A 72,089-nucleotide genomic window follows, 5' to 3' on the forward strand; every position below is an offset into this window, starting at 1 on the left:
AGGAGGGAAACAGGGCTAATAGCCTTACTGAAGACAGGGTAAATAAATGACAGCCACTGTTCTCCCCTCATCCAGAGATCCAGCCATTTTTGTCGTAGAAAGCAATCAGCTGGGTCAACTGTGAGTTATCCTTGGCAATTCTATGCTGGTTGCTCCTGATCACCTTCTCCTTCATGTACACTGAACTGTGTTCCAGGAGGACTTGCCTCCATGTTTTTCCCAGGGACTGGGGTAAGGCTGACCAGTTTGTGGTTTCCTGCACTATCTTTTCAACCTTTTTTGAAGCTGGGTGCAGCATTCACCTTTGATTTTTTTGTAGGAAAAAAAAAAAAAAAAAAAAGGATAGTGAGGCTTCCATCTCAAGTTATCTTGCTTAGATATTAAGTATTTTAATTCTCTCACTCCTCAAAACTGTGCATTATTGAGATAAAATACCTCCAATTTTAATTTTCCAGCTTCCACTTTCAGGAATGGTTTTGTTAGGCATTTGTCAAGCAGAACTTACCCAAAATAGGTATCATTATTAATGTACTTCAACAAAGTGATCAGGTCACCTTTCAGCCATTTCTTTAATAAGCTGAATAAGCTATGCAGGACCTTGAAAGCAAAGGCAAGAAGTTTGAACTTGATGTTTAAATGGCTGTTTTAATGTTCTTTAGCCATGTCTTAATCCTATTTCCAGTGACTTTCAATATGTATTATTTGTAAAATTATTAAAATTTATTCTTTAGTTATGCTGACTTTGCTTTGATGGCATGAAAGGCATCCAAGATTACCATTTCTATTAATTGGCTTTAATCAAGAATTTCTACAGACAGTAGCTAGGTAATGATAAAACTGCATCAATTTCACTGTCACATGCTGCATTTTAAGTGATGATGCATTTTCTCTCTGGCTTTGTATTATTAATACCATATATTTATATCAAGACAATCTGTAAAGGTCCCAGTGGAGATAAGAGGCCTAAAATATCTAGATGTAATAATGAGCTCCTACCCACAAAGACCTCCTAGACAGAAAAATCAGACAAAGTTTGGGGAAAAAATCCATTTCTGTCTCCATTTTTAATTGGGGAAAAGATCCAAAACACCTCAGAGAGACAATAAATATTATGACTAAGATCATGTAGGTAGTACCTTGAAATCCTCTTACTAATGTCTTCATCCAAACCCAATCTGTCCCTTTTACCGAAATTACAAAATTAGAAATTTAACAAATAATCTCATTGAGCATTCATATGTGCTTTAATGCAAAGAAAAAAATCCAGTCAGTTCTCATCGTGTGTATTTGTAGCACTTTAAACAGACTTACAATGAAAATAGAAAAGCTGCCTACTTACAGATAAGAGATTGATGACTGGGATTAAAACAGAAAAACCTCCTCATTGGTCATTTGCAGCACTCTAGTCAATCTAATGACTTAAAGGATCGTACTAGAAGAAAATTTAATGCAAGATTTCTATCAGAAGTAAAAGGCAGCACTTTAGGGAGTAACAATTACAGACTGGTAATAGAGGGCTTTGATGTATCACATATTACTGTTACATGATGAAGGGATTAATAATAACAATAATAATATCATAATGCAGTAAGACAAGCATAAGCTATAAATAACAAACACATTAAGTTCCAATGAAGTGGGAATATAGATGAAGGTATTCAATAGGCGATAGTGAATATACAGGAATTCGGGGAAGAACCTCCACAGATAGAAATGCTTGATTGTAAGGAAACAGAGACTGGGAGGACTGTGATACTTTCTTTTTGATAAAACTGTATAAAGTGTTCTTTTGTTAAAGGGACTAGAGGAACAATTACATTGTTAAAAAATGCTTGTGGAATACTTTTAAAAATCTGTATGATAACTGGCTAATATTCAGTATATTATCTAATACAGTCAGACAACTTAAATGATACTGCATAGCCCTGGGAAAGGAAAATCAGTATGTGATTTCTTTTAGAAGCTCATGGGAATTTTGGCAGAAACTCATCTCACCAGAAGATTAAACCCATTTGCTATAATACTTAAATTATCATGGTGTATTAGTGCCCATAAATATTACTGAGTCATTCGTTGTGCTTATGCTAGATTAGAAACAAAATCAATACTCCTTCCCCCCAACAACTTCCTCTATATAAAAAAGTTATATGACATTTCCAGAAATACCAGGTGGAACTCCAGTTCCCACTGAAGCTGATAGCACAAGTTGACTGTCGTTGTTCTCAGATCTCGTTCTGAGCAGTTCTGGTGACTATATGTAATAGAAGGCCTGGTTGCAGACATGTTACAGATGTCTCCCTGTTTACTTAGAATTAAATACACAAGTAGATTTGTGTCTCATGTTATGCTTCCATTGCATGAGATGAGTGGTGATGAACCACTGCAAAAGGCTGCTGGGAAAAACTAACCAGGATGCTCATGCAGTATCTGCTGATATCTGAGTTGACAGCAGTAAAAACTTTGGCCAAAATTACTAAATTGCCATAAGAAGACAGAAAACAAACAGAAACTTAAGAAACTTTGGTGGGGAGACCTTTGAGACCAGGACTGTTTTATAGCATCCCATTTCAAGAAAACAGCATTATGAAATGTTACAGCTAAATGCAGAGCAGACTGTGACAATATGTCATGGCATATCTTGTGTGTCAATTGTTTTCTCCTTTGGGAAGCAGAGCAAAAAAGGAAGTGTTTTGTGTGCCATCTGTTTAGCGTGATCCTACGCTTGTTGCATATATCAACCATATGACCAGTCCATGTATGTGCCAGAAGAGATCATTCTTTTCCAATGCTCATTTGATTGTGCTTTAAAAAGAAGTCTCCACAGCCTTCCTTTAACAAAGAAGTTTCTTGAAATAAATTGCATAATTCTAGATTTTATGCCCATCTACTTTGGCCACTGAATTCATGCCTCCACATATTTATCAGTAAGGCAATCTTCTTCCACGGGAATGTGTTTCACCTTGCTAAACTAACAACTGCAAATATGATTAATCACTTTTCCCTTGAGGTCATTTATTACGAATGGCTCATGTAGTTACTACATAGAGCATCCTTCTAGGGTGGTGTGATAAAGTGAAGGCTTTTACAAATTGGATTCTTGCTTGGCTGGTGCCTACTGCCATTACCTGTGTGAAATTGCATGGCTGACTCTTGCAGACTGTAATAGTTTGAGAAACTGTCCTAATATCTCAAAAAAACACCAACAACCAAAACCTACCAAAAATCCAAAACAACCCCACTCCAAAACCCTCATCAAACAGATGTTTCTATACTATCAGCTTGTCTCAAAACAACGTCCCTATCCACTGCATTTTATAATTGAAAAGGGTAAGAAATTGGTGCAATTTAGTCACTGTAAAAGTTCCGTTGTTTTAGGAGTGCTGCTTAAAAACATTTTCTGACACAGAACACTTTAATTTGGGAAACATGACTGTCAAAGGAAAATATTGTCCTTCAGGGGAAAACAAGCAGATGAAATTACGCTTCTGTCTCTAAGACATCATGATAGACAAGAAACATTCATGCCTGCAAAGCCAGCCTATTTTAACCAAGTTCATTGAATTCCTCCTAACTTCTAAGATGTTTTCTTTGAATCTGATGGAAGTGACGTGTCCACTGTGATAACTCAAATCTTGAGCACCAGTACAGTAAACATCTGTTTTTCTGTATTATTTTTCTTGCACCCCCTTTTGCTTTTGAGTCATTATCTTCCCAAATACAATTTTTGTTGGAATATTTTTTCTCATTCATAAGAAAACCCTCCATATTTTATTCAAATGTGCTGAAGGAGACTTCCATAGAATGAATTGGCAGTTGTGCACCAAGATGGACTGTGGCAAACTGGGAAAGTGAAAACTTTTTAAAAAGTTTGTTCTAAAGGGTCTCTCCAGGGACACGTTACTGTAAATGTTTGAACCGTTTCCTGAGGATATCTGATCTCTAGAGGTTCAAATCTTTGTCTTTGAGGCACTAAAGAATAAAACACAATTGGCAATGCCTGGGGCCTTCATTCCAATATAAATCAGTTTTTGATTGAGAGGAATGAGAATAAAATCAGTGCTTGGGGAAAAACACACCAAAAAAATATTAAAAATATGTCTCTAAAATACACTAATGTTTGTATTCCCAACACAAGAAGTTTTTACATAAACAAATTAATTTCCCCTGCTATTTTAACTGTAAATCTGAAACTTTATATTAATTGGAGTAAATTAAGAGCATAATGCATATCCCTTCAGATTTTTATGATCTTATGTTGACTTCTTTACATTTCTTAGAAACATCCTTCTAATAACACTTAAAGCTCTTTAGTAGTAGCAAACAGAAATATTCATGCCATTAATGTTGTTAAAATAGAGTAAAGGTACATGGCAAATATCATACCATATATTTAATAACCTGAATTCATCACTTACTTTGAAATAGAATGTCATATATTATGGTGGATCCAGAGGCGTGCTTAATTAAAGGTACTTTAAGTAACTCATAGGAGCTGTCTTGTAGTGAGTGGTAGTGGTGTAAATATAGGATTATGTTAAATTAGCACAAAAGAGAAGTCAGTCTGTGCAGAGCAGTGGTGCCTCTAACAATTATCCAATGTAACACAAAATAAGTACAATCCAAAAGTATTTCTGGTGAAAATCAGAAATACATAAAAATTTTACTCAGTGTGAAATAAAGAAGAATACAAAATATGCCACTGATTTCAAACCTCAGTAGAAGCCTAAATTAAATGAGGTTTCCTCTCAACGTAGATTTTAATTTTTGCCAAGAATGTACATCAAACACATCGAAGAACACAGGCTTCCAAGACCCAAGATGAACTTAAATAGGTTGGTTAGGGTTGCTTTGCAATGCAAAATCAACCTTCCTTCTGGGCTTTTGGCATCTCTTTTCTTGCAAAAGGGATCTTTTCAGTTAGAAAACTCTAACTATAAATAAATCACAATCCCTTGAAATCTCTTCTGCATGCATAGCTTTGTAGTTAGTTTACCACCCCTGCTTTTATAGCCTGGTTACTTCTGTATTTCTGCAAGAAGAGGTAGGGGAGGTCCAAAATGAATGAATTTTCTCTGGTTTTTATAATTCCTTAAGTTAGTTGTTGGAATATGATCACGTCATTAATTAAAAAAAAAAAAACAACAAACAAACAAACAAAAAACAACCCCGAAAGCAAAGCAATCTGAACCAAAATCAAAGTAGACAGTTGCGTCTATCTCCTTAAAGTTTCTAAACTTATCAGTAATTTAAGTCACCATAAGAAGGCATTACCTTCTGGAGAGACCCAGCTGTGTGAAAACTGACGTACTACAAAATCAGTGCTGAAATGTGTAGTTACTTTGGTGAACATTACTCAAAGCATCAGTGATTCTTTTTAATACGTTGGCTTTTCTAGAACTATTCAACATATTTCTGTTTAACAATACCAACAGGCAGTTAGAAATGAGGATACTGAATGTTATTGCATAATATATTTTTTAGTAATTTGTGAAAGGTAAATAAAAAATATCTGTATCGATAGAATCATGGAGTCATTCAGTTTGGAATGGACCTTGGGAAATCTCTGTTTCAACATCCCATTCAAAAAAAGGTCAATACTGAATTACAGCATTGTCCGGTTGTGTTTTGAAAACCTCCTGGGATGGAGGTCTCACAGCTCCTCTGGGCAACCTGCTCAATCTTTTAATCCTCATCATGAAGTCAAAGTGATTTCTCATGTCCCCACACTGCAATGCTGTGAAGAGCCTGTCTTCTCTTCTTGATGACCTCCCTGTAGGCACTGGGGCGTTGCTGTTAGGTGCCTCCAAAGCGGTCCCTTCCCTAGGCTGAACAAGCCCACCTCTTATGGCATCTCCACGCAGGGCAAGTGCTCCAGCCCCAACCATCTTGGTGGCCCTTGAATGAACTCACTCCAATTTGTCAGTGTCTTTCCTTCACTGGGCTGCCCAAAAGTGGATGCAGTGTCTACATGTGGTGTCACAAATACTAACCATAGAGGGATAATTCCTTCCCTGCATCTTCTGGATCTGCTCCTGCTCTTAGACCCCAGGATGCTGCTTCTCTTTTTTGCTTCCAGGGCACACTGCTGGCTCATGCCCCAAGACTTTTCTGCAGAACTGTTACACAGTCAATCCCCAACCGATAATATTTGGCAGTAGAGGGTGTTAAGCTCTCCCATATGCAGGACTTTGCATTTGTCCAGGCAAAGAGTTAAATATGTGGGAGTGGTCAAAGCTCTTCTGTAAATAGTAAAGCTTTTCTGTTATTAACTTAAAGTTGTATTATCACCTTAGTTAAATCTCTTAAAGCAGATTATATAGTGCAACTTTATCTTATTGTTTCCTATTACCATTGGTGAGTTGTTTAAGAGGAAGACAGAGGTGAAGTGAAAATAATAGAGTGAAATAAAGAACATTTAGTGGCAGCAAGGAATGAAAACATTAGAGGAGAAATCAAGAAGTAATAGTGTCTTGGGAGAAGATTCTTGTAGTGTCAGACTTCTGGAAATCAACACATCAATATACGAAGAGTATCACCATAGTTCATTCTTTAAATATTGCCCAAGATCTTTGCAGAATTTTCATGATTTCATCCTTGGGAAAGGAAAACTTAGTAGGCTGGAGGATTTATACTTAATAGAAGGTCTTGTTTTATAAGACATTCCAATGACGCCATATTATCATACAATAATAGATACACTTTATCAACTGCTTGGGTGAGCTGTATTAGAAAATTGCTCATCCTGCATTAAATACCATAGGTCCCATTAAGCTGGCTCTCAGAGATGCTCAGGCATGCCTTCACTGGCTGCTCTGTCTGGAATATGGAAGCAAAAAGCCAATCAAGTCTAAAAACTGAGCATGGCAAAAGTCAAGAAAGTAACTGGAGTACTCTAAATTTCTTTTTCTTAGCAGTACAGGTATATTGTACGTTCAGGGGAGGAAAGGGCCATGCACGAATAATCAGTGTTTGACATCATGGATGTGACTGCTTATTTGCTAAAAGTTCAGTTCCATGGTTTGATAAAGTCCATTAGTTATCATTATGTGCTTTCTGCAAGCACACATGGAAATAAAGCAGAGTTTCTGTAACACTTACAGAAACCTCACACAAAAGTTCCAATACAGTTGATGTGAACAGAACTGTAAGGAAAAGTCAGAAAATGTGTTTAAAAAAAGATCTTTTCCTAAAGCCAAGTTCTTTCAGAAATCAGGCTATTGTGTTTCACTTTAGTCAGTCTATATTCCTTTTTTTTTTTTTTTTCTTAGTTTCCCAATAGGAATTCCTTTTGATTCCATTTTTCAGCATCTGTGCAAACCCCACAGAACATGTCACTTGATCAGATGTATTAGACAGCTTATATGAAGAATCAATGGGAGGGAAAAACTGAGCTGGACAACAATGTGGCAGCTAATTGAGAGACTAGCTAGTTCACCTTCATTTAATGCCTTTGTTTAAATTCCTCACTTCACATCCTTTTTCTCTCATCCTTTTACCTCACATCCTTTTTCTTGCCTGTTAGACAGCCAACTTAATCTTCCTCTGCTTCAATTCTCCATATAATAATGTTTCTCTATCTCAAAAGGGTCTTGTGCAGCTAAAAAAAAAAAAATTACAAGCGATTTTCAGATGCTGCAGCAATGGATAACACAAACATGGGTGTGATGGAAACTCTGCTTCATCTTAAGTATTTAAGTGTATGCCTTTTTTCTCGTGGTTTACTAGAGAGTTGTGGTTTCCTTTGATATGAGTATATAACCTGCGACAAAACTCCCAGGTTTTAGGAGCATTCAGTGGGGGAAGAATGCCATGACAAACAAAATATTGCTGCAGCTACCTCCCCTTCAAACCTTCTTTTTACATAGTAACAGTTTGCTTTTCACTTTGCCTGCAATGGATCATCACAAACTATTTCCTCACCTTTAGAAAAGATGAAAACTATATTCCTTCAGTGTACTATATTCAGGAGCCTAATTTGCTGTCAAATACTCTATTCTGTATATGGACTTCCACTAGGAGATCTTTACTCAGCTGTTGATTGCTGCCAGTATCTTGCCTTCATTTTCAGTGATGAAAAGGCCTGAAGTTATTCTAAATGCTTTGCTGTTGCCAAGGTGATAAAACACGACTTAGGAAATTAATGGTATTCTCTCTTGGTGCATGTGTGTGTGAGAGAAGGTGTGAGTGTGTGCGCTCACCCACATGAGTTTTTCATCAACAGGCTTCGCATACATCCAGTTTTCCAGGACAAAATCTTATTCTGTCATGACATCTCAAGATTTTAGGTAGTTTTTGTCAGATTAACCCCAGCCTTAAAGCAGCTTCACTGCCCTGGTGAATGCTCCTGAGTAGTGGAACAAAACTGCAGACAACTTCTCACATTAGTACCTACATTTGCAATGGTAAATACATTTTTAAAACATATGTTACAATGTTCATGGACTAGAGTGCAAGTAAACACTAACCGGCTCAAGAGTTAAAGAGGGCAGCACTTGCATGAAGGCAAACAAGGTAACTTGTATTTTATGAAGGTTTACAATTTTGTTTTTAGGATCCTACTAATTCAGTGCCACAAGATGTCAGTGCAGTTTAAGCAACAGCAGAGCACTCGTAGAATGTGAACTGCATTGAAATTGGGCAAAGGAAAAGAGACAGAACATCCACAGTTAATTATAAGACCTGTTCTCAGAGAAAGATGTCTACAAAGTGTACATGGTCTTTTTATTTTTTTTTTATTTACTTCTGTATCGTGGTCTGTATAATTACAATGATAATGAAAATAAATGTAAAAACTCCAAATAGGAGCTAGTTTATATCCATGTCTGCATTTCACTTTCCTTCTAATTCAACAGCTAATGAAAAAGCTGCATCTAAATACATTTTATTGCTCAGCAGAGCAGTGTTTTCTTTTCAGCAAATTGTTGAATTTTAATGATATTTTCCCAAGCTTTGCTTTGCTTTGACTTCATGAAAGAAAAAGGAGGAGGAGGAGGAGGAGGAAAAAAAGACAAAACCAGCTCACTTGTAGTAATGACACAACCACCTCACTTGTAACAGGAGCTAATACGTTTCCATTTCAATGGCGACATATAACGGGTAGTTAATCATCAGGAAAATTCATTAGCTGAATGTCACCAGGAACCTATGTACTGTAGCAAATGAACAATGGACAACAGTTTGAGCTTTAATTCAGCAGTGAGTTCCCCTCATAAGGCTGCTTTCCTCTTTATGAAATTGGGCACAAAGTTAATGGTATGATGAATGGTTGTTTGAACTTAGTAGGCTTCCTTGATTACAAGGACAGCAGTTACTCCTGCATAAGTGCCAGCAAATATCTCATACTGGGTGTAGTTTTGTACAGTTTTGAATACTGTGTGCTTTCACAACAGTGGAGCCATCACACGGAAAGCTGCCGCAGGAGCAATCTCCCACCCCGCAAGCAACGTTTGCCTGATTTAATCTTTTGGGCAATATGTTTTGCGGATGTCAATTGGCCCTTTTGCATAATGCACAAAGCAATGCAGTGGTTCACGTGGCTTGGCCTGTGTCCATGTGAGCTTTAGTCGTGCTTAAAATGCTTGTACGGTTTTCTTAGAGAGTTTGGGAACTTTGTAAATAGTCTTTTTCCTTTTTCAGATTGAGAACACACCTGTATGTTTCAAAGCCACCTTATGGACAGCACACATGGTCTGGCACAGCTCTGAAATACGAATACAAATCTCTGCCCAAAAGAATCATCAATTTAAGAGTAGAGGCGGTGTGTGTGAAATAACAGCATTTGGATGTGCATGTTGGAAGCTAAATGAGGGCCTGAAGGAAAAGGGTTGATTGAAGGTGCTTTGGACTGCTCATGGCCCATTTCTGTACAATCTGCTCAGGTTTATGAGGGGTATTTTTGCGTGTTCAGGCAGCTGCAGTGCTAACCCTCCACCCTTGCCCAGCTTGCTGAAGTCTGAACCCTGCAATTACCCTCCAAGCTACCACTGCCAGCTATTCCCCTGGGGACGGGAGCACCACAAAACACCTTCCAGCCAGAGCAGTGAGCACTAAACATCACTTCCCACCATTCCCTTAATTGCGACCCATCCTAAGAAAAGGGTGTCACTATCCCCTTGGGAAGCCAGGACTCAGGTTGTACTCGACACCCTGCTTCCCCTCCCTCCTCCTCATATTGTTTTTATAGAAAACTAAAAACAGCATGAGGGAAGTAACTGTAGGGCAAGAACTGAGCTCTTGCTCTATATCTCACTCAGCATCAGCCAAGTCTTGCACGACAGCGACAGCTGGCCCCAAAATACTATGGAATATTTCTTTCCTTCTCTCTTCTATTACATTTTTTCCCAGATAATAAATGAAGAAGTAATTTGTTTACAAGCCACTTTCTCTTTTTCTCTGCTGGGTGCTTCAGATGTCAGCATGATAGAAGAGCGGGGGATTTGCGGTACATCTTTGTGCCTTGGCCAAGAATCTGCTGCACAATCCATTATTGCTGGGGACGTTTGCATGAAAACAGGGGGCATTCAGCAGTTGCTTTCATAGGTTCATATCTGTCCACATAGAGAAATAGCCACAGTCTCAGCAGTAATAACCTCTTGTGTTGTAACCTGTGCCTTTCTCCCTCTGCAAACGAGGTGGGTGTTTGGGGGGGGAAGGTTATTTTTGGCTTGAAATACGTATAACTTTGCAGAATGCTTTTAGAGAGAGAAGCAATTTTTGCTCACTAAAATTAAATCTATATGGAAAGTACAAAACTGATCTGGACTAGCAACACCAAGGCAGAAACTGCCTTGTCTTTGTATCTTATCAAATTTAAAACTGAGATAGCTAGAGGTACCTAGTCAAATAATTTGATACAAACAAAAAGAATTGTGCAGTGTTTTGTTGAACTTCTCTGTTTTATTAACTTCCAACTCTGATGACTCCTGTTATTTATTCTGTAGACAAGATTAAATTCTTGTCTCTAGTTTGTAATCACATGAAGCAATTTGGAATATTCATTTTTCTATGCCTGGAGCAGTAATTAATTGTGCCCAGATGCATAGGAATGGACCTTCTTTTAAAGGCCTGTGCCGTGATAATTACAATCCTAACATAAAATCAGCTTCCTCTTAGTAGAGAAACCAACAAAAAAAGCATTTCTAAAAGAATTATTTTCCCTCCACACTCCCTATCAGAACATCTTAGGAAGGATCTAACCTGTTTGTATTTGGATACGGGGTTAAAATTCTCTTTATTTCAGCAGCCAGCAATAAATACACAGTTATTTGAATTCCATATCTGCAGTCTAGGATTCCTGAAGCCCTCCCTTTTGGTTTAATTCTGTTGTCAAGAATTAACTTCTAAAATATGTCAGGAAAATACAGTGAGAGTCAGCCAAATCAGTAGAGTAGTGAATACCTTGGAAGACTCTCCCACCCCAACATTATATAAATATGTGTAAAATTATGGCAGTTAAGGGAATAAGTTTCTGTGGATAGCCTCAAAAGCTGTAAATCAGACTATTTACGTTAAAACCCAGGAGAACCTTCTGATTTTTCTGATTTTGTCACATTCCTTAAATCAAGGTGAAGGAACTTTGTTCATTCAATTCATTATTATAAAATGAAGAGGTTGATAGAGATCATGGGTCCAGGAACTCTGACTAAGAGTGTATGTCTTTATTTGTCTTCATGATGCAAAATTTCTGCATTATTTATAGGAAAACATGCAGAAGACATTTTTACAGATGGCTCACTTCACATATAATTTTTTTAGTTTCATTATATCACACCATTCCTTTTTATATCCAAGTGATTTCTTGTGATTTATGTAGCATGGAGCTTTACTGTAGAAGGTCACTGGAGAAATTTAACTGCAAGATACCCTTCTTTGGAAACGCCTTGGACAGCTCTCAATATTTTATTGGTTTAGTGGTTTATTTTCTTTAAACGAAGTGCTATTGTAATTTATCTGTTTCAAACTTTACTATAAATTATTTGCATCGCTCTTGAAATAATTAACAACTCTTTACAGTTACCTGAAAGGGAGATTGAGACAAATGCTAGCTTTTGGGAACCAACACTCATAATAATTTAAGAATAATTATTTCCTATTTCTGTGCTACTCAACAAGCCAGAGTCTTTCCCAGGTTAAATCAGTTCTTATAATGACAACGGGTTAAATTTTATCACACCACAGAGGACTTGAAACTGTTAAAAGAAACCAACGGGGTTTCTTTCCTTTACTATTACCACCATCTCTATCCATTTATATGGATTCTTATAGGAAAGTAGAATAGCTACTGTGATCCTGAGTGTCAGAAGTTACTTTAACTTCAGTACGAGGAATACAGTGCTCAGGCAGCCCTTAGGATCAGAAAAGCAGAGAGTTATTATACAGACATCTGTTTGATCCTGAAGCAATGTATTACACAGAGTTTGGCCAAACATTCTGTGTGTTTCTGCATGCACTTATATGAGCGGAGTATTATACAGAGATTTATGTTACTCTCATCAGCTTTTTTATTTTACATTTTTTGACATCATGGATGCTTTTTCTGAAATTATGGATAATAGTTCCAAGGGGAAAATCTGCAACTGGAGGAGAAACAGGCATTTAGGCTTGTGCCTGAGAACTGATAAAATATTGCAGCATATACACAAGACGAACTTTGGGATGATGATGGGTTCTGTTATTTGTGTAGAAATATTTCGTCTGTGTACTTTGTCTGCCTCCCCTAGTGAATGCCAGTGAGATTTCATGGTGAATCATACCTTTACCTGATTCTTAAAGACAGAGAATGCTCACCTAAACGCTGAGAAAACACCGCAGTGATAAACCGGCAGTTCTGTAAAGTTCAGTCTCCAGTTGAACAAACACCAAAAACATAAAGTTGAGACTTCATTATGTGACAGCTTCTGTGAAGAGTGTCATAAAGGTAAATAAGATCCTCTCCCAGCCTTTCCTACAGGACCAATGCTTAGGGAAACATGAATTTCTTACGAGTTCGGAATTGAAAAACACCATTTTAATTTGAAATTTTAATTACTTCTTTAGCTTTTCACAGTTGTTTTTTTAAACTTAGGAATTAATCTTATTTTTTTTTTTTTGTATCTTTTGCCTCAGTCCAGTAAGATATTTCAGTATGTAATCAACTTTAAGCATTTGATAAAACCCACTGATTACTTAAAATAAACAGGTGTGTTAGTGTTTCAGATGGAGAGGTCCCAGGATGCTCAAAGATTTCTGTGAAATATTTTAGACAACACTTAAATAATACAAATGAAGTGTCCTTACTTTGGATTGTATATTCCTTTTTTTGGGTTATGGCACTTTTTTTTTTTATCTCCCATAAAGGCTTAATTCTGTCTCATTTACTCCATTTGATTAGAAATAAGGTAACCCTCAGAACATTTTCCATAACAGCAATGTAGACCACATGAAAAGAGATTGGGTTTTTTTACCCTAACAAAAATTAACTTAGCCTTAGAATTTTCTTGAATAGAAGATGTATGGTCACTCCTGATTGGTTTGACTGAAATATAAAACATAATCACAGACTGTTTTTTAATGGCCTTCACATTTAACATACACTTAGAACAAGCTGAATTGTAGAGACAGTTTTTGAGTAAGGAGTACAACTTCTATCCCTGTGAACACAAAATTTGCAGTGTATAGTTTATTACTGAAGATGCAGGCAGTAAACTACTCGAAATTCACAATGGCTAGGAAGCCTAATTTCTTTCTTGAAGCCATTTTGTCTTTGGAAATGTCTTTTACCCCATTTTTCATCAAATAGATCAAAAAGTTGAAAATTGTCATACAGGTGATATTTCACTTTATTTCAGTATTAGCCACAAGAAAATGTGGCTTTTCTGAAAGGGCAGGTAATCCCCATAATCTTTGTTCATGTTCTAATATACTGCATCACGACTGTGGACCTCAAAAGCCCAGCAACTACTGACTGAATTCTCCTGAATCTCACCAATTTCACTTCAGCCCACCAGAAAATATGAGAAATAAAACTGATCAGGCTCTTGTGGAGTGGCCAAAAGGCCACTTGCACAGTGTCAGTACTGCTATACAAAGAAGGGAAGTTATGAAGTGGAGGAAAAAATGTTTGCTTCAGTCTGTGGCTCCCAGGACTTCCACAATCCTATTGCACTGTTGGTCTTGCAATCAGAAAGCCTTGGTAGCTGCAGTGGTGTGCTGGAAAGGACCTACACACAGCCACTGGATTGCAGATAAACTCTTATCTGAAGCCAATTGCGTGCTCATCAAAACTGAACAAGGTTTGTTACATATTCTAGTGTTAGCATACTGAGAAATTCCAGAGTAAGTATGTCTTGTCAGAATTTTTCCAGTCACACTCTCTTTTTAAAACATAGCCTGAGGAGTGTTGTGATTATTAAAAAAAAAAAAAAAAAGGACAAGAAAGAAAAGAAAAGAAAAAGACTCTGGGTTTGGGAACAAACTCACCTGCGTAAGGCAGTCAGTGTCACCTAGGTCCATGTCACATTCATTGGTGGTGTGAAGTCTCACAAACTGCTTCTCTCTGTGACATTTTCACCTTCTTGAATTTGTATCTTTGTCTTCTTTGAGCTGTAAGGTCCCTGGAGTATTAATGACCCGGCACTATACAATTTTGTCATACCTTAAAAAGTGAGGCCACATTTAGAGTACAAAATATTAAATGCTCCTAATGTGTTAACATATGCAAATAACATAAAGTCAGGTATATAAGTTATACAGCAAGAATTTTCCAAATAAGGTATACACATAAAGTAAGTTATATACATACACATATATATATATGTATGTATATGCAAAACTATATAAATATTTGTAAACCCATAGATATGAAAGCACATTCATCAGTAACATCTTCACAGCTGTGTGTATATATATGTATATGTATATAGAGAGTGCTTTGGTGTCTGCAAGTTATTTTCACAGTTCTTTATACTGTGATCATATTTATTATTCTTCACTGACTCCAGAGTAACTGTGTTAATTTATAAATCAAGAAGCAGGTTTTAACACTGGAATGTTGCAGGGGTTTTGGTGTTTCTTAGTGAATAGTTGATTTTTCCTTTGTTTTGTTTTTCCCAGTTGGCAACCCTACATGCTCAGATCAAGAGATGTTAATGAAGCAGTTATTGTGATTCTGTTATGTTTATATGCCAATAAAATTAAACAACATTTAGTTTCTTGCTAGCATAGAAAAGATACATTTCTTATTCATTTTAGTAGTTTTTATGCTAAAGAGATATAATCATCAAAGTTAGTTGGTGTTGTGTTCATTTCACTAATCTTATTGGTTTTGGGGTACATGTAACTCGGTCAAGACCACAACAAATTATTTTCCTTAATTGTAATGGATTTGCTGAGACTAAATTTTTTGAAGTTGAAGATAGTCTGATAAACTCTTCTATGTGCTGTAACTTGGCTAAACTAATGTTGAATAACTTTTAGGTTTGACCTTGTACATGGTAAAATAATATAATGGATTTTAATAAAATACAAGGTGATAAAAGGATTGAATTTATAGTTTCATCTACTCTTCTGTTAATACATTGTTAGGGTGTACATTGTAAGTGTAGATGCTAGGAATTGGTTATTAGAGATACACTATGTCGGTCAATATTCCATCAATAATTCAAGATGTAATTTAGAAGTATAACTATATTCAGTACATTACTATTCTTTGCTGCTTTTGTTCAAAAATACCTTAAGATTCACAGCAAGATATTTTTATTTATTTATTTGGAAGATCATAAATTTATCTTGAGCAAACTACAATTCTTTATGAGTCAAATAGACAGTCACTAGAATCCCATTGTATAATTTGATCTTTAAACTGAATTAAGCTCCTATTTCACTAGATAGTAGGAATATGAGATCTTGTAATCTACAGTGCCAAAGATCTGGTAGAATCAGCGAGGGACTGAAAGTCTCTTACATTTGCAGCATAGGAAAGAAAAAAATCCCTCCTCATTTACTATTTTTTTTTTTTTCCTGTTCCTGGCTCTGAACTATGGTGTTCAGAAAACCTGTGCACATCTGGTCTAGTTTCTTTAAGACCTCCTTCATAATCACATTACTAAACAACCACAACAAAATTAAGAACTGTGCAGACTCTGCCAGAAAGGAACCATATTGTCCTTTTATTTGATTCAGTCATTCTTTTTCAGTTGCTTTTCCCATCCCTCTCCATTATGTCCCTTCCCTTGTCACACAGATAGCCTTCATTATTGTGGCATAATTTGTTCAAGAGGAGGAGAAGGAGGAGGAGGAGGAGGAGTGTTCTGCTCCAAAGATTGCCAGGCTGAGGCTGACTCTGTTTTCTTGTGATAAGGAGTTACACTCTCTGTATTCCTCCACTAAGCCATTTCTGATTCAAAGTTGTTGTCTTCCCTCTGTCTAGATGGCTCACAAAGGAAGGAGGGAATTCTTGGTACTGTGGACTTGGAGATTAAAACAGGCACACTGAATTGGGTTTGAACCTTTTTAATTGAGAACCAGTGGAGCATGTGTGAAATACTCTATGCTTTGCTTGTGTTATGTGTTGCACTCTGCAGTTTGTATGCTATGTTCAAAGTCAATATCCAGTACCGAAGTTCAGTTTTACAACCTAAAATGTAGTTACAAAATGGCAAGGAGACTGGTACTTGCAGCCATTTTTGAGAGGGATGGGCACAGTGTCCTGGGAAACCAAAAGTAAGAGAAGACATCGCTCTACCAGTTTGACTTACAGCTGAGTCAAGTCCAGTGATAACATCTGAGAGATTTTAAGAAAACTCAGAGTTCAACTCACAGTTCCTAAATTCTATGGTTGGTTGGGTGAACAATTTAATTTTTCAACTGTTTCCCCCCTTGCCTGTTCAAAATATCTGCCTTGGAGAAATGTCAGCATTAAGGGTAGGCAAACACAACAAGTGTCTTCCATTTAATCGCTCTGCTCAATTCCAGCCATTCTAAAAGGTGCAAGGCTTCTGAGTTTAAAAGTAATTTTTTATCCAAAATGTTAGATTTTGAAAGATTCTCTTGGGGTTCTTTTATCTCCTAAGAACAAACATCCTTTACCTGCTTTTAGCATTCCTTCAAAATGCAACAATTCCTTAATAAATTTCTTCAGAACTGCTAAAGTCAAAAGTGTTTGGACATGAATTAGAAGAGAGAAAGAAAGAAAGAGGAGAAAAAAATCAAAACTCAGAGGTTTCTCTCTGGGTCTTTTTTATGACCGTGAAAGTTCATAGATGAAAAAGATTATGTGAATGATATGAAAAGTTTCTACACAAAAGGAATGTACTGATAGTATGAAAGGGATCAGTCCCTGTAGGAAATTAGGTCCTATCCTGAAATAATGTTGATTAAATCCTTTCTTTCTTTTCATCTAGTCTTGGTCTCTTTGTACAAGTTCTCAAGGGAAAGAACATCTATACTGCTGAGGTATTTAATCAACCTCAAAAGCAATTTTATTGCTCTGTGTACTTTTTAATGCTATAAACTCGATCCTTTAAATAGTAATAAGTCAATGACACACTCGCTAAATACTGAACATCTTGAAATTAGTATGGTTGACAGCTGTAACTGTGGGAAATCCAATATTTCCTGCTTCATGGTAAGATATCTCTCTGAGTTTCAATTCCAAGTATAGTAACAACCTGGTCATGGAGTATGGCTGAAGTAACAGAGCGTAATATGGTTTCTGTCTACCTTGCCACCTTGCCTGAAACTAGGTAATTCCTTGTGATAGACCCCAAACCTGAGGCAGCCGTGTGGGGTTTGTTACACAAACTGCAGCAAATTGGCAGCATCCTGTGCTCTCTCCTGGGAGGAGTTTGTTGTCGATGGTACAAATCTCTTCCTTCTCCCAGTTCGAGTATATTTTCTAACACACTCTGCTTACATGTCCTTTCTTTGAAGTTTGGCTATGTTCCCCATTAGCCATTAGCTAAACCCCCACAGTATCCTGCCCCAGACCTAACTTAGGTGAAGGTTTCACCTTAGCTCCTCAGTGACTACATGGGTTAGACCTTTATCAGATACAGTATTCGTAGAACTCAGGTAAAAACAAGTTTGACAATACTCACCTGACCACTAGGCAGTTGTCACAGCTAAACCAATCCAAATCATCTCAACCCAAGCCAAGTACAGGCAGCTCCCTAGTCTCTCCACTGTTAGGTCAATACAAAGCCTTTGGCCTTTCACTAGTAACGGGTGGGGAGGGGAAGCGTTTACTGAGCTACACAACAAGCAAGCATCTTGTTTTCATGTTTTCAGTATTGAAGCTACCACTCTTTCAATTTCTGCTGCAGATTTTATCCAGAGCTGCTGCCATCTTGCTTGCACTTAGTAGCTTGACACCTGCCTTATGCCTCTGCAGATATCTTTACAACACCTGTTCCCATCAAAATCATCTGACGGCGTCTGGGGCAGTCTCACCATGCAGAGGCACGGTCCGTGCAAGCAGTGCACAGTGGTGGTTGCATTTGAAAGCACAGGAAAGGTGCTTCCAGAAAAGCGTCCCATTTTTCTTATGTTTGTTTGCACTGCTGGCTGTCTTCAGTCCCGTTACAAGTTTGCCTGAAAGAAGCATCCGGAAAAATCTGCAGCTGCTCCTAACTGGTTTGCAACTAACCCATATCTGGTGTAGTACTGATTTATAGGTCCCAGTCTAAGGCACTGTATTAGCTTTCATCCTCCTATGGACTGGATGGGAGCTGGGGCAGCAGCTAAGAGCGCTGAGCCGTGCTGCAGCAGATGCTGGGAAAAGAAACGCAGTGTGATGTCTGAGAAATTTGGTGGGTCCAGCCCTGAGGCACTCACTGAGAACTCCCAGTTAATGTGTGGTGGAGCAGAGAACTCATCAGAGATCGCCTGGAAATCCAACTGCGAAGACACCAGCATCCTTTCCCTTGCTCAAATTCCTTTATATTCAAAACTGTAAACTTTTAGGTTTGAGAGAGCCACTCAACTTTATAAAGTGATGGAATCGGAAGAAAAATCAAGCCCTAATTCTTAGACATATGATCCAGACACTGACAAAAGTTGCAGGGCTCTGCTGTTTGCAAAAAAAATGCAGATGATCTCGTGACATGTTTGGGAAGAGTTGCAGGATTTTTAGTTTTTCTGTTTTGGGTGGGGTTTTTTTTGTTTATTTTATTTTTAAGTAACACTCAGTTTCATATCAAACTATTTACTTTTACAAAGTACCAACAGGAAATTAGTTACTTCTTTAACCTGCATTTGCCTATTTCTCTGAGAGTAAATCATGTGAGCAGATTTAACTAGGAAGGAAGAGGAAACATGTTTAACAGCAGCATACACTTGTTCAGGTGTAACTGTAGTTGCATTATGATTCTTCCCATTTCTGGCTGTTCTCTACTGCCACACTAACAATGTCAAAAAGGTAATTTAAAGGAAGCAGAATCCCCTGGAAAGAAAGCATTTCCAGGGGGTTATGGATTTAAAAAAAAAAAAAAAAAAAAAAAAAAAACCCAAACCTGGTCTGAAACATTTTAGCAATTTATGGGAAGCCCTTGGAGAACCATGTGTTTTCCCTTTTCCTCCAGCACACTGTAAATGAACTGTGTATGGTAAATTCTAATGGTCCATGCTGGGAGAGCTCATGCTTCGTGTTTGTTGGGCTGTTTATACCATATTACTGTAAGTGTCTCATTACCTGACTCTGAAGGACTTGATTTTCAGTTACATTAGTGTTCCTCAAAACCATTCTGAAGAACTTCTTTTCTGTCTGTTTTTCTCTGCCTTTTCAACATAAGATATTCCCTTAGTGTTTCACATACTGAGATGTAGAATCCAGAACGTGGAAGATCAAAGAGGAAAATAAAGAACAATATGAAATATTGTTCTGCTAGCAAGGGGCCTGAACTCTTTGTGTTCTCATGTGAAACTGGTTCAGAGAACTTTACAGGATTTGAGCAGACTATGTGGTGGGAAAAGAGCTTAAGAAGCCTTCCTGAGAGAGAGCGAGCCTTCATTTAGTTCTGTAGGTCTATTGTGCAGTTTAAGGGTGAGTGACGTGTTTTTTCTAAGCACCACACAATATAAGTGTTTTGCTGTATTTCACTGCTTTGACTGTTTGTAGTTATTATCATTGACTGGGTCTCAAAGTATTGTTCATATCTGAATATGTTTTTTTGCAGAGGAGTTCCATGTTATTGGGAGTGTCTTCTCTTTTTGGAAAGTTTGGGAATCATTATTTTATTTTCTGTCACGAGCCAGTGAGTGGTTCTCAGATACAGAATCTCTTGTTGAGATCAGTTAGTGGTAATAGGCTTTGCCTTGAGGTCCCTCATGTTCAGGAACTTCAGAATTATTCTATGTGGAGAATAGTAATGAAATTCTCATTGCAACACTGTGCTGTACCTGGAACTGTTGAGCTAATGGAAAGAATGAAAAGTGACGTTTGAGATTTGTCTGTACTATCATGTCCACTGTTAGACACCTACCTGAAAAATATATACAAATGTGTTTAAATGAAGCTTCAATGTCAAAACCATTTCCACAGCATTCTCCTGGAGAAACTGGCTGCTTTTGGCTTGGACGGGTGTACCCTTTGCTAGGTAAAAAAGTGGCTGGATGGCCGGGCCCAAAGAGTGGTGGTGAATGGAGTTAAATCCAGTTGGTGTCTGGTCACAAGTGGTGTTCCCCAGGGCTCAGTATTGGGGCCAGTTCTGTTTAATATCCTTATCGATGATCTGGACGAGGAGATTGAGTGCATGCCCAGTAGTCTGCAGATGACACAAGGTTGGTCAGAAGTGTCGATCTGCTGGAGGGCAGGAAGGCTCTACAGAAGGATCTGGACAGGCTGGATCGATGGGCTGAGGCCAGTTGTATGAGGTTTAACAAGGCCAAGTGCCGGGTCCTGGACTTGGGTCACAACCCCACGCAGCGCTACAGGCTTGGGGAAGAGTGGCTGGAAAGCTGCCCATTGGAAAAGGACCTGGGGGTGCTGGTTGACAGCTGGCTGCGTATGAGCCAGTGGTGTGCCCAGGTTGCCAAGAAGGCCAACGGCATCCTGGCCTGTATCAGAAATAGTGTGGCCAGCAGGAGCAGGGAGGCGATCGTCCCCCTGTACTCGGCACTGGTGAGGCCGCACCTTGAGTCCTGTGTTCAGTTTTGGGCCCCTCGCTAGAAGAAAGACATTGAGGGGCTGGAGCGTGTCCAGAGAAGGGCAACGAAGCTGGTGAAGGGTCTGGAGCTCAAGTCTTATGAGGAGCAGCTGAGGGAACTGGGGCTGTTCAGCCTGGAGAAAAGGAGGCTGAGGGGAGACCTTATTGCTTTCTACAACTACCTGAAAGGAGTGTGTAGTGGGGTTGGTGTCAGTCTTTTCTCCCAAGTAACAAGCAATAGGGCAAGAGGAAATGGCCTCAGGTTGTGCCAGGTGAGGTTTGGATTGGATATTAGAAAAAATTTCTTCACTGAAAGGGTTGTCAATTATTGGAACAGGCTGCCCAGGGAAATGGTTGAGTCACCATCCCTGGAGGTATTGAAAAGACGTGTAGATGTGATACTTAGGGACATGGTTTAATGGTGGACTTGGCAGTGTTAGGTTTACAGTTGAACTCAACAATCCTGAAGGTCTTTTCCAACCTAAATGAGTGTATGATGCTATGATTCTAACTGACTCAAACGTGTGGTTTACTGAATCTTGTGCTAATTATGAAAATCCTTTAAAAAGGACTGGATTTAAGACCTACATGGAGAATGTCATAGATGAATCTCTGTAACATCAATAAATCCTGTGAGATTTTTGAAAAATCTGCTAGAGGTGACAAAGTCTGTAGTTTATCACCATGAAATGTTGAGAAACAAAATCACATTTTGAAACAGTGCATGTGCCTGCTCTAGAGATTAGTGCTTGTAAAGATGGAAAATCCTAATGCACATTAGGAAATAAGTTTGCTAGACTTCCAAATTGTTCCACCATTGTTCAAGTAACCAAGTAACTTAAATAGAAACCTTTTGTTTGGAGCAGAATAGTTTACAGGCAATTTCATTTTGAATAAGAAAGTATGTCTGTGCTGTTATGAATCCTATTAGAAGGGTCTACATTGGGTTTTAGAAACAATATCACAGTAATCCCACTTAAATTGACAATTAAAGTGTGTTTTGCTTATGGCTGGCTTCAGACACACTGCAATTTACTAAGTAATAGGAAAAATGTCATTTGCTATATGCAAATTTCTTTTAGCATAAATTAAATATTAGTATTCTTTGCCAATTTAGGTTTACAACTATGGGAAAGACCATTAGTGAGATTTTCTTAGCGCACTACAATCTTGCACATATTTCTGAAACTATTCTATACAGTGTCAGAATTACAACACAAAAACCTATGCACAGCTTTCCAATATGCTATAAAAATAAACATGGACTGATTTGATGTAGTATTGAGTAAATTAGGGAAGACGTGAGAGTAAGAGAGTTACATCAACTTACAACTTTACAGGAGCAATGAGACTCATGCCTTTGCAATGTAGAAAAGCATAGAGGAGTGTAAAATATATCTGCTTCTCTTAAAAACATTTCCACTATGGAAGGATAGTTCTTTGTGAAAACAGCCTTATGCATCTGGAAGTCGTATAACCATTGCTTCCTAAATTCACCATTTCTAGGATCCAGAGTTTCTGATTAGGCATGTATGTGTTCCTTAGTGTGAGCCCAAAGATGGTAAATCCCATATTGAATCATAGAGGATTGCAGTATAGAAGCAAACAGAATGGTTAAACTTAGGCTATTTCTGTTTTCCAGAGTCACACGAAGAACAATTCTCTCTGACATGAAGGGGCTATGAGTTACCTATTCCAGAAATGAGTATAATAGCAATGCTAAAATTACCACAAAAAAAATCAAATAAGGGTCACTGTTAGGAACTTGGCTCACAAAAAAAAGACATTGTACAGTAATTTTCTGTTCTCATTGTAGAAGTAAAATCTGAGCCTTTCCTGAAAATCTAATGGAAATGGCATTTCCATGGCCTTGTATGGCTTTTGCTGCAGAGCAATTTAGAGAAAATCTGAGCTGAAAACTCTGAATGAGCAATTTACATTATATGTGAACTTTTTTTTCACCTTCTGCAGTTTTTTTCTCCCCATGAAACAAACCAAAAATTTGTATTACCTCCCAGAGAAGATATTTTTTGTGGATTATTTGGGCATTTACCAATATTTATTAAATAAAAAAAACCCCTCTTAACACATTTTGTAAACTTTCTTACTAATATGTCTGTACATCATTGTCATGAGTAGAGTTTTGTAAGAAATGTGAACTGTTTTCTCAAGGAAAACCACAAACCAGTCAACTTATACAGCCCAAGTGCTATAGTATAGTTAAGTTAATCATAACGGTTATTCAGAGTGTCGTTATTTATCTGGACTACATTAAAATCTATGCATAGATTTCACTTTACAGAATCTAAATATTTTTCTGAAGCAGCTAAATTAGGAAGGCAAATTGAATTCTGCCTTCAGTCAGTGGTGACATATGAGCACTACCTGAAGAAGATGCCACACTTAAGGCTCTCCAGTGAATTTTCTTATTTTCAAATTGTTCATTGTAGCTGTAACCATGAAACTCTTTAACTGCCTACAGTACATTAATGTTTTGCTGTAAGAAATTGAGTTGCTGTGTCTACAGAGTTCATTCTATTACTGTGTGCAGACATTAATCTGTTTTTCAGAAGTTATATGCCATATCATCATAGCATTGCATGTGTATTAATTAGTCTTGCCTGATTTAACTTTGTGCTGTAAGTCAGGTATACGTCCAGTGACTCCAGTTCAAACCCATTCAGAGCTAAGTGAAGGACCTGTCCTACGTCACTGCATCCCGTGGGGAAGAAATACCTTGGAAGTTCTTGTAGGCACCAGAAAGTCATCTCCAAAGACAGAAGCATTAAGCAGTTCATTAGATTTGCACTGTGCTTGCTGAGTATTTCTCTCTATAGTAGCAGGATGCTGAGATATACCACAGGGTATACTTTCACCTACACAGCTGTTGAACAGGTTTGTTACTTCCTTGCAGATATAAGAGTGACAGTGCAGGTGCTAATCAGGCCTGTGGGTTTGAGCAGGATAACGCTTGGCTCATCTGCTGCAACCTGACAGCTGAAATTGCTCAGTTTCAGGCCCTAACAGAGATGCACACTGCCAAGAGAGCGCTCTGGTGCCATTTATCTGCCAATCTGCTTGGAGACCGTGTTGTTGTTTTCCAAACTGCACGGAGAGCATAAAACCCACCATGTTGGTATTCTAGTCAGGTTCTGCTCGTTACAAAACAGCACTGAGGGTACTTGGCACTTCAAAAGAGGTGACCCAAAGCAGTTTACCTGCAACTCATTGTGCGTTCTTGGAGGATGAGAAAAATAGCAAGCTCCTAAGCACCATGAGACGGTGAACTCTTGCAAATAGGACAAATTGATTTTGTACTGGAGCATTCCTACTGGGAGGTGCCGGCTCTGATTGCTCCATGATTTGCTGTGAACTTTTCATTGCTTACATATCACAGGCTCTCAGTTTTGAGGTTCCCGGTTTAAATCCAAAATCTAGATTCTGCTTTCCTGTTCTGTCACTTAGCTCTATTTTACTCTGTAAGTATTTCTTTTGACTTCTTTAACTCTTGGGACAATGACACCATTCCCCAGGATGATTAGGACCACCAGGATCTGGCTTTTCTTTCTTTACAAAGAACAGGATGTGTTTGGGTTCATGCATTCTATTTGGGGAATTTTCTGATCTCTGTTTGCCAATAATAATTCTGAGATGTCTAATATTTAGGACACGGGACTATGTTCAGCAAAATTCAATGTTTGCTACTAAAATTCTGAAAGATTCTCAGATGTTTTTGGCAAAGAAAGCTAAGTTAAGTTCAGTGGTGCTATGTCAGGACAACACATATCTGAACACCTGGCTTAGTGAAGATAAATATTTTGAGTGAGATTTATCTCAGCCATCTTTCACCATCTAAAATGTGTTTGTCCAGTCAAAGCTAGAGGACTAAGAATATTCAGAAAGAAATTCATATCTGATTTCTTAGAAACCCATCCTGCAGGGTGTAACTCACACTGGCCATGCTTGTCTTGTTCTTGACTATGTAAATTACTGAAAACCTGCTTAATGCAGATGACAATCTCGTTGCTTCAGAAACCAGAGTGAAATAAATATTGCCACCTTCCTCCTCCTCCAGCATCTACAAGCATGTCAGGGTAACCCAACTTCAAGAGACAAAATAATAGCATCAGTCCCAGGTGGAGTGTTGGCTGCAAAAACAGCAGATGAACAAATAAATCTAGAATTCCCAGCTTCTTTATGCTTTCATCTTCGTGATTCAGACTATCAACATATTTGCCAGCAATATGTCCTAATAAAGAGTATGTTTTCAGATAAAAAATTGTACAGAGGTAGGGAAGATAAAGAAGAAGAAAAAAAAAAAATCAAGTGCAAAATAAGAAATGGAACTTTTTCAGGATCATAATATTCAAAAGCATTTTTTTTCTCACTTGGTTATCTTTGTGGCATGTAAAAAACATGAGGCTTCCCTGTGCCAATTAAAATGAAATATTGATTGTGAAATACTGTAATTGGCACTCACCCTTCTGGTCCACAATGCATTGTATAAGCAGGTATTTGCACTGCTATTTTATTATAAATTCAGGCTAAAATGAAACAGTGTTAATCTTTAGCCCATTAAGTGTAAGACCTCATACCAATTTGGGGAAAAATAAGTAGGAAACTGAAACCTTCTCTAGAGCTAGAAAGATGAGGAAACTTGAAGTGTTAACACTTCCTCCATTAGATCTTTGGGGGTTTTAGTACAGAATAATCTATTTCAGTATTTTTAACACTTCAGTATGTATTTCAGTAATCTTCTGTGGGATACCAATAAAGACAGGCTCCTTTCTGGTCGCTTCCTCCCTTCTCATTCTCTCCCTCTCTCTTCCTCCCTGTTTCTCTCTCTTTGCTTCTCACAGTGCTGGAACATTACAGGCAGCTGTTTCTGTAACTGTATTTATAGTTTTATGGATATCCCTTTGATACTTATTTTCATTAAAACTAAGCAATCATAAAGTATCTGATTTTCAACTTTCTTTTCTTTTCCTGAAGAATGACAATTTATTTCATGATAGTGTTCAGATTAGGAGACTTCTACTTGAACATTAGGTCTGTTACAACAAATTTATAATAAAAAAAAGACCACTATTATATGGTCATTTGAGAATTTGGATGGATCTATGTTGGCAGACCTTTTCTATGGTGTGGAATAAGATTACCATAAGACTTGGCTATCAAATCTGACTGCAGGACTAACATGGTAAAGTAAACCATTTAGGGCAAAGGAAGCCAGATTCTTAGGATGGTGTAAATTATCATGGCTCCACTGAAGTCAGTTGATAGGCAGTACCTGGAAATCTAAACACACATTATTTATAGAAATGCAAGTAACATGTGTTGTTGGGTTGTTTGGTTGTTTATTTCTTTTTGATTAGCCAAAGGAAGGAGGAATCTGAGCTATAGTAAAAAAATATATTAAAAGATGCTTTCAGTGTCTTTCAGATTATTAAAGAGGGCTGCTGGCACTTTATCATATATTAACTTTTTATATGTAAAGAACAGTAATGTGGGGCTTCCAGTTTTTCACTAAGATTCATTTGTGTGATGTATTGCATGTACTCAGGATGGGACTATAACACTCAAGGGAAGCTTCCAGAAATTTTGTCTACTGGTTGGATTGGACTGCACCCATTCTGCAAAGTATGTTATTTGGGTGACATGATATTTCCTGTTATTTTAAACAAAAGATGGTTTTAATCAGGTCGCTCATCAAACCCAAAGATGAAAATCAGCTGTGTAGCTCTACACAATATTTTTAACTCACTTTTCCTGAGTTAAAGGGTACAAGGCTTCCTTCCCAGATGTTTTATTCCTGGCAAAATCATCAAAATACAATACACCAAGCAAGAGATTTAATTTAGACTTAATAATTTGAGTCCTTAGAGCCAAAAAATATGTGTTACAGGCAGAACTCAGTTCTCCTTAACTCTTACAGTACCTGAAATTTTTGGAACAGATGAGAATGTGTCAGGTATGGTCTGCCCATAGCATCCAGTATCTTCTCCAAGTTACAAAGGAAAGCAACCCCCCTTCCCTTTTGTGCCAACAAAATTTCCCAGAATTGACAGTAGACATTTTCTGGATCCAGTATGTCAGCTTGGCCCAGACAGAATGACAGTAGCCAAACACCTGAAAAAGTCAGTTTTCAGTGCCACAAAAGAGTGTGCCTTCACTTGCTGATGTGCTGCCTCTAACACAAGCCAATTTCCAAAGCTGGCAGAGAAATCAGACTCCAAATATGTATATTTTAAATTTGGAGGGTGAAAGAAAGAACTAAATAAGTGTCATAATCCTGGTAGGAAGACTCTGAAGAAAGAGTTGTGCAGATCTTCAAGTGTTATGCATTTAATGAAGGCAGTGCAGATGATTCTGTTTTCTCTGAGACTCTGGAAAGCAGCAAGTAATAGGAAAATTGATAGATTAAAAAATTCCTTAGCCAAAGAGATCATCACATCCATCTGTTTAGCCCTCCCTTTCATCATGCACACAGACACTAGGTCAAAATGCAGTTTTAAGGCAGATAATATAATTTCATTTTTAAAAAGTTAAGTGGTAGGAAAAAATTCCACCACTTTTCCAATAAACTTTTCTAGCACTTATTTATCACCTCTACCTAGTATGGTGTATTCTTTCAAGTTTCAGTTTGTCTCATTTAGAAAGAGAAAAAAACCCCAAACAAACAAAACCCAGACACTGGAATATCTTATGTATTGTCAGCAGAGCTAAAATGTCTACTAGCACAAATCTTGGCTATGGATAAATTTAGACAGGAAATTGGAACTAGGTTTCCAACTATCAGAGGGGTGATATTTTTCTACTTTTCATATATCCAAGGATCATATTGTTTCCTGAGTGTTTCTGGTGAAGCATGATGACCTAAAATGCATCTCTGAGTCACTGCTTTTGAAAACAGAGTTCTATAGGGTAGACACAGCCTTTGTTATTCCCAGATATATTTTCTTGATTAATAAAATACTTTGTTGGACTGCAGGTCATACTATGACAGTAATTACTCTTCCTTGTTATTTTTCTATCCCAACAATATTTAAAAACTGGTACATAAAGACAGTACTTTTTCTTAGCTGCTGGTAAATACATGAAATGGTTTTGTATTAGCCACCAGACAGGGAGTCCCATGAGAAAAAGCCTAACATATCGACATTTCCTCCTAAGTACTTGGTACAGACACTTGCTCTGTTGTCATTGTCCATTCATACTCAGAAAAGCACTTACGCACCTGTTTCAGTTCTGTTGACTTCAACGAGAAAGACCCATGCTCAGACTGAGAGTTCACAGCTGCTCAGTTGTTGATACCTGGAAAATGACTGAGACATGGAACAAAACAAATTATTTGGAAGCGCCAAAGGGGAAAAGAAAAAAAAAAAAAAAAAGAAAAAAGAAGAAAACACAACAACAACAAGAAACAAGGAGAGGACAGTCAATTTAGATTTGTCAAGAATAAATACTGTAAAAACTGTCTGATTCCTTTCTGTGATAGGGCAACAGGTCTTATACATAGGGCAGAAACTGGATGTTGTCTCTCTTGACCATAGTGAGTCATTTGACACTGTTTCACATGATGTTCTCATGAAGTAGTCACAGATAAACCAGTAAATCTACAAGAAAATTAGCTGAGCATCATTTGGGAAAAAAAAAAAAAAAAAAAAAAAAAAGCTTACAGGTCTAGAAAATTAGACTGCTGCAGAAAAATTCAGCTGCAGTGAGGGAATGAATGTTATTTATAGAAAGGACCTTCATACAAAATAAAAGAATTGTAAAAAGGAAAGGACTTGCCTTATGCATAACAGCTCTGAAGTATGGTCCCTCCTCTTCAACTTCTATGCTCAGTATCAGGTTAGAAACTGAGGAAACCACATAGAGTCAGTGTGTGCAATTAAGTGATGTTAAGTTTAATTCAGAAGAAATTTAAGGTCTGCAATGGTCCTTCATAATACTTAAAAAATGTAGCAAGTCAAAGATTCCTTTTACTTAACCAGAACCATCTAACAGTGGTTTCTGACTAGGTATTTTTCCTGACTTTGCTTAGCGTCATATTTGTGTAACTGAACATGACCCTTGAGTTACGACCAGGCCACTTTGCCTGTTTCTGGAGCTGTATAAATTGCTCATTACTACTTTGAACTTGGAAACCCTAGCAATTCTGATGTCTAAATTAGGTAGTGTAATAGGCAATCTGAATTCAGGCTGCTTAGCATTTGGAAACCTGAGCCTTACTGTAAGGAAATGGGACAAAACCATCCTGGGGCTTTTGGGAACCAGTCCCATAAGACTTAAGTAGAGCTAGTCAAAATATTGTCATTGGTGATTCTCAGAAAGGAATTGATTTCTGAAGATAGATCTGAAAAAAGTGCCCACTGTATTAGGAAAGCAAAAGGACTCTAAAAGAAGATTAGAAAGTGAGTCAGAGAACATGCTAAGACAGTACTATAGTAATAATTTGCATTTTCGAAGTACTGCTGAAAACATTCTTCGCATACTGAACTCAAAACATAGCACTGTACCAGCTACTAGGAAGAAAGTTAACTCTATCCCAGCTGAAACCTAAACACTTAATCAGTAAAAACAGCCTGAAATATTTACTATCTGATTGAAATCTGGACTGTCTAGTAAAGTTAATGCCTCTGCTGTTTAAGAAGTGATATGATTTTCTTAATGCCCTGAAGTGCTCTGGACTGCAATTCTATAACTGTTCAGAAGGCAGCCCTTCCAGGAGTAGAATGACCCCTATGACCATGCCTGCGGCAGTGATTAAATGCTCAAGACAGAAGAAAAGTTCTTGCTACTGAGCTGGTGACACTATGACTTGCAGCACCTGGATTTACTTTGTAGGTGTCCTGTTTGACTATTGACCAAGTCTGACCTTGCTCGTCCTATGAGACTCTAAGATCATAACCCAAGGTAGTACGGCTGCAGGCCATCAGTATTAACACCCAGAGGATTTGGCTGTCTGTCCAGTTTTTCTCTGGATGTGTTTTCTCTTTCAAAAATTCCATCCCTTTTTATTTACTAAGATACATGATTTCAGTTGATTTCGAGAGAGACCAACTATGGGAGGATAAAGTAACCTTCCTGTGATTCTTTCAGCTGTAGAAAATATTTGGTTTTCATATTAAAAAGAATCATGCTTTCTTAAGTTGCAAGGGACAGAACTGAGATCAGAAGTATTTAACTTCATAGCAAACTCTATCTTTTCTGTAAATTCACACCTACTCTGCATTTTTGACTGCAGCAATTCTGGCTCTACCCAAGTTGTGAGCTGTCCTAATTTCCTAAGATTGTTTTTGGAGCTTGTAGTTCTGTTATTCACAGATGTGGTCTTTAAACAAGCTAGTTTGAGATGCACTGCTAAATATTCCCCATGAAAAACAATAACACATTCTCATAAAAAATAGAGACTTAGTTTTCATTCCTTCTGCTTTCTAATTAACCTCTGAGGGCTCAGAGCACACACAAAAAATTGATTCCTCTTTATAAAAAGATAAGCATTTTTTTACACATATTGACTTGGAAACTTAATAACTAGACCAGACACACTTAGTAGATTATACAGGTCATTTTCATGCCTATTAAGTGTCATTCTGTTGTACGAAAATTGACTTTCCTAGATCTCCTCATTTTATAGCCATGCATTGTTACATTACTAAAAGACCAGGTTAAATTAAATGTTTTACTTTTTTTCTCCAAATGCCAAAGCGAGATAGTTTTCTCCTAGAAGCAGATACATAATAAAAATATGCAATATCAATGTATTATCTTTCTTGGAATATTTCCTTTGAATTACTTCTCACAGATCCTACAAAATTTCCCACTGTAATGGACTCTGATCACTGTTTATTGAGATAATCATAACTCAAAATTACTTGTGTGCCTGTTGTGTGTTTGTAATACTAATCTTGCTTCAGTTGTGTTTCATGTGTTTAGACTGAACCAAGCTAGGACATTTGTGCATGTGTAGGATTCAACGGCACAACATGGAGTTTGTTAGCAAATGTCAATATTATCCATTGCCTACCAAGAGACGCCCTAAGACTTGGTCGTGGACTGTATTTGAGCCCTGCCAGAAGCAAATGGATGTGGTAATGGATGTGCTTTCCCCCAGGTTTGGTGGCCGTTCTGCCTAATAGGATAGGAGTTACTCTTCTGTGGACAAATACCAGGAGGCCTAGATGAGCTTTCCACGAAGGGTCTAGAAATCTCCAGCTTATAATAAAGATATTTTTGTAATAACCAACATTTTATTGATTGTTAATAATTGTAACCTCTTCATGTCCCTGGCCTCCCAGTTGTAGTGTCTTTTTTAAATGATACTTGCTTTTTCTAGAAGGCTATTCCAATTATTGTTCCCCTCCCCCTTCAACGATTCTTTATATTCTTTTTCACTCTCCTTCTCCTCCTCCCATCCTTCAATAAAATACAACATGTAAGGATTTTCTTTGCAAGACCAAAGAAGGAATTAAAATGCTGTGTGAATCGCTGAAGCGTAACACAAAGAGCTACAGTTACCAGCTGCCTTTGGGGAGTGGGAGAGGAGGAGACAGGAAGGCTTGGTGTATTTTATAACAAAGTGTATTTCTGAAATCACAACAAATTCACTTTATTATGGGACCAGCAGGTCTATGGACACTCTTTGTTAGTGAAAGCCCGTCAGCAATATAGACTCAAGTAACTGTTATTTTTCCAGTACTATTTATTTTTCCTTTTTTTTTTTTTTTTTTTTTTCCTCCTAGTTCATTCTGGCTTTCCCTTTCTGGAAGAGGGTAGAGCATAAATAATTAAGCCCTTCAACTTAGACCTTTATACAGTTGACATGCTGCTCTCAAAACTACCTTCAGAGGGACATGAAATCCATGCTAAATTTCTTCTACAGACTAACAGTAGAGATTTGGGGGGTTCATTGTGGTGGGTTTTTTTGGGGGGGGGGGGGGCGGGGAAGGATGGTTGTTTGTTTTTATTTTATTATGTTGGGTTTTTGGAGGGTATGTAACTATTTTTATTTTTTATTACTATTAAGGCAACGATTTAAATAAGTAAAAATATAACCATGCCTTTTAGGCTTGCTTAGAAATAGCAGGGGGGTCAGGTAAGGAAGAAAATGAAATGGTTCAGTCTTAAAATGCCCTGGAAATTGGAAAAGACCTGGAAAGAGGATAGGATCCAATAGACCTTATAGATGGATAACTCCATTGTGGCATTCCTGTAGGAGCCGTAGGGCTTTATGGTCTCCAAATCCCCTGAAGGTAATTAGAGCCAGATGACTTTGCTGGCCCTTAGTTCAGCCAAAATCAAAGCAAAAAAGGAATGGTTTTGAAAGTGAATAAATGGCAAATATTTCTGAAACTTTATTTACTATGTTTGATGCTTATTTTATTTCACTAACTGTGGAAAGCGGGACTAATTCCTTTTGTGCTCATTACTGGTGTCAGTCAAGAGGAACTGTTGCATCAGCAGATTAAACCCAACATAAAAGTGAAATGAGTGAAAAATCTGGGCATGCATGAAGCTGGGCAGAACCCAGGAGCATAGGGCTGCTCCTGGCTATCCCTCTGACACCCACAGGCTGATCATTCTGTAAAACTTAAAATTTGTTTTAGTACTGTGGTCCTCTAAAACATTTAATCTGTTCACTTGCATACAATTGTTCATAGTTGCCAGTCACAGATAATTCATAGCTGATAGCTCATCTAAATATGGTAACTAAAATAACTACCACCAACTATTCATAGCTGAACAACTGATCATACCACTGATCAGATTTGTTTTAGATTTTTGTTGTTGCATTCAGATAGCAATTAACAGTGGCCAGTACAGTGATGCAGTTTTCTTCCTTTGGCAGTCTGCATCCCCTCACGTCGTTACATCCATGCCTGCTGTTTGAAAATTACATTTACTGATAGTTTAGATGCTTGTCTCAATGCAGAGGTGCCTGGACAAAATGTCCTCTGCTGGGGTGAGAAAGTGATTTCTAAAATCCCTTCTCACCTTAAATACTGTGTAGCTAATAAACACTTTGAGATTACACTGTGTGCTGTCTTCATCATGGATGTCTTTCAAACCAGGATCAGTCAATTTAACTTGAAAGTTGCACCTGATTTCCAAAAACAAATACTAGACCAATTTTGGAAGCAGAGATGTATGCTCCTGATCCATCCCCCTCTTTTTCCACCTATGATCAGGAACTTCCTTAAAAAAACAGTCTTGTAGCATTCCTTGGATCAGTCCTCTGATGGCTTCAAAAAAGAAAAAAAAACACAACCACAAACCAAAAAAACAAATGCAAGTGAAACAAAACAAAACCTCCCAAAACTTCATAAAGAAATATTTAGATGACATTATCTTTTGTGTTCCTAATTGTTTAATTATTTTAAAGCTCTTTGCCATGTGTCATTAGCACAGTGTGTATCAGTAGTTTGCAATGGATAGAGCACAGTGAAGAAAACAAAGTTCCACAATCTCTACTTGAATAGGGCTGCTAAGGCTTCTGCCTATGAATTATTCTAATGTCACCTGTTTGTTGAAGTTGGTACTAGCCTTTTGAACACTGACCTCCTTGTTCATTTGCAGGCTGCCAAGCTTGTTCTTATATTGAATCATTAATCACATACAGAAGTGGATACAAATACATAATGTCTGTAGTACAAGATGCTGAGTTAGGATCTGTGGATTCTTTGGGTTTATAGTGAAGAACATTAGGCACATTTTTAGGGAATGAGAAAGATTTAGAGTGGAAGGTATATGTGTACTGATGGAGGGCCCTATGTAGCTAGCGAACCCTCTCAGCCATAAAGACTTAATACTTCTCTTGTGAAGGCAGGGTAAGTATACAGATAAATTCTTAATAAAAGCGTAGTTAAATGGGTAGGGCTTGGCTAAAACAAGTAAATTTCGCCTGGTCACTAGTTGAACAAACTGTCAGATTTGTGCAAACGAAAGAGTAGATTTTGATGCCATGATGAAAGGGAAGCTAGAGTAGGCTCTTAAGTCACATGAGAAGTCATTTAAGACAGTACAACGTATGGTACAACAGGTTACTCCTGCTTATTCATTTCTATATACCTTTTGCAGCATAACATCAATGTTTCCCATATTGCCCATATGCAAAATGAGTTATGAAAACATTTGGCTCTCTCTTATAAAACATTTATAAACCTTTCTGTGGGGAAGTCATGTTTTACTTGGGATTCATTGATTTACAGAACATAATATTCTGCATGTACTTGTATACCCTGGTGAATCTTTTTTACTGACTATAACTAAATCTGACTTGTAAAAAATTAAGTAAATTCTGTGATGGTAGAATTCAGTTTTTGGTGTGCAGTTAGACCTGAGTCAGACCTTGCTAAGTCAATGGAAACCTATAAAATTCTTTCAGGTTATTTGTTTTAAACTCTTCTTCTGTAATTAATAAAGCTCAGTACTGCATAAAGGATCTCACTGTTATTTTAATTTTTAGAACAAATTTATTCAACTGCGAGATCTGAATAGATGATATGTTTCTTTCCCTGCCGTGTACCAGACCCCTTGTCCTCTGATTATCCACATAACAAGCTTTTTCCTGGTTGGCTGCCATGGTCACTTCAGGAGTAAGCCAGCTCATTCATTCCATAAAGACGCCGAGACTCAGCCAGTTCAAAGAGCCTCTCCAGCTAAACAATCTGGATGAGGACTGCACTACATTTTGCTCCCTTCACAGACAAGTTCCCCAGCTCTATCCCAGCAGGCCATGGACACTTAAATAATCAACATGCTTTCCTAGCATGAGAAAGTAATGAAGCACACCTTCAGCATCATGCTAAAAAAACATCAATGAAGCAAACGCAAGAGTGCCATCTCATTGCTCTGAGGACTTTGAACAGAATTTTTAAAAATGTATTTTCTGTTAGGCTACAAACCTCTAATATGAAGTTAAAAGGAGATCCGATCCAAGTGCTAAAGTATGTGGGGCAACTCTTCTCCACATAAACCTTATCTAGGATGGCATTGATTCAGGGTAGGCTGTTTCAATGGGCCAGTGCTCTCTCACTGGTAAGGGCCATGAGACAATAAAGAGAGAACCTGTTTGTCCATTATTACATGCCTTCACACAGCCTTGAGAAATTATATTCCAGTCTTAGCTGGCTTTTCTCAGTGTGGGTCTGATAATAATTAGCATTAATATTTTTCTGAAAAAGATATATATGTAGATAATGCACTCATGAAGTACATGAAGTTTTTTTATTCTGAACTAAATTTTCAAGTTTTTATAAGAATAGTTAATAGTAAAAGAGGCAAAGGATTCTGTCAAGGGGATGTTGGAAACCGACTTGGAAACTGACTTGCTTGGCAAATTCCCTCACTTAAAGCTTTCTAGTGTTTGGCATTTGACACCTATCAATATGAATCTGATGGCTCACTCTAATGGTTCTTTCATCTAGCTGAAATGTATCTTAAATCAGAGCTTAAGGTTTGTTTTGTCTGAGCTTGGGGAATAGTAGGGATGCAGCTGCCAGGTATGCTTTATAAGGGCCAATATTTTCTTGGGAAGAAATAAGAGAAAGGAAGAAATTGGAGCTTCTTGGCATTGCGAACTGGAAGCTCTGATCACTGCGTAACTGTATGGAAGATGATTTTCAGAACTTGAACAGATCTCTAAAGGCATGCTGTTTTCTTCCAAAGGAGGACCCTGAGGCCATTCAGTTGCTTCAGCTTTTAAAAGCTGAGCTGGTTTTAAAGCTATATTTCCAAGTGAACGGGAGCTGAGTGTGGTTGAAACAGTACGTATGATATTAACCTGAGAATTGAATTAATTCCTTCCATTCTCCTGAATATTTCTTGTTTGGCCTTGGATGTGTTTCCATTTTTGTTCTCCCATTTATAAAAGTGGAATAATGGTGGTGTCGTCATAGGAAGCTTGGTTATGCTAAGTGGGGGTTTATTGCTTTATAATAAAACCTAGAGTTATATAATCACAGTAAAAGGGACAACAAGTGTTGTAAAGAATGATAGAATCAATTAAATTGGAGGGAATCTTGGGGGGTCATATGGTCTAATTCCCTGTGCAAAGCAAGGCTAACTTCAAAGTTATGTCAGGTTGCTTTGGCCCATGTGTTAATTGAGAACTGTTTAACCTGTGCATGAATAAAGGCAGGGCTTCTGGCGAAAAGTAGCGGAGATCACATAAACTAAGACTGCCTATGACTCATATGTACAAAGAGGCAAAATTTATAGTATCGCAGCAAATGGCAATTTCTGAGTGCTTGACTTGGTGGATTTAATTATATTCTTTTAACATACTTTTAGCATAATTATAATTGTTTTGTAGTTGTGTTGTGGTAAAGGTATTATAACAAAACAATGATTCTTTATGTAAAGTGATTAGTAATAATTTATATAATCAGGAGGACTGAGTTTACACCCCTTAATTTATACTGTGCTTTCTCAGAAGTTTTCTTTCTGTCTTCACAGACTGACTCTGTTAGGGTCATTATCAAAAAGGTATAATAGTACCTCTCTTACACTTTTCAGTAGTATAATTACAGTGGTTGCCTGTATTATAAAGTGTAGGAGATCTGCTGGGAATCTGTTGAGTTTCAGACACCTTTATAGCATACTGCATACCAAACATCTCCTGGTTATGGTAGTTCATAGCAATGTACTTATGCTATGCTGACCTACTCATTAACAGTACCTAAACTTCTGTGAATAGCTAAAGAGTATTCCTTACCTTTTAATACCTTGGAGTGTTATATCGGGGTGCTACACAGTGTGACAGTGATTCAACATGACTGTCCGAGAAGAATAGAATATGTTCCTGCTTGCCAGTTGCTCTGAAATATGCAGAGGTAATGGCAAATAAGAGGCTTAATATGTTATTTGCATCCTAAACATCAGCAAAATGCTCTAAACTATGTCAAAACAACTTGACATGTATGCAGAATATACCTTTGACCTCCTTCATCTGCAAAATACACTAATGTTTTGGAATACAGAAAACTTTTTTGCCATGTATAAATGTGGACATAGCCAGTCAATCAGTCACTGAATATAGCATGTAATGATCTCATTAAGGATTATACTGTAGAATTATTTGGACCATTCTTAAAAGACTGTCCTTTAGGGGTCTTTAGCATTCCTCCTAAGAAAATGTACTCCAAATTGTTCCAGTAAAATTGCAGAAAGAACTGAAAACATGAGGCAATCTGCATACCAAACACTAGCCTTACCCTCCAATAATAATAAAGCTATTAAAAATATAACAACAATTCCGGAGGCAAATGTCATCCTCCCTCCATCCAGCTCGTGGTTGTGTGTGACTGGGAATGATCATAGCCTTATGAGAGAGCACGTTATCTTAATGAAGCAAGCAAACAAAACAAAACAAAACACCCCAAACAAAACACAAAGCCATGAAAAGATAAGCAAATGAGAGCTTTGAGTTAGTAACATCTTCCCCTGGGCAAGAGCTAATCTAGGTTGCAGAGAGATTCTGGTTTCCATCATTAATAGGTTTAACAACACTAAATATACTACAGGATTTGGGTCCCTGAATACATATGTGCACTTAACAGCTAAATTTCATTGAAACCCACAGAATGAATACACCTCAGTCAGCTCTGTGAAACTAAATGGGAGAAGATCAGCTTTGTCATAAGGGTCCAGATCAGTTCCGTAGAGTCAAATGTATTCCTCCCCAGTACATAACAAATAGCAAAATATACCTTCTGCAGAATGTGAAAAATTGGTGGAGTTTACCGAAGTGACTTGTGATAGCATGCTTTCTGCTATCAAGGTATCAGTAGCTGTTTTGCTCTTTATTGCAGAAATTGGTGCATTTGGACAAAACCAAAGCCATAAACTGACAGAACACGAAGAAGAAAGATTTGCTAAAAGACTTATGTGTCTACTAGCCACAGGATCATGCGCTACATTCATAGACAATACCCAACAAACTCCAGAATAAAGACGGTGTAATATATATATATATACACGCACTCATTTAATGTACAACTAAATCTGTTGGGAATTAATGCAATGGGAATTAAACACTTAAACTTATGGTCTTTGTGTGTCTGGCCTAAGACCTCCCAGTGATGTGTATTTCCACGAATTTCATAATGTAACAAAAATTATGATCATGGCTTATATATAAAACCTCTAAGCTTATCACCAGAGCAGCGAGGTGATGTTACTGCAGTGATAAATGCTTAGGACTCATGTGAAGACATGCAAACTATGCTTTTAACTCTGATATAGGCAATCAGCAGCCTGGGAATGGTTCTAGTCAGTAGCTATATAGTGAAGCAGGGACAAATAAATAGAGAGAATAGCTTTAATCACTTGACCCCTCAGCACTGGGCATCTCTGTGGTGTTCAGCAGGTCTTGTCTCACCTTGGATATAAAAGATTGGTATCTGGTGTAACCTGGTTGTTGAACTCCCTATATATCAGCAAAAGAAACAGCTACATCCAGAAAACAGTTCATCCCATTCACCTCAAATACCAAGCTCAGAATGAAATGAATAACTCTCTGGAGTTGTTTTTCACTTTCTCTTCATTTTAATGGGAGCCTCAGTGACTAGCCTGGAGAGGATGCTGAACTTCAGACAGCTGACATCAGATAAGATGGATAATTATCTGTGTTCTTCCTAAATAATGATCAAAGAGTCAGACATCAAATTGAACTCTCCTTCCAATCATGCATTTTGTCTCAAAGAGTGGCTAATAGTTGAGGCTTTGGAGGAGGGTGCAAGAGTCCTAAACCAGTTTTGTTTTTTTTTATCTGCCCCATGGAGAGGGCTCCTGCCAACACTGAGAAAGCAGTCCAAGATCTGAAACCTAAAACTACATCCCTGATTAAAAAAAAAAAAAAAAAAAAAGAAAAGAGAAAAAAAAAAGAGTATTTGGTTTTTCTTTCTTTTTTTACAGTAAGTGTAACAATGTTCTTAGACCCTTATGGGACTGAAGTCTCCTTCTGATCTTTGTAAACAGAGCTTCTGGGAAAACAGACCAAACTTGAACTCTGATTTTCTTATTACAGTTTTAGTCAATGTCTCAGCTAAAATACATATCCTTTATATTTGCCCTTAGAAGTTTTTATTTTACTATATTTCTAGACTGTTAAAGAATAATTCTGCCTTTAAAGACAGGTTTATAACTTGCATTTCAAATATATGACTTTGTTCAGTTGCATATCTGCAAATTCTCATCTTGATCAACCTGTAGCATGACTCAGAAATTATAGTCAGTCATGTCTGTCAAGAGGTCTGTCTCTTTATTCTAGGCTGGGCACTGTAACTTTTGAGTGATTCTTCTGAGACCTGGGTTTCCACAGCTCACTTTGAGGCTCAAAGGTACTTTTTTTGTTAAAATGTGAAGGGAAGAACTAAGCTGTGGAATGAATGTAGATGTGTATATTTGCCTTCTCCAGTATAAGGTCACTGGAGCCATAGCCAAGAAGGTCTTCTGTAGAAAGAATTTTTTTTAAAGATGTGCTTTGAGGAACACTCTGAGCCTGTGGATAATGCTACCTTCTCTTCTCCCAGAACAATTAACTCTGAGCTGCAGAAAGTAGCTGTTTCCAAACTTCCTTCAGGCGTGCTCCATCAGTCTCTTTCAGTATTTCCTAAATCTTTGCCTCTGTGATGCATCTCTGGAGTCCTTCAGAAACTAGTAATTCCTTTGAAAATCTAGGAGTAATGCAGTAGGCTGCAGGGGAGAAAAATGAATTGCAAAAGGCGGAAGGTGAGGGATAAGAATAAAAACCTCAATTTTATAAATCTCAAAAGTCTTCTTTGTGTTAACTCATTTGAATTTTCCTTTTTTCCCTTTTTTTTCCCTTTTTTCTTTGCACATGGCTCCACTTCCTATATTTCCCATATTAAGGTTAGAGGATGAATGAGCTCAAGAGAAACATAATAGAAAGCATTATGGTTTCCCTAGTTTCATGCACCAATCTTTGGGCCTGTAGCAAAATCCTGCACCATGCATCTTCCCTGTGGTTCATGGAAACATTTCTAGGACCATAAAGCAAACCCCTTTGAGGTCAGTGGTCATCTGTCACTTTATTTCCATGCACCATGAATCATTGCCTTGGGGAGTCCCTACTAACCCAACTGTTATCCCACAGCCTTGGCTTTGATTTTGTGTAGTCCATTGTTCTTTTTTAAAAGTGCATACAAGATTCAGGTTATAAAAAAAAGTCCAATCTCACTGCTTTGAGCTAGGACAACTTGTCAGTTAATTTATAAAATAAACACTGATTGATAAAAGTAATAAATAAACTGGAGATAATTGGTCTCTGTTTCTATCTTATTTGAACCATAAAATCCAATTTACCATTTGCAATTTCAAATTAAACTGGGGAAATGAGACTGTATGCAATCACAACTGCTCATGTTCTGTGGCCAGCATGCAGCCTGAAACTCTATTTTCTTATCTAAAATATGACTGGTGTCTAAGAAAGACCCTTTGACAGCTGTCACTGAAAATTAAAAGTCCTTGACAACCATGTCCCTGTTTATTCCAGCAGCAGTGACATGGTTCAAAGAAGATTAGGTCCAGTAAATATGACTTGAAAGTATGACAACTTTGTTAGGATTTCTTCAGATGTCTTAACGGAGGTGCATCAGTGACCTTTTGCCATGAGGAGACGATATATTACTTTGTGTGTGCTTGATATGGTTTATTTCAAGTTTGAATGAGTGCAGAATAAATCTGTCTGAACGCCTCCATGCGAAACTCCTCTGTGAACTGTAGTGAATGTTGTTCACTGTCATAATCTAAGCCAACAGGCTTGAAAACCATGAGGTAATGCATGTTTAGTGACTGTATGAAACTTTGCACTTTGAAAAAGGTTTTATAACAGGATCTTACAGTAAAAATCAAGGGTCTCTCAAGGGTCCCCTGCATTAATTATAGCCTCTTTCTTTTTCTTTTTCTTTTTTTTTTTTTTTTTCCCACCCCCAAAGAACATGGCAAACAGTATCCAATTAAGTACTGCAAAATCTACAAATTGGATATTTTGAGCACCAGGCTGTAAGTGTGGCTTTGCAGACTTCCATAAGCACAAGGAAAAGACATTGTGCCCTTACTCAGAACGGACGGATAATTTGCTGCAATAGCAGTGTGCTGCTTTTTTTAGCTTAAGCATAGTTTTGCATTGACTACACACTTTCTGGTCACATCAGTGAAAAGCCTGAACTAGTCTCTGCCTGCTCACAAAAGCTAATGCAGACAAGTTCATGGAGATGTGGCTGAAGGCAGGAACAAGCCGTGTGACAAAGCGGGGCAAGTTTCTTGTAGCTTATTGAACAGCAACACGAAGTGAGCATTGATGGTTCTGTTCTAACGTAAAAGAATCTGCATTAACGAAATATTTCATTTGTGGGTTGGTGTTGGGTTTTTTTTGTTTGTTTGTTTTTTAATACAGTGACATCAAAACTGGCATAATAGACTTAAGCTTTACATTTCAAACCCCTCCATTTTCCAGAAAGGAAAAGATTTTTTCTTTTTTTAACCTCAACTAACCCTCATCTTTATTGCCATTCCAGCTCTCCATTGTTAGAAAGTGTCTGAAGATGCCTCATGAGTTTGAGCCATCCAAAATACAATCACAATAACCACTATTTTTAAGAGTAAACAGTAAAGATGCATTTCTGAAAATCTCCAGGTATAGAATGTATGAGAATCTTAAACTACATACCATAAATGAAAGTAAATCAGAACAGTGCTTTTCTCTTTGCTATTGTATAGTTTAGTTTATGTGTTTTAACTGTCAGCCAGTAACTCTGTGTGTTGCAAAACTAAACACATATAGAAGTATGCAGACCATTTCCTGCAAATTCACACTGGTAAATAAAGTTGCTTTATAAGGCAAGAGATATTGTTATATCTACTTTTAACTTTGTAAGGAATGTCGTTAAATTTCAGGGAGATAGTATTGAAAGCCTTCTTCAGACTTTCCTGAAGTATTTTAGAGAAAAGCAGTTTAGCAAATGCCTCTCACTTTTTCATAATGAGGCTATAAGAACATGAGAGGACATTTGAAATAGAGATAGGACAGGAGTGTATTCAGCTATTACATTTGAGCTCAAATTAAAAAAGAAATTGTTCAAGTACAACAGTGAATCATATGTCTTTCTGGAAACCAGGTTTCTGCTTAGAGGCATTCATCACAACCTTAGGGATCCTTATAATCAAAATGATGAAGAAAGTAGATTCTCACTAAAGTATATGGAAATGTAATATCCCCAAAATACTGTATTAATTTTTTCTACCCTATATTTTCATGACATTTTCAGTACATACATTGACTGGAGGCAATAATTTCTGATAGACTTAAGAGTTATTGTAAGAATATGTGAGTCTGTCAGACCATGATATTGACCTTAAAATATATGGCTATTAGAGTATTCTGGCTTTAAAAGTTTAGTTAACTTCATAACTGTTGGTAGCCTGAAAAGAAACACACAGTTTTTTCTCTCACAAACACCCTGCTTGGACGCTTACTTGTTCATTGTTTAAATAAAGTCTCATCTTCATTACACACCTTTACATAAAAATATCTTTAATCATTTTTTTTACTGGTGTCACTGCTTTTGGTTCTCTGGCCTTAGATTTGCTTCTGCATTGTGTAGCAGGTAGCACAATTGTTTCAGACCAACAACAACCACCATTTTTTAGAATAATATACCGACAGGTTGTTTATCGCTCCCAGTATGTATATGTTCTCAGCAGGGTACAGGGTTTCCGCTGTGCAATCACTATTATTAGATATTTTCAAGACTTGGCTAGATGAAAACATGCTTACCCAGTCTACTGTTGGGAACAGCCCTGCTTTTATCAGAGGGATGGACTAGGTGTTCCTCAGCTGCCTGTTTTAACCAGCACTTCAATGGCTGTTGTCTGTTTTGCTTTTGGCTTTTATCACTGTTGGTTATTATGCTGGTTTTGGCTGGGATAGAGTTAATTTTCTTCATAGTAGCTAGTATGGGGCTATGGTTTGGATTTGTGCTGAAAACAGCGTTGATAACCCAGGGATGTTTTCGTTCCTGCTGAGCAGGGCTTACCCAGAGCCAAGGGCTTTTCTGCTTCTCCCCCCACCCCACCAGCGAGGAGGCTGGGGGGGCACAAGGAGTTGGGGGGGACACAGCCGGGACAGCCGACCCCGACTGACCCCAGGGATATCCCAGACCATAGGACGTCATGGTCGGCAGATAAAGCTGGGGAAGAAGAAGAAGGAAGGGGGGACGTTGGGAGTGATGGCGTTTGTCTTCCCAAGTCCCGTTAGGCGTGATGGAGCCCTGCTGTCCTGGAGATGGCTGAACTCCTGCTGCCCATGGGAACTGGGGAATGGATTCCTGGTCTTGCTTTGCTTGTGTGCACAGCTTTTGCTTTCCCCATTAAAGTGTCTTTATCTCATCCCATGAGTTTTCTTACTTTTACTCTTTGATTCTCTCCCCCATCCCACTGTGAGGGAGATGAGTGAGTGGCTGTGTGGGTCTTGTTTGCCAGCTGGGGTTAATCCATGACAGTTAGACAAAATCTCCTAGAAGCATATTCAGCCACCTCTAGATGACCAATTTAGCAAGGTAATTCAGCTGGCTAATCTCCCTGAGCTCCATCTTACTAGTGAAGAGAGACATGATTTACCAGAGCAATTCACTGGGCTAAATTTTGGATGCTGAATCTGGAAGACTCTGAATCCCCTGTTGACTATAAACTGTAGGACTATTGGGCAGGAAAAGTAGCTAAATTAGATCTTTCAACTTCAGTGTTGTGAATATTTCCCATATCTTCAAGTACATCAATGTAATTATTCAATATCCCTTGCCTTTATGTTCTTGGGACAAGAGGAAACAGCCTCATGTTGCGCCAGGGGAGGTTTAGATTGTTTATTAGACAAAAATTCTTCACCAAGAGCAGAGAGAAGTGGTTGTGTCACCATCCTTGGAGGTATTTAAAAGACATGTAGATGTGGTGTGTAGGGACATGGTTTAGTAGTGGACTTGGCAGTGTTAGATTAATGGTTGGACTCAATGATCTTAAGGGATTTTTTCCAACCTAATGAATTCTCTGTTTCTATGATCCTTTATAACAGGAACCAGAAACCTTGTGCAAAGGTTACCACACCATAAGACTGTCATGGGGCTGGGAATTGAAGCGACAAGGAAAATAATTTTTGAGGACAAACATTTCCCCATGCCTGTCTCCCCTTGAGTCAGATCTTGGAAAAGAAACTTTCTGTTTGTTTGTTTGCTTTGTTTAAATTTATTTCAGGAAGTCCTGCATGATCTTTAAAAACATATCCACAAAACATCAGGTTTCTGTGGTAAAGTCCTACTGGTTTGGTCAGGTAAAAAAAGTTATAGATAATGGCTTATCTGACAGCACCTCAATTTTTCTTTTTTTTTTTTTCAGTAGGCCCAAGGATCAGTTATCAGAGCTTAATCTTTCTGGCAATCAAAGAGTCACAACACATGGCATAAAATTTCAGTGATACTGAATGGGTTGACAGAAAAGCTGACCAGAAGTTATCTGCAACAGTTACAGGAACTTAGCACCTAAGGAAGAATTATGAAAATGAGTAAAAAGTTGCTGCCACTGGCAAATACATTTATCCAGGGATTTGCTACTATTTCAGTGTCTGGGGACAAGCTGAGAAGTCTTCCAGTTATAAAGCTTTGTACGTGCCTGACTGCCAGGCATGCTGACTATGGCATAAAACCTATCTATGGATGTTTTTTCCCAAGTTGTCATAAAGCCTGAAGACAGCACTTTTCCAGATGATGGTGCTTATGCCCTACAGGAGGCATCCATCATACCATAATAAGCTCTTCCTGCCTGATTTATTTCTTATTCATCTGGCAATTCATTCAATATAAACTTCTAAACTTTAGTAAACAAGTTATTGTCTTCTAGACTGTCATGGCAAATTTGTTTCACTGTCCTGGACAATTAGTTGATTTGCACAGTATTCAGGATAGTGGCCTTAAACATCCAAGGTACTATGTCTCACGAATATATTTTCTGTTTCCCTAAAACTCAGAAGTCTATCAGAATTAGTATTTTCTTCTAGTAGCTTTCTTCACATTTGCTACAAATTTCTCTCATGTATTTCCTAAATTTCGTACACAAATCATTAATGCAGCAGCATCATTGTGAAGCATATATTTGTCTCTGCTGTAGCAAGCACTGCAGGTTTCCACCCACCCCAGAGCGTATCCAGCAGAGAAGAATTCATACAGCCACAGGATAAATCATATTTCCTGCAGAGCAGTCTCCGCAACACAAAACTTCTTTAAAAACATCAGCAGATGAATAACTTGCGGCTTCGCTCTGAAAAAAGCCCACAGTAACTGCGGCAACATGCAACCTGGGCTATAAAAGTGCTGTATTCCAGTACTTCCCTGTGTTCCAAGGGCTTTCCTAAATACTCCATGGGAAAATGATGTGGGATACTAATACGGTGGTATTTCCTCATCAGAGTCATTCAGTGTCTTCAAAAGGTGGTACATAATTTTCCCAAAGCAGACAGAGACAGAATCTGAATAAGAATTCAGGTCTCTTGATTTCCCTTGTTTCATCTTAATTACAGATATTTTTTTTTTTCCAAATTCTTTATGTAAGAACTGATGTGACAATCTCATGCCAACACTAGTGAGAATTTGTTCAGAATATACACAAGTAGCAGAACTAATAAAACATGATTTCAGGTGGAATTATGTCAGGAGTTACTTGATTTTCCCATTCTGACTACAATATCCCCAGCTTTCCCAGCACCTTCTTTCTCTGTTACATTACCAGTCCCTGACTACCCTTGCTCCCCTGCAACACCCCTTGGGCAATGGCACAGCAAATGCCATAAGAGGGTCTGAGATAAGTATATGTTCATAGGCCAGCATATATAAATGTATTGACTGGCTAGATCATGGACAAACAAAATATCTAAGCATTGAGTTCCTTTTGCAATTTTTCCCTCATTGCAGTCTTTTTGAGAGGTACAAAAATTGAGGTAAATGACCATGAACTTGCATCTTTCTTCTCAGCTGTGCTTTTCCCCCAGAATTAAATATGTAGGAGCTCTCCACTTCAAGAGTGAATAATTCTAGGGAGAAGACTGACACTGAACAGGCAGTGCAATTGCACAAGTTACATTTCCTTATGCAATGCAGTGCACAGTAGCAAATCCTTGATTAGTCTGTCCATCGCCTGTAGCTATTCTTATCCTTTTTTTTTTTTTTTCATGTCAAATTCAAAGAATTGGTCATTATGAGCTACATTGCACTAAAAGTCAGGCAAGGAACATCCATTTTCCTTTATTCTACTTTTCACCACTCATTTCCAAGACATTTGCCTTACTGAGTTTTAAGAGGCAACTTCCAGGCAACTTCTAGTAAGCAAGGAGGAAATCTGAAAGAGTGTCGTTATCTCCATGCCTACTATGTAAGAATATGCCTTAATGTTAGTTGAGGAGTGTTTGGGTGGGGAGGGGTTCAGTTTTATATTCTTTTTTGGCAAATATCTGTGAATTGCACAGCTCAGTGCAGATCCTGAAATAGTTCAGACCCACTGTTTTACACTAGTCCCAGTTCCTATTGCAGACACTGACACTTCTCCCTGAAGTTCTCACTTATCGCATCAGTTTGGCTTTTGGCAGGTTTTAGCTGCTGCCAAACAGTCACTGAGAACTACTTTCAAGCATGGGGCTGATGTCTAACTGAGAGCATTCAGGAAAGCAATTGATGCAAGGCGTTGAATCTTTGTTATGTCAGTGTCAAGACATATAATTCTCATATATTTTACAGTGGAAAACCAGAACTAAAGGAGAAAAAATTAGGAAGAATTCAAGATTTGGAAAATCTGAGGTTCTTATACACAAGCAATTTTGTATGTGAGGGGCTAGAATTACCCATTAAATCGTGTAGTTGCCCAACAGTACAAAGGAAAACTAGCTGGAGCTCACAGAAAAATCCAGCCAGACTGCTTGAGGTCAGCACTGGAATGTAAATAGTGAGAAAGAGGGGATAAAGAATGAATGAATGAATGAAGATACCAAATTGAATCTGACACTTGGTGTAGGAACTTCTTACTTAAAGAAAGAATTAGTGCATTCAGTACGTTTAACAAGGTAATGTTAAGAATTGTCAAGGAAAAAGAAGAAAGTCAGAAAACGCAAGTAATGACCAGATATAGAAGCTATTTAAAATGAACACAAACAAATAAATTCCTGTACACAAGAGCTGATCTGTTTTGCAAAGAAATGTCCTGAAGACATAATATAGACCACGAGCTATAAATGATATTTAACTGTTGCAAGGATTGTTTCTACAAAAACATATGTCCTAGTGGAATTTCACCCTTAGTGCCAAGGAGACCTTTAGACAGAAGAAGGATCAGATTCATGTCCATGTTCCCACTGGAGGAGGAAGATGCTGCAGCATCATACTGCGGTGTACAGAAGAGGCAGAATCACTGTATATAGGGATGCAACTGCATCCCCAAAGCCAAGGTCTGTATCAGCCATGGCTCAACAGGGCAGCTCTTCTCTACACCAGGTTGGCCTGACCTTGCAAGTAAGTCTTGGGCATATTGAGTTATGACTATGCAAGCCTTTTCTAGGCAAACATGGTCTTTCTCTTTTCTCTCTCCTTGAGTTGTCCCAAAACCGAGCAAGTATATTTTGGCATTGGAGAGCAAAGCTAATGCACTCTGTTTCAGCAGCTTTATTACTTCAGACTCAGTGCTGTACTGGACAAGGTTACACAAATTCCAGTTCAGAGCAAGCTACAGCAGATGTAGTTTTTCTGGATTTTAGTAAGGCTTTTTATACTGTCCCTCACAGCATCCTTCTGGACAAGTTGTCCAACTGTGGGATAAGTGGGTTCATGGTGCACTGGATGAAGAACTGGCTGAAACGCATTGCTCAAAGGGTTGCAGTGAATGGGACTATGTCTGGCTGGCAAACGTTCACCAGCAGTGTTCTTCAGGATGTGAAGGATGAAGGAGGATGTGAAGGTCCTTGAATGCATCCAGAGGACGGCAACAAAGCTGGTGAAAGGGCTAGAAGGCATGTCCTGTGAGGAACGGCTAAGGCCTTTGAGTTTGTCTAGTTTGCAGAAAAGGAGGTTGAACGGTGACATTGAGGAAGAAGTGAAGAGGGAGGTCCTGATGTCTTCTCCATGGTACCTAGCGATATGACACGTGGGAATGGCTCAAAGCTGTCTCAGGGGAGGTTCAGACTAGACATTAGGAAACGTTTCTTTACTGAGAGGGTGGTCAAACACTGGAACAGGCTTCCTAGAGAGATGGTCGATGCCCCAAGCCTTTGGGTACCCCCAAAACATTACCCCAAACATTACCCAGTCAGTGTTTAAGAGGCATTTGGACAATACCCTTAATAACATGCTTTAACTTTTGGTCAGCCCTGAAGTGGTCAGGCAGTTGGACTAGATGATCATTGTAGGTCCCTTCTAACCGGAACTATTCTGTTCTAGACAAGAGACACGTACCAAAGCACCTTGCAAAGGATGCTCGTCCATTCTGCAGAAGTGAATATGAGAACAACACAGATTAAAAAGTGCTCTGTGTAAGAATATTTGAAAAGCAATGGAAGAGTGCATCACAATTCTTGCCCTTATCTGATACTGACCCAATGGATGTGATGTAATCCACTTCTAAAAGCAGTCAGTCACCAACAGGGATTTTATGTTAATGCCTTGGGAATGTAAAAAGATAAGGTTGAAAATAAATTAAAAAAAAAAAAAAAAAAGAAATGATGGGAGCGTGAGGATAAACTCTTAAACAGATCAGAGGCTATGGGTATGATGATCAAGGACATGATTTGAACAGCTGATCTAGCAAATCAGAATGTTTAACAACACAGACACAGAAACAGTATGTAACTTGACATCTAAAAAAATGTTTACATCTGTCACAACCTGTGCTGGACAGACCAGGGAGGGGTCATGGTGAGTTTGGAATTCCCTTGGGCTAAATTGAGGTGAAGTGACACCAAACGATCAGTTGAACCTTAATTATGGCAGAAGCAGCCTGAACTTGGAAGGTGTAACAGTAGGTGATGAGGTCTCTCACAACACGGATTGGCATGAAACTACCTCAGCAAGCCATGTAACCCGTGGTGACCATATACATCAATGCAGGGAAGAAAATAAGGAGAGCCCTCCCTTTGAGTCATGAGGTTCAGAGTGGACCCCCTTGCTTTCTAGACTCCTTCTCAGAGAAGAGCCCAGGGGCAGATGGGTCCACTCCCAGTCCCAGACTTGGTCAACGGTTTTTGTCTAAAGGGATGAGGTGTAGGGATCATGGAAAAGGAGACAGAAAGAGAGCAAGACAGACAGAGAAAGAGGAAAAGAAAATAGAAGGATTTCACCAGTCCTGGGTCCAGCATTGGTCCCACCAGCTGAGGGGTGCAGTCAGCTGAGGGGTCCAGTTCTGGAGGGCGCGCTCACCTGGGGCTTCAGTTTGTGCCCTTTTATCATCTCCTTGCCCCTCCTTTGGGCGTGCACTCAAACTCATTAGGCTAATTAGGTGTCACGTGCAGTTTGTGCTTTCAGAACCTTCAGGAAATGGGTCCCTGGGCTTGGGGGTCGTTTGGGGAGTAACTTCTCCCTCCCTGCAGACATGACCATTGTTTGAGCTTTGGCCATGCATGGTGAGCTGCACGTCAGAGCAAAGAAGTGCACATCCTCCGGCATGGCCTGGCCTCTGTGTCCTGTTGCTGATGTCCTGTGCTGACATCCCACTACTCACATGGCAAATATTCAGTTGATTAACTTGAAGAATAATTAGAACAAAGTAAAACTTTATTTCACTCTGCTTGAATCTGTATTGCAGTAGGTAGAACTTTTCAGTCTCCCGATAACGTGGCTTCTGAAATAGCTTCCCTCTGTTTACTGAGTAACTAATCTTTTGCATTTGCTTCCAAATTTCTTCCTGGGTTTTCTAGGACACATTCCTTCAATATGATTTTCACCTCCAAAGCACGGAAGTTCTCAGAAACCCGTATGGTGTGATTTATTTCTCAAGGCTGCAAGCGACATTGAGAGAAATATCTAGTATTAATAAGACAATCATGTTCAGCAGGTTAATGGCTCAGACAGAAACACAGCTGAGTGCTTTGATACAGAAATCCACTGTATTTCATGTTCTCCTGATTGTTAATAATCAGATGCAGCCTCGGTTTGTGAATTTTGTGATTTAGTGTTCAAACCTAGAGGAAGAAACGTATTTACAAGGAGAAATTCGTGAACCTATCTTTCCTCTTGGGTGTAGTATAGGGCATTTATAATTTTTTGTAAAGCTATTGTCTTCTGATTTTATGTTTAGAATTGCTTTGTCCTCAGTGAAAACAATGTCTTTTCCATATCATCTGCAGTTCTGATCATAAGAATCATGAAGTAGTAGTGAAATGAGTGTAATATACATTTTCTTGCACAAAGATTCCAGGAGTTGTACCCTGTCATCTTGCTCTGCAGATGCAGTTTTTATCCTCCTATTATAAAGTGCATATGCTCCCTCTGTGTATTCTGGATATAATCTAAAGCCCACTGAAATGGAAAAACTCTCACTTGGCTTCAGACAGGTCCTGTATCTATAAAGAGAAAAGCAACTACAAAGGAAAATGGCTTTATACGCTCATTTTTGTGCAGATTTAAAAAGTCCACAGTTGTAGATTGTATCTCCATTTTCAAATGTAGGTGTGGGTTTCAAATTAAAATTATATATGCTACCCTGTTTTATTTACGTGGTGAACCTATTTGCTGTTGCTGGTTTGAACAAAGGTATGTGGAATGGAAAAGACTGCAAAATCTGTTTACAGAAACTGCTTCTTTGCTAGTACAGACTGAAAACCTTTGCCCATCACTGCAGGTTTATTGGTACAAACTGCTTGGCTGTGCCCTCGCTGAGGCACAGACTCTGAAATATCTGTGTGTTCCTGTGAGTTGGCTTCACTAGCAGAAATTACATGGTTGGCTATCATTCAAGATGTACACCATTCAAAGGTGGTCTCCTCTGCAGATCTTCACTAATAGTGTGGAAAATGCACTAAAAGGTGAAGAATTTTTCCCTGGAAGGTATACCACAGATTAAGTCCTCCAGGATGGAGGCTGACCACCAAACTGCTGTGTTTGGGCCTCAGTCCATTGTGGTTTTAGCTACTATATTCTCCAGATCTCAGCAGGTTCCAGTGACCAACTCTTGCTGATCAGCAGCCTGTTTTGGGTAGAAACTCGGGGTGCTACTTTTGCATGGAACTGGGATGCTGCCTCCTTTTGCATGGAACTGGGATGCTGCCTCCTATCCCACAAGGGTCTCATGCCCAGAAATGACCGTATAGTCTGGACAGCAGTTTTACTGAATCTCCAAATCTCTGGATGCTTTGGTTTTCCACTTCAGCTCTGAATGGCTGAAATGGAGAGGACAGAAAGATTTTGCTCTGAACAAAGCTCTTCCTTACTTTAAAGATATCAGAAAAAATGTACAGATCTGGAAAAAAATAATAAACTTCTCGCCTGCAGTTGCCTGCCTTACTTTCCTCACTGCTGTGAAATCTTCAGTGGCTGTGACCACAATCCAACAATCAGTCTTTAATTTTGCCTTGTGGAAGTGGCTGCTCCTCCATATCATGGATGCTATCTCCTTCTCATAGTACTCAGCTTTTGTCTGCTAAACTTATAATGAGATAGAAGCCTAATCTGTAAAAATATCCATATATTCCTCTGTCCTAGGTATGTTTTTTTTCATTTATTTGTGAATAATTCTGAGCTTTCTTTTCACTGTTCAACCTCAGAATTTTTTAAGATCTAGTATATATGTAACACATTTCCTTGTGCTTTAATGAGGGGATTTTTCCACTCTGCATTTCTTTTAGATGGACTCAGCTTTCTCATTTTTACATAGACTTTGCCCAATTTATTGTCCCAGAGTGCTCCTGAGGAGTTATTATGACTTAATACCCTCACATTACCCCAGTCTTAGAGACATCACATAGTCATGATGGAGAACTATGGGTTGCTACAAGGTCTGTTCAGGCATGTAAACCATGACTTTCCCCAAATTATTGGCATTAGAGGTATATTTTATAAAGCTTTCCACAGGTATGATAAACCTAGAATAGTATTTTTGGAAGCTCTTTGGTTAAAATACATCTTTAGATGCAGCCAAAAGAAGTTGAATGATTTACAACAGTTTGGGATCTGAGTGACAAATGATGGAATGGAAAGATTTAAGTGCAGTGTCCTGCAAATTATTGTCTTTTCTAGTTCCCAGTTAGGAGTACAGCTGATGCTTTGTTTTGGCTTTAGTGTAGCATTTAGAGCAGGTAATAAACAGAAACATAGTTTAATGAAAGCAAACTTTCACCATGCTGATCTACTATATTACACTTTTTTTTAGTAAAGCTGTATCTCCTCAGATGCTCACAGGTGCTTTCCAGACTATCTACCCTAACTTATAGTATTAGTAGTTTGTGCAAATTAGCTGTAGAGGCTAAAATATAGCACATATTTTTCCAGAACAGAACAGTATTGACCTTGGATAGCTTTCAGACTCAACACATTGATGGCACAGTGCCATGGACAATCATCCTCCTCTAAAGCAAGGGGACACTGGGAAACTTGGAAAAATGCCTTCACAGAGGGATGCATAAACTGGAGTGGTATCTATGGAGGTTTTACCTCTTTTTAATTCCTGTTTTCTCAAAAATATGAAACCCACTCTGCCTTAAAAATCCACATGAGGGAGAGTTTAAAAAAACACACCAACCACCACCCCTCCAGAAAAACCGCCTAAAGAAAGATACAGTGGCAAATAGGAAAGATGTACAATTTCAGATAAAAATACAGTAAAGGCTGGATTTTGATGGGTCCCTGCTAACAGTTTTGCTTCCTGCTTCTCTTGGTCCACTTTCTTAGTGTGCTTGAGGACTGCACCTGCAATTTGGATTACAGTAACAGCAGAGATCCCTAGTCATGGAGGTACAATCCCATTTTTTGGATGGTATTTTGTAGTCACATACCTACATGACCACCGATGCTGGTACTCCTGCAGTGCAGAAACCAATTCGCACTACAAGGTATTTATGTATATCCTATCCACCACCACAGCAACTCCCTCAATTCCTGGACATGTAGCACAGCTACTAATGCATGGGCAAACTGCAAGACTAGACACTACACTTCATACTGCCCTTAGGAAGGGGCCCCCTAAATGAATATCTCTATTCCCCTACAAAACCTCAGTTCAGGTTTCAACTGAGTGAATCTAGGCTACTCGTCCTTTAGGACACAGGCAAGTATGCTATCCAACACTCTAATGAAAAAGTACATCAATCAAATTATATTTAACAGACTATCAATAAAAGGTCAGGCAATCCTGTCTTTCATACAAAAGGGTAACAAGAGCTCTCCTGGGAGCTGATGGCTCTTCAGTTAGTTAGGACAGAGCTACTTCACCCAAGAAGTCTTCCTAGCTACATCTTTAACTGAACCTGGTAGTTTTTCTTACCAGTTCCTAGATGTAGGGATACATCCTACATGTTCAGACTTCACTTCAGGGCAATACCAGAACGTTCCCAATGCTTCGGTTCAAACCCAAAGAAGCCCAGGCCCAAAAGACAAACAAGAATTATCATCCTCCAACAAGACTTCAAACTGGACAGCATCCCAGGGCATGCCCCAGTGTGTCTCCCAGGTATCTCTGATATAGACCTACTTTTGGGGCACTTCTTCAAGAGAAATGAGATGAAAGAGGTCATGCTGTGCCTCACCTAACTCCCTCACCCTGGGCTGGGACACAGATAGTTAAATTCCTGAGTTGGAAATCGTGCCCTTTGGCCATTTCATTAAAGACCTAAGCCAGCTGCCTTCCTGATCCTTAAAGAGTCTATATACTCCATTACAGTGAACTGAATATCTCCTAATGAGAAATGTTGTATTTCCACTTTGACTATAAAAGGTCGCAGCTGATAACTTTGACAGCCTCTGCTATTCTGCCATTAAATCTCACTGAAGATTGATCTACATTTAAGATAAGAAAGTTTCTAATCAAACTCCTGGGTTGGGGGGTGTGTGTGCGTGTTGGTTTTTTTTTATTTTTGGCTTCTTTTGTTTTGTTTTTGGTTTTGTTTGGGTTTTTTGTTTGTTTGTTTTGTTTTGTTTTGTTTTGTTTTGTTTTGTTTTTTTTTTATCAGGGAACCTGTTGCCAAGAATAATTCATTTCTCATGAGACCTTTAGAGTGGTGTCTCATTTCTAGTCCCTGCCAATCTGAATAAGTCATCCAGCAACTCACTTGGAGCATGAATCAAGGGGCAATAGGCACTGTAGTGATGCTGTGAGGAAAAGAAAAATGTATTGGGCATGCTCAGTGGATGTCTTTCATGCAACTGTGAACAAACAAATCAGGCAAGACACTTGATTAAACAGCGTAAGTGTGCACTGCAAAGCAAATTATGATAAATTGCTAATATTGATTACTTTTAACCAGAAGGATGAGATTGTCTGGTGTTTAAATTTAGGAATGCAGCCAAAAGATACCTTGACCTCACCTCTGCACCGAGAACCAATACAAAATTAATTGGAGCTGTCACTCAGGTAGAAGTCACAATTATGTGATAGCTGATTTATTAATTTAAGAGCTAGCTACAAACCAGATGCGTTCTCCACTGGTACGTGATTTTTGCGGCTTAGTTTGTTAATGCAGAAAAATCTCCAGCATGTTGATAGTCTTTGTTTAGTGCCTGTTATATAATATATTTTCATTTGAATTAGTGCACTTCTGATCAGCAATAAACAGTTTTAGCTTGTTTTTGTGATTACATTTTCCCTTTTTTAAATTTTGCTTTTATTTTGCTAAGTAGCTTGTACTGCTGAATTCATAAGCACATAATCAACTGGGACTTGGAGTGCTTCCGCAGTACGGCATTTGCAACAGTCATCTGAAGTTGCAAATACTGTGTTTGCTGGTACTGTTGATTGTATATTTTGCACTCTAAACTAAAGCATATACTGTCTGACCTGAATTCTCAGGAGTGTTGAGCTGCTCTGTTTCTTTTCTGATTTTGTTCCAAAAAACCTGATCTGTTGTAACTACTGGTTATCTGCTTGTTCAGTGTGGACACAGAGACTTCAGCGTAGGTGGCAGAGTTAGTCTTATAGATCTTTTCCCTGTGCATATATGTATGTACACACACCTAATGTTGTGTCTAAGGGCAAATTCTAAATATTTTTATTTCATTAACATGTCATCTTTTTTTTTTTTTTTTCCCCAAAGTAATTTCAGTCTTTGACTGATGTCTGTCTTTTCTTCTATATTCATGCAGATACATACATTTTATCTGGAATTAATGCAAGTTTAGGTAATATTTTTCTAGATTCGTGAAACTACTCATGCATGAATAGATATCACAAAGAGAGAGCCTAACAAAATCAAAGGCAGGGAACCTCTTTTCTGACAGACAGGATCTTAGATTTTTTTTAAAAAACCTTCTTAAAAATGTCTCTTTTTTTTTTTTTTTTTTTTTTTTTTTTTTTTTTTTTTTTTTTGGCACGACGTGCCGTGTTGGCATGATGATATATATCTTGCTCCACAGTGCATCCATAGGGCATTCTGTTACGTGCTCAGCACCAGAATAATAAGACTGTACTGCTGCCATGCGTGGAGTACAGCTGTTGAGTATAGGCAATGGCCCATACCGGATCATAAAGCCATGCCCAGAGATATCAGAGTTACATTGAAAGGAAGACTCTAGTACACACTGGAATCAGGGTATCTTGATTTCAGTCCTGTGATTCAAGTCACATGCCTGAAACATTGAAGGCTGTGTTTTGGAGAACCTGATGTTCTGCCCTCAGTTTCAGGAATTAGACTGGGGATCTGCTGGGTCACTGCACCTGCTGCCAGTGTCTTCTCCGCAACGTCAGTCCTTTGTAGCATCTTAGGTATTTATGCACTGTCTTATGTGTTTCTCATTGAAATAATGGTAGGCTACAAAGAGCATTGTGGAATGAAACCTCTGGGGCCTCCTGAAGAAAAAAAATAAGGTGAAACACTATAGAGTACAATGCACTAAAATACTGTAACGCCACGGCTCCACAGCAGAGTGTAGTGGTTCTGCCTTCAGGCCAAGAGAAGATCTGGATCTCCCCAAACCACATTTTTTCCCCATGATCTTAGAAAAAGAACCTAAAAAAGACCCCAATCCAGCACTGAAATATATGCATGCATAGGAGATCCTACCCTAAAACTCAGTTATATAAAAATGTATAACTAAATGTAAAAGACTAGCTGGCAAAAACTATATCAAAGGAACATTAAATAAATTGTAATTATTTTCGACCTTATTTTCCTTCTGTTCAACTCATTCTAGTGCTAAAATGTACAACCATCTCTCTATAACGTAACACTTTGCATATTTTAGTACCTGAACACTAAAAAACCGCCAACAAAGATAATGTTACATCTAAAAGCCTACACAATTTCTGGCCCTTTTTCTGCTAATGTACCTCCCCTATTAAAATGTATCATATATGTGTTTGCACAAATATAATTCAGATTTTCAAATCATATCTCCTGACCTTTTAATATGGGGCTGTTGGGGTTTTTTTCTTAGTCTTTTTACCCATCTCTTTCCCTTGATCCCCTTTTCTTTCCTCAGCGGTGGGTCTACTAAAAGTAAAGCTTGGCAATTATATTGCTAAAAGTTCTATTAATGCAGTATTCAACCCTGTTCTACTGATAATTTTAAGGTTCAATCTCCTGAGAATTGCCAGGGTTAGAAATAGACTTTCTGTTTCATTAGAAAGCTGGGAATTTCAGCTTCTCAGATACATCAAGTGTTATGCAGCATTTATTTAGAAACCTGGCAGATGATGAAATATTGAACCTTAAAACAGGAGTGACATTTTGATTTATATTAAAAAGGACTGATCCTTCTCTCTTTCCCATTCTTCACCAGTGTCTTTCTGTTGACGTAAGAAGCATTAATTTTCTATTTACACCAGAAAGATAGCATAGAATCACCTACATGGTTTTAAATGTTTTCTACAGGTTTTTAAAAAAATCAATGCCTTTTTTTTCTTTCTTATTGACAGTATAGTTAGATGCATGATGTCAAGGTAACCTGGATTTTACAGGCATAGAAATACAAATTATGGTGCCAATACATTTTTTAAAGACTCAATAAAAAAAAAATTCTAAAATAGCTTTTCTATAAAACGTGAGGCTTAAGCAAAATACAGTTATAAAGCTTTTATTGGAAGAAGTTTGGTCTGGCCAGCGTAATTCACTTGGCCATTTCAAATTTGCTGTAATAAAACTTTTATGTCGTCACATAACATTGTCTTCTGTATAGAGGGCCAAATCTGTGAAAACAGTTTAAGATGCAAGCTATTCTTGATGAAGGATTATAGGCATTATATATCTGTAAACTGGTGTGTGTTGTTTTATTATTGTAGCTATTAATTGTGTGAGGAATTCAATCTTAGATCAAGGCAACAGTTTGCTGTTTAGAAGATTTTTTCCTAAATTCATATAACCCAAGTTACTCTTGAGCTACTTTGAAGATTGAATACTCATATTCCCCTATTTGCAAATGGGATGGACAAAAAAATCAGGTCTGATACTAAAAGGGAGGAAAAAGTACTTGGAGACAGCCCTCCAGTTGAGTTCCAGGTCTCTTGTGGAGTTAATCTGATGTTGTCATCGTTGGACAAGCGACTTCACCTTCATAGATTTATGTTTGTCCTCCTGTCTAAGTCTCTTTAATCTGTCCAAGTTTTCATAGAGCTCAAGGGCTCATTGTCCGCTGGGGTCTTTACCACCACAGTTAATAAAAAAATTGTTCACGTTGTCATTATGAATGTGAAATAGTGAGCAAGATATATAGCCTGTACAGCAGGATAAAATTTACTGCATTAGGACAAAACTCATTTATGGTGGATGTCTCACATCTTGGCTTGATTAAATGCTTTTTAAAAAGAACAATGATTTCATATTGATTCGCTGTTTGCAAACATAATTATGCAAGTATCTGGGAAGAATCAGATGCAAAAGAAAGGATTCTGATAACTCTGAGGGAAAGTTATATAAGATGAACTATCTACATTGTTAGAAGCAGAGATGTGAATCCAAGTTCCCATTTCAGTAATGTTAACATTAATAGACTTCAGCAAACTCACTCCTGTTCTGCCCAAACAAACAAGCGAATACGATTCTGGCCTTTCATACTGTGTTTCAGCCTGTCGTAGATATCTTTTATGAATCCAGGTCATCTGTGATAGCAGCTTATCTGACATCTAAATCTTTGCGGTTGTTGTTATCTTCAAGGCTAAATAATGCCTTCCACCAGCTCTGTCTCTTTTGATTCTTGTTCATCTTCAATTTGTTTGTTTTTTAAATCTTCCTGTTGCACAGAAAATTGTGTAGCTGATGAGATCTGGTATGTGTCGTCGTCTGTGAGCATGCAGCAGAACCAGTGAACAATGGCAGGCTCCAGAGCAAGTGGCATAATACAGTTTTAGCACATAACTTTGAATTACTTTGTCAAAAATCGATTTGAGAAAGTCAGCCACAGTATGAGTTTAGATAGTTTTGAAACATTAAATCATTTTCACACTCTGTTATATACAGCTATAGATATGGTCTTCTATCAGTGGCATTTAACAAACATTAAGAGGCAGTTCATCCCCTGGAACAATTGCAATGAAGGGTCATTTGGGCCAAAATATCGAAACAGGTCTCATTCATCTAGCATTATAATTGCATGTTTATACTCCTTTCTTATAATCTCTCGAGCACAGAGAGATCTTGGAAAAAAATAATTGAAATCTGTAGAAGCACAATGCTGAACAGAATAATACTGGTGTAAAAGCCATCTAATGAAGGGGAGGGTCAGGTCCATTCAAGCAGGCTATGAACATTTTTAGCAGTGAAAACTCAGTGCTCTTTAAAGAAAGAGGCAATCATCAGAAATGGCAGAGCTCTTGAGATATGTTTACTTGTAACCATTTCATGTAGGTTTTTGCAATTATATGTTATCATATAAGGCAAGGTCTCTGCCCTGAGAAGGTCTAAGCCATCTGCTTTTCCTGTGTTGACTGCTCCTGGAAACTTCTGAACTGTCTCCTCCAGCAGCCGTTACCAGGGACAAGTGTATACAGGCTGACCTTCAGCTGTGTGTCATTCACTATTTCCTCTCCCATTTTTAGCCTTCCCACTTGCTGAAGTACCGGAGATCATCTGGATACTCCAGGCAGATTGCAACCAAAGAGGAGAGCTTGTACTTAGTGGATAGTCAGAGCCTAGGCGGAAATACTGGCAATGTCGTTGCTCAGAATTGCCATTTTCCATGTTTTGGAGGAAACGTTGTAGGATAAAAGACTTTGATGAAGAGAAGGTATTGCATGTTGTCACATTACTTGAGAGTATTCTGCTGTTGTTTACAAAATGGAGGCTCACTATAGGTGCTGTGGTACGACGCCTCTTGTGGGTCTCGCAGTATTGGATCCCGTTTCCTTCTGAGAGTCTAAGAATGGTTGATTTTAGGTCAGTGGTCAAATATAGAGACCATTAGGTTTAATTTAATACTCATGAAAGACTTATTGTGAAATATTCTGAGCACTCACCATGTATTTTGTGGATTTCATTTGAGCTATTTGAATTATTGCAGTGTACTTGGAGTGAAGGACTGGTGCTTAAGGCTTCGCAGAGTCCAATACGTTCTGACCAGGTTCTTTTAGATATTGTACACATGGTGGGTGTAATGTTTAATGTCAAATATATTTATTTAAAGATAGTTGATGTTACACAGAATTTCTGATTTAGCAGTGTGATACAAAGTGTGTTGCGTAATATAATAAAATACAAGTTACACTTAGCAAAATATATTTAGCAATTGCAAAACAGAGTTTGATCATAATACCACTGTGATTCCCATTACCGGTCTCTATTATCTACTCACTGTTACAATGCTGCGTGTCCGCAGTCACCAGGAAGGAATATGTGGGTTGAAGCCAGCCCAAGCCTGCCGTTCTCCCTGAAATACCCCTGCCAGTTTTTCAGCCTCCATATCCTGCTCTGGGCTGAGCCACATACTCACTCCCCCTGTGTCGGTCTGGCTACTTCATGGAGACCTTCACATTTAATGAACTCAAGGAGAAACACCACCAGTTGATCCGCTCAACTGCTGACAGATGTCCACCTAAAACAAAGGCCACCCCCTAGTCCCCCCCCAGCTGACACAAAGCCAGCCTCTTCGCAGCAGCGGTGGTCAGCCACAGCCCGCGCCGTTCCCCAGCCTTCACAGGCACATCGTCCTGGGCCACCTCCACCGAGACCTCCTCCACCACAGGGGTTTATTGGTCAGTCACAAGAACTGAAAGAAAGAAATGGCTAAAGCTCTTCCTTACCACCTTTCTGTGAGATCATTTCATATAGTCTTGAGAACTGTCCTGTAGGCTCGGACTAAACAAACAGAAATAACAGTAGCAATAACTGCTGTATAGCAGCTATTTGTCCCGGGATCCCGAAGCGTTTTACAAAGATTGCAAAAATCCCTATTTCCATGGTCTGTCCTGCATTGTGCTGTTCAGAGGTGTCGGTACTTTGGCTTGAAAATGTGGATAATGATCTCATACTCTAGTAATGGGAATTCCTATTACTAAAATTTTGACACTGATCAGTAAAAGTTTGACAACTGGTGGATCTGGATTTATTTTTTTTAAGGTTATATGTTTTTAATGGGAAGCATCATCCAGATAAAATGTTAATGTATTAGCCAAATTTTATTTGAAACTTAATTTATTTATGAGTAAATTTGTATTCAGTTATAACTTCTTGATATGACCAAAATAAACACCAGAGGCTTCACAATAATTTTGTTGTAGGACTTCAGTAATTTAAAAGAATAATTTATAAAAGCTTGAAGACCACTGTTGTAACTCTGCTCAGTATCAGTAAAATAGAAAACCTCTTTAGAGATATCTTCAAATGGCTTATTTTTACTAATTGAAAAATATAGATTAGTAGCTTATCTATTTACTCTTAGATGAAAGAGATTGTGTGCAAAATTATGAGATTCACCAGATACATCTTGACCTGTGGTTCTACAAAGTGTCTTTAAATGCAAAATTTCTAATACTGTAGGAAAATAAATTAAAAAAAAAAAAAAAAACAATAAAAAGATGAGAAAACCTATGCGGTGAGTCTTTAGCACTAATAAATGTACTACTTCAGAGAGTATCTTCTGGGGACCTGCTGACAGTTTTCATGTGAGATAATTGCAGATCAAAATGTATTCTGCTGTTAACTTCAGCAGAGGGATTTTCTGTTTATTGATGCAGCTGGCAACATAGTCATAATAGAAGATTATAAGAAATTTCTCACTTTAACTTTCTATTTTCAGTTATTATTTATTTTCTCAAATGCTGTTTGCATGAGCTTGAATTTCTCCACCCTGGACATCTGCTATGAACTTTTTATCTGCAGAAATCTCAATTTATCAGGCTCAGTAGAAATCTGATGCAGTTAATGATGTATTTTTTTTTTCAATTATGTCTCAGTTGGGTATGGTCCTTTCCAAAATGTAGAGAACATGCAGGGAAACCCCTCCTTTAGGCTGCAACAGGATATTTGCCAATCCTGTGCTCATTATCTTATGTCCTGCCTTTAGGGTGGCACCATGGAAAAAGAATCAAATAGGGTACGAATGCAGAAGAAAATCTAGAATTGAAGCCAAACATGTGGCCCACACAGATGTAGATGCAGCCAGGGTTGAGACAGGATGCCTGACTGAAAATTTTATTTGTGATTTATGGAAGTGCTGATCATTCACAACTGCTGCTGAAGTTAATGGGATTTCTGCCATGAATGTATAAAGCTCTGAACAGAGTGGAATATCCTAAAACCAAACAAAATCTAGGTAAAGAACATAAATTAGCAATTTTAGCCTTGCTTTTTTTTCCTTTTTTTTTCTTTTTTTTTTTTTTTTTTTTTAATATGCCACCACTCAAGATGATCTGTGGACATATTTTCATTACTCTCTGCATTATGTTCTGCAACTGCAGTAGTGAGCACCACTGGGAAAGAAATTGCTGCTTTTGTCCTCTAAGCCACTTCGAATAATGTGAAGTAAGCAAGCTGAATGACACTTTGAGCTTTTTCTCTATCTGCTATTTCTGAAGTACAGCTATTTTTCCAACTGTTCTGAATGCTTAGGAATGGAGTTCCGGGAAAAAAGGATGTAATCCTTTAGTTGATGAGGAAGTCGTTTTTCTAATTCTTTATGGTACACTTTACTACGGTCAGTGGAGCTACAGGACGTTCAAGTGAAACCCTGAAAACAGAAATATTTCTTCGATAAGCCTGATGTCTGTCGGCAAAGTGTTAATGCTACATAGGAAATCAAATTCTTATTAAAATGAGATGGGTGAGATGCTGCACCCAGCTGGATACACTCCAGATGTGTGAAGATTTGCAGTAAACTCTAGATGATGTTCACAACCAGATGTTCACCTGGTTTTGCTTTGCTTTTCATTTGTTCCCAGAAGATGCCCCAAAGTTCACTGGTGATCATGAAAATCTTAACACAGTTTTATTATGGTGGAAATGTGTAGGGAAATATGCAAAACATTGCAACATTCGCAATCTTTTGTTCGTATTCAGCTGTGCATTTGTAACTGCTATGAGAATAAGTGACCAAAAATACACTTGCAAGTGTTGCAGTTGTAACCCATGGGCTTCAGACTTGTTTTTCTTTCTGAGGCTCAATAGAACGGAATGAAAACTCTGCATTCTGCATCTGTGAGATGATCTAATCAATGCTAGAGGAAGAAAGCTGTAAATTTAGAAGCTGAAGACAGTCATGTACATTCAGCTGACGGCTAGTACATGAACAAAGCTTGTGTGTGCACGGAGTCCTGTGTCTGAGTGTATGCATCATTCGTGATACAATATATAGATTTTGTTTTGATGGCTCTTGTGTTGAATTGACAGCTTTTCATCCATAAGTTAGAGTGAGGCCATGTTAAGGTCCTAAAGCTATTCTTTTGGGACTGTGGTGTTTTTAGAGGGGAATGGAGGAGTTTCCCTTCTCAACCTCTGAAAGTTTAAGTTGACCAAATACTGACATTTCCATATGCATTTTTATCAGTTGAGAAACACAGCAGTCCTATGACATGCTTCATGTCATCCTAGAATATGTCTGAAAAAGTTGGCCAGATTACAAACTGAAAAAACCTGCTTTTCCCCACAGATGATATAAAGAGCATCTGGTAACCATCTCAGGCAGAGACACCTACCTTTCAGATGTCTATGGTTAAGCAGGATGAATCTCTCCATGAGTGAGACACTTTACACATCACTGGTTACTTTAATAACCTTTAAGTATTTTTAATACTATTAGAGTGGGTTTTGTATTGTACGTGAAGATTTTTTCTGTCTGCGGTGGTCTCTGGAAACTCTTGCTTATAATTACTTTTTAGGACTCAGAGAGCATGGATCTGTTCTTTAAATCTGTATAGTGTTTTGTGGGTAATACTGAAGTCAAAGCAGCTTTTTTCCCTCTGTGATTGAAACAGTTAGACTGGTACTGAGAAAAGCAGAGAAGCTGAAACATGGTATTGCCATAGTGCCTACCTCATTGTGGTACAAGAAGAGGGAGTTGACCCTGAAAATGTGGCACAAGCTCCCTGCAACCACTCTGACTAACGCCACAGAAGAATAGAGGCTGACGTATTTTTTATAGAACACTACTCAAGGTTTACTTTGATTTAAACCAGGGCAGGCAAAGAGGATGGAAAATGCAAGATACTGGTGAGTCAGTGTTTTAAATCAGCCCTTTTTAAAATGAGATGAGGAAGGGAGGAAACAAAAAGAATGAAGATATGAGCTACAGGGAAGAGTAAATAGCCAAGGATTTTCCAAAACATCACCATTAAGACTCAATGGGTTTGTTGGAAATCTCATCCAGATCTGGCCATTTGTATTTTAACTTGAAATTGCCCTTTTCAGGGCACCTGGTTGAAATTTTGCATTGAGACCTCTCATGTTAAGTTGTCAACTTCAGTTGCATAAGCTAACTTAGTATGCTGGGTAGAAACTGCTGTTATTTATATATATAATCCTATAAAACATGAGGTGAGACAATTTTCTTTCTATACTGCACATGCTGCTGAAAACACAGAAAGAAATTTTAGTCTTACATGATGGTTTTACTGAATTCATAAGAATCTGAATGAACACTCCTTGAAATAAAAGATTCCTTTTAGCTTTGTCTAGCATTTTACTAGCCAGCTAATGCTGATGATGAAAACATGATTACAGTGTAATTATGGTTACTGTTTCTTAAGTTATCAGACATTAGACTTCTGTGAAAGGAAAAAAAGAAAAAAAAACACAGAAGAAAGAAAAAAGCCTTTCATTGTACACGTACGAAGTGCTCATATTTCTAATAATTTACCTGAACATCTTGAGTAGTTAGGTTTGTTCAGCACTTTGTGTGGTAAACTAGAAAAAAAAATTTCTAGATTTAGGGCATTTGGCAGAACTCTGGTATTTGCTTTTTGATATTGTCAGTATATCTTTGAGGCTACCTGCTAATCAACAATTTTTGCAAGTTCTTACAAAGAGGGGAAAGCTATTCAGCTGCAAGAGGAGGCAGGTTCTCCTCTTCTGCAGATCTGTATGAGCCAAAGGGAGAGTGTTCATCACACACCTGGTATGTTCAGAGTTTGTTTTGTACCAGAAGGCAGTTACACACACTGAAGAACTGTAGATACAATATTTTGTGATCCTGCCTTCTTGTCTTTTCTTTAACTGACTTTTCCTAAGGGGCATGTCATCTATGTTTGGGAACACGGAGTAAATGTCAAGGCACAGGCAGCGTCTGCAGAAGGAAACGTTGACATTTCTAGCCGGTGACAGGGAACAAAGATGTTTGTTTATTTTTACTTTCAAGGAGAATCAAGAATGTAAATGAGAAAAAATATAAAGAACTGATTAGGTATTTGAAATCTCAATCTTCCATCCACACACATGTATACTGAAGTTTTTATGCCTCTCCTTATTGATCTCATCTCAAGTTTCACCAAGATTCTCTACAAATGCACATAGCCTGTCTTGCTTTCTCTACATATGGGCTGGATCCAGTGTCTCGTGAGCAAGTGGCTCACGCTGCTGCCCTTGGGCTTCCTGGGTGAAGGTGAGGGTCAGATGCCAGGAAGGATCTCGATGACATGGAGATGAAGTTGCGCAGAGCCCAGTGAAGCAGAGTATCCTTTGCAACTCAGGTTGAAGTCCAGTTATCAGCATAATTAAATTTAATTATAGCAGGTAAAAGCAAGTATTGGAAAAGCTGTTCATAGTTCATCATGCTAACAGAAATTCCCCAAATTTTGGAGAAATAATTCTTATTTCATAAGCATTCACATAGGTTTAGATATTTTACAAGATTTGTGTTGTTTCAATCTTCTGCTTGGGACGCACTCTCTTCTACAGCTTTCAGGATATCTCACGCTATTTAAGATCACTGAGACTAACCAACTGAAATGCAAATACCTGACACGTTAAGTTCTCCCGGTTTGTACATCTAAGAAATTTTTAGAGCTTCTCCACGTATTTTATTGGATGCCATGTATCATGGAAACAATTTTCAAATGCTTCAAAGAATGATACTGGGATGGTATTTTAGGAGAATATGAGCAAGGGTGTCTCTACATTATTAGACTATTAAGACCCTGAAATATGAATTCTTAGTGCTTACATAAGTGATATTAATGCACAACACCTTTTGAGCAATATTGTAATTGCACAAAAGTTGTCAAAGGCCTCCTTATAGCTAACTTACAGCAAACGGTTCTAAAAGACTTCCTGCTATAGAGCAGGAGGAGAATTTTTACAGCTCCAGTAAAAATGGGACTTTTCCATAGTTTCTAACTTTTCTGAAACCTACCTTTGACGGCTAAGGGATGAAAAGGAAGAGCTTCCAGGGTGGGAGCTAGTTATAATGGTTTCTCTTACAGTCCCTGAGAGATATAGGCACTTCTAGAGTATGATTTATCTCAGCCAAAAATACACATCAAAACTAGGTATGTTTAAAGACACCTATTTCTTTTCATTGGTATAAAAGGAACATAGGGCAACTAGCTGAAAGGTAGATATCTGCAGTCTAATGGTCCATATGAGAGGATTCCTGGCTCCAGTGAATGTAAAAGCTTTGTTTACCTTGTCCCTGGGGGGCTCCAGGGAATTCTTATTGTGTCCTTTCAATGTATAAAGGGGGCTTATAAGAGAGACAGAGAGACACTTTTTACTAAGGCCTGTAGTGGCAGGACAAGGGGCAACAGTTTTTAAATGAAAGAAGGTAGATATAAGGAAGAAATTATTTTTTATGATAAGGAATGTGAGACACTGGAACAGATTTCCCAGAGAGGTTGTGGCTGCCCCATCCCTGGCCGTGTTCAAGGCCAGGTTGGATGGGGCTTGGAGCAACCTGGTCTAGTGGAAGGTGTCCCTGCCCATGGCAGGGAGGTTGGAACTGGATGGTCTTTAAGGTCCCTTCCAACCCAACCCATTCTATGATTTTGTGACTCTATGATTTAGCTTTTAACTCTTTTTGCCTTCAGACATACTTTGCTATGGCTGGCTGCCTGGGCAAAAAAAAATATATTTCAGCAGTGTTTTTATATCCATGAGTACTCTGCTTAGAAAGATGCTCACATGTAAGGTGCTGCTTATTAAGACCTCAGAGGCTAATAGAGGGTCTCACCTAAAGAAAATCTGATGAGGAAGGTGCAGTTGGTGGGATTATCTGAGGACATTTCAAACGTCATAACAAGACTCCAGTCACTGAAAATGTTGACTGGGACCATTATTCAGAGACTCATCAGAAGCGTCCAGTTATTCTTAGCTGGGAAATACAGCTCTACTGACGACGGTGCTACTGTATCACTTTGCACCAGTTTAAGTTCTGGCCTGAATAACCATCAATTTTTTTGAAACTTAATGCCATTCTGTCTGGCATTAGGGTAAATGCAGAATATCTGATTGCTTTTAGGTTTGGGGTTTTTTTAAATGGAAAACCTGTGACAATTAGATCTGAAGGCCCAAACATCTGAAAACCTTCAGATGAACTTCAAGTTACTTTGTCACACACCACGTGGGGCTCATGAATAAACCAAAGTGACACATTTAGCAACCCAAAAGCTTGGAAATGAACTTTAAAGGCAAGATTAACACGTAGTGCAAAGTGACTTTCCCCCATGATGACACAGATATGCATTGAACTAGAACACAGTAATAGTTTTTATTGAATGTGAAAAGCGAGTAACATTTAGCTTCCTTATAGAAAGCGTGAAAAGGTCAGCTGGAAGTTTTATTGATGGTGCTTAAAGGAGAAGTTTGCTTGCTGCAATGCAAAAGCGGACCTTATTTGGACAGAGGAAATCATATTAAAAAACCAAGTCCTGTTCCATAGGACAATTACATTCTAATCCCTCTGTGTATTTATATTGCTGTTCAGTGCTCTATGTCCATGTCACAGGAGAAAAATCTTTTATGAAATCTCTTATAATTTATGTAATACCTGAGCTTCATTTATTACACATTACTGATCTGGTTTTAATGAGTGATACATTCCTATAGGTTTCCAGAAAGCAAGAAACACATTTATATGCTTATCACTTATTAAGCACTTATTTTTACTGTCTTAATCTTGTCTTGGACATACAAAGCTTATGTAAGTGTAACATTTTAGGCTGAAGATTTAGCATCTTATGGTCCATTATAACCTCAGTATAAATGTATGTCATTAAGACCACCTGACAATTAACTTTCAACAGTTGGTCTCTTAAAGACAGATGCTTTTTAGTGAAAAGAATCATGAGCACTACAAACGTCTGATCTAATGGCCATTACTAATTATTATTAATACAGCTAATAATAACAGTCATGTTTGGAGTGATTTTCAATGAAAGTATTTAATGATTCATGGAATGTTTGTCTCTGGCAGCCTTTGTGAGGCAAATATTTTAAATGATGGATGGTTAAATGATGATACACATAAGTCATAAGGGACTTGATTATGGTCATAAAATGTGGTGTATGGAGAAATGGAAATCAGGGAAGAAAAGTGATTAAGGCATTGGTCTTGTTATTAAGAGACTAGTGAATTTGGGTGCTTAACTTCACTGTTTCTGCTCTCTTGCTGCAAAATGGAAATGATCATTTGCTATATTATTAACACATTAATATGAGGCAGTGTTCTCTTACTGTATTGAAGTAACTGGATACTAATATACTTTAACTGTAGAAACTTCACCTCCTGGTTTTAATATAAACCTGTACTACCCCTTCTTTGTGCAGAATATGTAAGGAACCTGACTCTTCCCCCAGGGCTCAATTCACAATAGCACGAATTTTGTTCCATTGCTTGGGGTTGACACTAATTTTTTTTTTAAATACTGTCTCATTCTGTAACTTCCCCCTGCTTCAATTTCAGTCCACTCTTAGTTTCTTGTCCAGGCTCAGAAAAGTCTAACTCTTAAGCATATTAATCTGATCTCCATAAATGGAGCATTTTGGTTCTGACATTTTGAGATTTTTTTAGATCCAATTTTGTACCAGCCTTGCTGGTTGCTGATCTTCCTGGCCTCACCAGCCACCGATAACCATTGTCTCTCTGAGTTTTGTGTTTATCTGCTCCCACATAACAGTCATCAACACTCCTTGGTGCTTGCTGAGTTCACCAGCTCTGGTTCAGCAATGACCACCCTTACCAACAGTGCTTCCCCCAGAGAAGATCCTCAAGGCCAGACTCACCTCCAGCTGTTCCAGGAGAACAAGAAAAATAAAAATACTGTAAAAACTTGGTTTTCCATTACATCATTTTTATTTCTATTTATAAAGAAAATGAAGAGCTTTATCAATACTGGTTCCTGATGTTGAATCAGGGAAAGAAAAATGAATTTCCACTTTGGTTTTAGAGCATGTTTATTCTCATTAGCTTCTTATGAACTATGCTTATTGATGGTAACAGATGAAACTTTGATATTACAGATTTATTTTTACATTTAGATTGTAGAGATGAGCTTTCACATTGCCCTATGTGTCATGTCAGACTGTAAAAAACATTGATAGATCAAAACTTTTTTTTTACTGAGGCTATGCTGAGAAAAGCTATTTGGGTTGTTGAATATATTATTTTTTTCCCCTATAAATTTTATAATTTTTCTCAAGTTTTATTTTATTACATACATATTTGAAAAAAAAAGTAATTTCTCTTTCAATCTGGAGCTGTCTGTACATAACATGTTGTAGGTAGTAGTTATAGTCTAGACATACACTTGAACCAGAAAAAGGCTTGAGACAGCTTAATGTACAGTTTGGTAGTGAATGTGCATTTGGGACTCTGAACATAATATGAGATAATTGGAGCACTAAGAACTACTGTTAGTCCAGACACAAATTGTCTTTGTTTGCTAGCTGGGATGCCAGAGGGGTTTTAGCTGAATTAAATACTCCCATGTCCCGAAACACTTTTCCAGGCTCTAATTTCTCTGGGTGACTTATCACACCAATGTCCTGTTGCTCCTGGCTGAGCTAGTTCAGAAGCCACTCAGATACCTTTGCTTGGCACTGTGTTGTGATACCTACACAGACATCAGGGGGCAGATGCTGCTTTTCCCCTCCTCTATTTGCACGTACTTCAGACTTAGTGGTGATTAAAACTGCTCAGAAGCTCTTCTGAAACATTTAGGGGCTTTAAAGATCAAGCCTCACAACCATGCTTAATTTAAGCGTTTTGCACAATTTACACTGATATGGTCCTTGCAGGATGCAATTCAGAACAAATCCGTATTTCTCTACACAGCTGAGATGTAATTTATGCATTTTCAGTAAATCCTACACCTCCTTATTATTATCAGTCGTGACATTTAGAAAAGCCTGGCGATGCAAAAACTTCCCCTCTCTTCTGGGTAGCTGAGTGGAAGGACGTGTTGGCCTGGGTTATTACTGAAGCTTTCAGCATTAATTTACATCATTTTCAAGTGCTTTTGGGACACTTTTCTCACCATATAATTTCCTTTTCCTTCTTGACTCCAGACTTTCTCCTGGTCACAGTGACTGACTTGAAACCACTTAGCACATGCGTGGTGCAAGGGACAAGATGTCCCTAAGCCAGCTTCTCTGCCATTAAAAGCATTTGTCACCCTTTTTCTATCTAACTTTGTGCACTTCTTTTCAAGATAAGCATTTTTTTCCCCTCAAAGCAGAATTTGCCTAAAATCCATTGGGAAAAAAAAAAAAAAAAAAAAAAAAGTAGTCCAAGCTTTTCATATAGATTGAGGTGTTTACTTTAGAAGGCACGTACAAACTTACCCTTGAAATATATTGGTTCACAGCAGTGCACTACTTTTGCTTTTTTAAAACATCTTTTATGTGGTAGACTCATATCCAGTATGGACTCTCACCTGTTGTTGGTTAAAGGAGTTGTGTGAAAAGGATAAAATACATTCCTACTTTTAATACAATCAACAAATACATGTTTTTAATGCAGAGAACTTATTTAAGGTACGTAAAACAACTGCTTCAGTTGACGTTGCTGTTCTCAAATCTCTACTGTTAGCAGGAGTGGTTTTCTAATTCCTGGTTGGCATATATGAATACAGGTTCACTGATTTCAGGACAATTAAGGTTGATGGTGCCAGCTTAGAATGTGGTCCATCCAGGTGTGCTGTGACATTTAGAAAGAAGCAAACACGCTCACAAGGCTCTTTGGGATGTCTTGACAGAGCAGTCAGAAATTTTATTTAAATCTCTAGGACAGATAGTCAAAATAACCACCACTTCCCTGTTTTGGAATGAAGTGGAGATTATGCTAAGATTTCCTAAACAACTATTTCCTGAATATATGGAGAGACATGATCGCTAGAATGAAAAACGGAACAAGTGAAAAAATAATTATTCACTTCCAGACAATCACAATTCACAATTTCACAGTAATGACAAACTATTACTCAATAAATAGCACCACAATATTTTACAAAAGATTTAGGGAGGGATAATTCCAATGTGACACCTCATGAATGAAAAGGGATAGGGATGGCAAAATAAGGATTAGATAGCAATGCAATGTCAGCCTCAAGAAAAATTGTCACTGTGTTGACTTTGGCAGAAGATCAACTACAGCTTTCAGTGGGGACTAGGACAAATACCATATTTTTATTAACTTGACTGACATATGAAGTTGTCTTTTGTTTTGTCTACTTTTGCTCAACTTTCAGTTTTTGCAAGCACTTGCACTGCTGAAAATTCTTATGACTTTTATTATCAAGTTAGTTACTAATGAGATTAATGTATGAACATTTACATGGATCCATCCATGTGGACTAGGGTGCACATGTTGTTCATGTCAATCTGCCACATTTGCAAAAAAAAAAAACAAAAAAAAAACCCCAAAAAAACCAAACACCAAAATCCCTTTTCTACCTACTTTATCACAATTCATGGCCTCAGGCAAAAATGGAGAAAAACGGAGTGAGCTTAAGTGTTTATACCTCATGGAGGAAACACTTGGTTATTAGACCAGATGGGTGAGAACTTTTATGTCCAGATTCCTGCTGAGAGATTCAGCTAACTAAAATAAAATAAAATAAAATAAAGTATTTCTTAATCTAATAATACAGTTTTGGCTGTTGTAAGGGATATGATGTTTGTCTTATCTTAAGCTATGCAGGACTGATAGAACTGTGTTCATTTCCCAACCATGCTATATATGTTTTCACATATATTTCACATATTTTTTTTTCACATTTTTTTCACATCCTTAAACTCTGAGAGTCTTTATTGCTGACTGCAGAATATAAAGGGAATTCATAATGCTTTCTTTTTCACACATTTTTTTTCTCTCTTACCTTATTCAAAGTTAAGGTTTGGAAACTTGGGACTTATTTTGCATA

The sequence above is a fragment of the Accipiter gentilis genome, chromosome 19 (genome assembly GCF_929443795.1).
Source record: "Accipiter gentilis chromosome 19, bAccGen1.1, whole genome shotgun sequence".
NCBI lineage: Eukaryota > Metazoa > Chordata > Aves > Accipitriformes > Accipitridae > Astur > Astur gentilis.